Source organism: Ambystoma mexicanum, chromosome 9, assembly GCF_040938575.1.
Source record: "Ambystoma mexicanum isolate Mex_15411 chromosome 9, UKY_AmexF1_1, whole genome shotgun sequence".
NCBI classification, from domain to species: domain Eukaryota; kingdom Metazoa; phylum Chordata; class Amphibia; order Caudata; family Ambystomatidae; genus Ambystoma; species Ambystoma mexicanum.
The window spans coordinates 1,534,426,575-1,534,498,663 of record NC_090931.1 but is presented as its reverse complement, the minus strand read 5'-3'; the positions used below and the strand labels follow the sequence as shown (position 1 = coordinate 1,534,498,663).

Genomic DNA, 72,089 nt, shown 5'->3' with positions numbered 1-72,089 from the left:
GCAGGCACTTTCTGTTAAGCTAGAGTCCGTCCTTCTTTTCTTCCGATAGTTATATCGAAATTTCATTTAAGCCAGAAGGTCTTTCTCCCGGCGTTCTATCCTCCTCCGCATCCTGGTAAGGACGAGGCGAGGCTCCATAGGTTGGATTCTAGGAGAGTTTTAAGTTTCTACATTTCGCGCATGTCTCGGGTCAGAGTGGACGATCAACTCTTTATTGGTTACGCTGGAAGGCGTTTGGGACAAGCTGTTACTAAGCAGACTTTGTCTAGATGGATTATCTTGGCAATTTCTGAATATTACCGCTTGGGGGTGTAAGGACCCTCCGGTAGGCTTGCAGACCCATTCTACTAGTTGTATGGCTGCCTCTACTGCCCTGCGTAGGGGTGTTCCTATTCGTAACATCTGTGAAGCAGCCACTTGGGCTTCGGTCCATACTTTTGTACGACACTGCTCCCTAGATTCTATCCATGGGCAGGATCTGGCCTTTGGCAAGGCGGTCCTTTACTCTGCAATTTGATTGGGCATTCTAAATTTCTATATTCTAAATTCTTTTTCCCTCCTCCATACGTTGGTACTGCTTTGGGAGTCTGTCATAGATATGGAATACATTGAAGGACCCAATACCCTCGAAGAACAAGTTACTCTCTTACCTGGTAACCTTCTTTCGATGGGATGGTCCGACTACGTATTCCATATCGCTCTCTCCCTGCTTGCCCCGCTACAGAATTTCTTATGCTATTGCAGCTTACGTTTCCGCAAGGCTTTCTGTGGTCATACTTTCAGAAGATTAGTGCCACGCGTTCTGGGAAAAAAACTACAACTGAGGCTACGGGCGTTGTGCGTCCTACTTATAACATCCGGTGACGTCGGCTCGACGGAGGCCCTCGAGATCAGCGTATCGACGTCATTGACGCAGGACGCAGACGCTGAAAAGTTTCCGAAGCAGCACAGCTGTGGTGATTACCTGTCATAGATATGGAATACGTCGTCGGACTATCCCATCGAAAGAACGTTACCAGGTATGAGAGTAACTTGTTCTTCTATTCCCAAAAGACTTGATGTGATACTGGTTCACTGTAGACTGGCTTCCCCGACTGTCTTAAGGTTCCCCTTCGCTGAGGTGGCCTAAAGACTGAAGCCTTATCTATCTCCCTCTCCCTCAGAGACTTTCTAGGTGACTCAACCAGGAGTTGCCTGGGCATCTCACTATTTTTTTATTTTTTTATTTACTTGATTATAACCAATATAAAGAAATTGATTTTTACAAGATGAAGATAAAAATGAAGTGGCTCTTTAGTAGTGTGGGATATCTCTACAGCGGTTTAATCGGCCTCCTGGCTTCTGGCTGTCAGATGGTTTGTTTCAATCTTAGTAGCCTTTTTTAAAGCAGCGTCAATTATCTTTGCTGTGGCTATTACCCATTTGGTCTTTTCGCCTGCGATCAGTCTACACCACCATGTAGGTTCTTCTCTGAGGGATGAGTCCTTCCTTTCTGTCTATGGCCTTCCAAACCTGATTATCACTTCCCCCAGATCTTCCTCTGGGTTTTCCTTCTCTTCACCTCTTACCTCTACTCACCCGCCCCACCTGATCTTACTCCGCTTTTCATCCCCCGATCTGACGCCCCCCTTTGTCTACCTCAAGTACAAGGTACACGTTTCTCAATCCCAACACCTTACTTTCACCCTCTACATATATGCCAGTACTCTCTTCCAACTTCTGCTACATCTCCTACACACTCCTCCCTGGGTCTTGGTCCTGCTGTAACTCCTTCAACCTCACTCAAACACCTCTCACTGCAGACTGACTTTCCTGGGCTTTTATAATCCTCCCATCCTGTCTAGAATATTCTCTAACCTCCCGTTGGGTACTTGGGTCTGCTGTCTCCCTGGGCCAATCCCAGGTTTGTGTACTCAAACTACTCCTATGCCTTTCTTCCTGGGAGCCTTTATCTTTGCACATATTGTAACCTCCATTTCCTTGCATCCTGCTATGCAGCATCAAAGTCAATTATTCTCTGTTCCCCCTCCTATATCAAATAAGTCACTGTTCTTAGGGGGTGTTGGAGAGTGTTTCCTGGTCACCCCCAGTGCTGTGCCAGTGCCCTCTGGCATCAGCTTCACCCCCACTGCTCCTTTGGTGAGTCTGGCACCCTCTGGCCGGGGCCCACTATCTATTTTAGTAGTAGTAGGAGTGTGGTACATGCTGGTAGCTGTAGTCTCTAGGCCTTGTGTTAGAACAGCCGGCCGCTCTGAGCATCAGGATTCTGGGGAACCACCTGTAAGATTAGAGAGAGTGACTTCGACAGGACAGAGTCTTATAGGCAAAGAGGACTAAATCAATAGACGGACAAGGAGGCATGATTTTTATACATTTTATTCTCTCCAAAAACAACTTTCCGTTCCCTAACTCTGTGATACTAAGCCCTACTCTATACAAATCAAGGCAACAAAGTGCGCTCGTCAGTTTGTCAAGATGGGTAAACGCAAACTAAGCCCTCTGTCCAGAAATCCTGTTCTACCTACTTTCTCTGCCTACTGCTCAAAATAAATTATAAGACAACCAAAGATACTTTTAGGCCTTACCCAAGCAAAAGAGATGGCTGGTGGCTTCTAACTCCCACCCTTGCCTATGTTCACAGTCCAAAATGTATAGTTTGTATACGACTGAAGTGCCTTCCCAGTGTTCGTCGGATCTGTCTGGTTCTTCTTCAAACTGGTGTGTTGTCAACATCTGTATTTCCCTTCCCACAGTCTGGGGTGATTTCAGTCTTTTCCTTCCCCTCTCTGGAGCTTGCACTTGTTTATTTCCCACTCAGGGCTCTGAGGCTCTTTCCTCTTGCTGGGCTTCTCTCTGTCTCTTTTCCACTTTGGGGCTTCTTGCTGTATCTCTCCCCATTCTGCAGTTTCTCGGTTTCTACCACAGACTGGAACTTATTTCGATTTCCCTCCCCACTCTGTGGCTTTTCTGTTTCTTCCCCTGAAACAGGTATTTTTGCTATGGCCTTGCGGACCTCCTTCCGTTCCTTGAAGGCCACTGTGGACCTGTATTTGGTGAGCGGTGTGCTCTGGAAGGGCTATGAAAGGCTACTGTCACCTGTCTCGAAGCAGAGCTGCTTACTTGACTCCTCAACTGGACTCTGCAGCTGTGGGTTCGCCTCTGAGCTCTGTCTCAGCCCGCTCATTTACTCTGTTTTCACTCTGACTGCAACAGCTCACGGCTCCGGTTTCTTGCTTGCGGGAGCATGTCACACTTTCCTGGTGCAGACCTCTGAACGCCCGTCCCCCAATGTGCTTTGTGGCATAATTAAACTCTGTGGGCTGTATGGGTATTGCCAATTGGTTCCTCGCCTGACGTGCCTTCAGGTGGTTGTTATTTTGCATTGCTCTGGTGTTTTCCCTAAAGAAGATGAAGTGAAGTTGAGGTCAGAACCTGAGCCGGCCATTATTAAAGGTTTCTCACACACACTAGTCCATACTTCATAAAGGTGCTGATCTCTGGGGGAATGGTGACTTGAGTCTCTCTGTGTGGTTCCCCTGTCTCCCAAGGAGATGTCACCTCAAGAGAGTTCATTCCTTATGGAGTGTTTGTCCCCACTTCAGCTCCTGCTTCGGGAGTGTTAAGCATACCAGGCCCACCTCCCTAGTCCCAAAGGGGGTGGTTTCTCCTTGGGGAGAGGTGACTTACTCCCTGGATTCATCATAGTACCAAGGTACATACATGACTCCATGCATGCCAGCTGTCAGATCTTGAAGTTCTGGGCGTGATACAACAACCTCCTGAGGGTCACACAGAATGGTCCTCTTCCCCTTGGGAAAAAGAGACCACTCCCTAGAATAAGATCTACAGAGAGGAGACTCTTGCACCCAAGAGGAAGCAAATGCGCTTCATGGAGGGGTACTCAGAGCACCTCAGGTAGGAGCAGTAGTGGGGACAACCACTCCATAAGGAACAGGCAATAATGACGGGTCCTCTGTTCATCCATAGAGAATGAGACTTAGAGATTAGAAGACTCAAGTAGGTCTTGCGGCGACAAACCGAAGGATTACATGGCCACCTTGGTTATGTCAGGCCTTAGAGGTTCAGGATGGCACTCTGCAGGAGGTAATTCCAATGCTGAAGCATGGTGTTACATGGCCACCTTGGATATGCCAGGCCTTAGAGGTTCAGGGTGGCAACTCTGCAGGAGGTAATTCCACTGCTGAAGCACGGGGGTTACATGACCACCTTGGATATGTCAGGCCTTAGCGGTTCAGGATGGCAACTCTGCAGGAGGTAATTCCACTGCTGAAGCACGGGGGTTACATGACCACCTTGGATATGTCAGGCCTTAGCGGTTCAGGATGGCAACTCTGCAGGAGGTAATTTCACTGCTGAAGCACAGGGTTACCTTGCCACCTTGGATATGTCAGGCCTTAGAGGTTCAGGACGGCAACTCTGCAGGAGGTAATTTCACTGCTGAAGCACAGGGTTACATGGCCACCTTGGATATGTCAGGCCTTAGAGGTTCAGGACGGCAACTCTGCAGGAGGTAATTCCACTGCTGAAGCACAGGGTTACATGGCCACCTTGGATATGTCAGGCCTTAGAGGTTCAGGATGGCACTCTGCAGGAGGTAATTCTAATGCTGAAGCATGGTGTTACATGGCCACCTTGGATATGTCAGGCCTTAGAGGTTCAGGGTGGCAACTCTGCAGGAGGTAATTCCACTGCTGAAGCACGGGGGTTACATGACCACCTTGGATATGTCAGGCCTTAGCGGTTCAGGATGGCAACTCTGCAGGAGGTAATTCCACTGCTGAAGCACGGGGGTTACATGACCACCTTGGATATGTCAGGCCTTAGCGGTTCAGGATGGCAACTCTGCAGGAGGTAATTTCACTGCTGAAGCACAGGGTTACATGGCCACCTTGGATATGTCAGGCCTTAGAGTTTCAGGATGGCACTCTGCAGGAGGTAATTCTAATGCTGAAGCATGGTGTTACATGGCCACCTTGGATATGTCAGGCCTTAGAGGTTCAGGGTGGCAACTCTGCAGGAGGTAATTCCACTGCTGAAGCACGGGGGTTACATGACCACCTTGGATATGTCAGGCCTTAGCGGTTCAGGATGGCAACTCTGCAGGAGGTAATTTCACTGCTGAAGCACAGGGTTACCTTGCCACCTTGGATATGTCAGTCGTTGTGAATCTAAGCAGATACAAGCACCAGACATAAGATTACGGTGAGTAATGTAGGTCTTATATGAACCCCATAGCTCCCCTTTAAAAGTTTGGTAACTTTTAGACACTTTTATAACAGTTTGGCCTTGCCATTACTTGCTCACGCAAGCATTCCGAAAGTGGGGGACACTATTTTATTCACTTGAACAACTTATTCTCTACCCATTTCAACTCTTCATTGCACTCCAGAAGCCCCCAACTAACCTTTTCCGTTCTCACAAAACTGTGTGGAACTTTGGTGAACCTTTGGGCACAAGGCCCCATACATTTTAGGGATGGACATTTAAAGTGAGTGTTGTATCTCTGTGGACCTACAATGCTGCATACGAATACCTAACCTCCTTTGCCGGGGTCTGTTATCTATTTTGGCCTACTCCAGTGATAGTTGTGTATCATTTATTTGTATTTTATATTTTATCTTTGAAGAATAGTCCCACGCAATTTCCAGTGAGATAAAGTAACCTTTATTACAGGTCATGAAGTACAGACCCTCAGCTCAACCTTACACCTGGCTGGCTAGTGCAAACAGTAATAGAAGCAACATTAAGAGTAAACATTCTCTGGCCAAAGGCAGGCTATGACACCCTGCTCAGAACTATATTACACTGTGACATTCCACATAGAACTATACTACATCATACACAATGAACACCCTGCTCTCTATGAATAGCGTGCATAGCCATAGCTATTTACATACAGTGAGACAACTTGATAACATATCTCCCTTTCTTATTAACCACACGATCTTCTCACCACAGCGATTCTATTTTTATTCCAAACTTGTCGTCCATTCACTCTCACAGCGCACCCCTCAACACTGCTACTACACGTACGGGATCCGAATACAATGGATCTCCCTTCTTCTTGATCACCGCCTTCCTGATCCTCACATAATCTCCACATTCCACTCTGAGTTCCTTATTCCCTCTTCTCCAGTTCTCCCTCATAACAAACTGCTTTTTCTTATTTCTGAGATCTTTTCTCAACTTTTCAATCTCACACTCTGATTACGCTCCCCTTTCCATCCAAGGGGGACACACCAAAGAATATCCTTTGCGCCCTCTCATCAAATCAAATGGTGAAACTCCTGTAACAGAATGTGGTGCCATGCTCAACACAACCATTCTTTCTTCTACTGCCAAACTCCTACTCAAACCACACGCTTTCGCCAATCGAACACCCTCCATAATACATCTGTTCATTCTTTCCACCAACCCATTCCTTTTGGGATGGTACAATGCAGCCTTCTTATGTATTATGCCACAATTCCTCACATATTTTTTTAAAGCATCCTCCTGTAAACTGAAGGGCATTATCCATCAGAATATACTTGGGAAATCCTTCTCTCCCAAATACCTCACGTAAAAACCTAACAATACTACCTCTATCTATGTCTCTACCTATCTTATACTTGCACCAGTGGGAGACTGCATCAACCATTAACAATATGAATCTTCCTTTCGCATAGCCCATTTCCACAGGACCCAAAACATCAAACGCCACCTCCTCCGACACTCTTCCCGGGATATCCTTAAAGATTATGGGCTGTTTCTTCACTACCAAACTTTTACCGCTTTCAGCATATTCCATACAATCTTTCTACTCTTTTCCACCTCCTTGTCAAATCCGGGCCACCAAAAATCCACCCTCAAAACTGCTTTTGTTTTGCTCATCCGTATGTGACCTTTATGGGTTATATCAATCATCCTGTTGCGGATCTCCCCGGGCACCACAGCTTTGCCCCACCGCAAACACAATGCCGTCTTCAATACTCAATTCCTCTCTAACTTCCCAAAATGGCCTTTCCTTCACACTCAACTCACTTTTTCTGGGCCAATAACTTTCAATATACATTTTCAACTTTTGATAACAATTCATCATTATCTACTGCTCTCACCCATTCCTCCTTACATATCACATTATCAGTATTGGTAAAAACCATTTCTATTTCCTCATCTTGAGTCTCTTTATTCTCCTTCATCACTAATCTGGACAAACAATCCGCAGATACAATTTCCTTTCCTGATATGAATGTCACCTCAAAGCTATGACACTGTAATCTGGTAACCCACCCCGCAACTCTCCGGGATACCTTATCAAATCCTTTGTTTTCAAAAATCGACTTTAATGGCCTGTTGTCGGTTCTAATCACAAAATGTGTGCCCCATACAAAACTTTTGAACTTCTCAATCACACATAAACAACCTAAGGCCTCCTTTTCCAGGACTGAGTACCTCAATTCCGCACCTCTCAACGCTCTGGAGGCATGCAATATATTTTCTTCACCTTCTTCAGCCTTAATTTGGGACAAAACCGCCCCTAAACCCACATTGCTTGCATCAACGGTGAGCACACACTTTCTTCTCGAGTCAAATTTCTTTAAAGGTTCAGCCAGATCACACAATCTCAAATCTCCAGATGGCTTTTTTACAATCACAAGTGGAGAAATCCATTGCACACCACCAGCTCTTTCAATCACACCCAGTTTTGTCAGTTTCTCCAGTTCTTTCTTTACTTCCTCTCTATGAGCAAAAGGAACAGATCTCTTCTTCACCACAATCTGATGCTGAATACCTCTCACTTTACCAATCTCTTTCCTAAACACTTTTTATACTTATCTTCCACACACTGAGAAGTATTTATCTGCATCACCTGTTCATTTTGTTTGGGATCCAATCTTACCATTAGTCTTTTCTGGTCCCTCAAACCAAACAAAGGTTTCCCCTTTTTAGTGATGTAAACCTTTCTTTTGGCATAGCTTCCCTTAAATTCAAAATCTGCGATGGAAGTATCCTAAAAGTTCAAACCAGTCCTCGTTATAACCCCCAGGATTAATGTCTGGCTCGAGTAAATTTCCAACATCCCCATTCATTTCCTTTTCAAACACCTTGTTGGACATAAATGACATTTTATGTCACAAATCTGCCGTCATCCTAACATCACACCCATTAAGTTTCACAATAGGATAAGGATGTGTTGGGATTGGTTGTCTGAAGTAAGGATTGGTATCCTCTTTCCTATTAGGCTGCTTAGTATCTGCGTTGTCTTCCTTCCTGTATGTGTGCTGAGTGCTTGAAGTGTGGGGTCATGAATGGAATGTGTGAGGTGTGGCTGAGTGGAATGCTGTGGCATGTGATTCCACCCAGGACAGTTGAGAATGGGGTAGCCTGGATGGTGGGAGCCTGTGGGCTTCCCCAGATCCTGTAACTGACTTATATAATCTCCTGATGTCATGATTAAATCAACTTGAAGATCTCCCCTGGCATCCAGTGAATCCTTTCAACCTGTTGACCCCACTTAAGGTCATAACATATTTTGCCGACGAGTTGGTCTTGGTGAACCCTGGAGAAGAGCCTGCAGAAGAAGGTACCTGTGTGATTGGGGCCAGGGAGAGAGAGAGGAGAAAGGAAACTGCTGCGGGGTATGCAGCACAGGATCACGAGAAAGAAAAAGAGGGAGCCCCCTGCCCCCCATGTACGTCCCACAGCCCAAGAGGCCTGGAGATGTAAGGCTGCCAGAGGCAGCACAGACAGTAGTTCCCAGTGTTTGTAAAAGCACCAGAGTTTGCATTGGTGATGGGCACAAAGGGATGCAGCACCACAGGCTGCCCTTCTAGTTGCCAAGGGGTTGTAAAAGTGGTAGAGGCTCCCATTGCCCAGGAGAAAACATTCTTTGCACGTTTGGAAAAGGGTTTCCCCCATAGGAGTTGAAGAGGTACTACAATGCAGTGCCTTTGGAGCCCCAGGGTGCAGATGTTTTAAGGATGCCCATTGGGTTTCAGCAGACCGGGGGTGCCGTTTAACAGTCATGTCAAGGATGCCCATAGGGGTCCAGCCAACCCAGGTCGTCATTTAACATTCGGCGTGTCTGCACTTCAAAGTGACGGTTGAAGTACGGAGCTCTGACCCCCTCAGCGCTCCAATGACCGTGGTGACGTCAGCATGCCTGTGGAGGGTGCTGGCGATCTGTTAGAACGTTCGATAGTCGTTGTATGGCAGCTGGCGTATTACCGTTTCCATTGAGGCAACTTCACCTTTGGGTTTCCTGGGCATGCCATAAACAGTGAAGGTCCCGGCACACCTGTCATGGCCATGTTCTCCTTTGCACTTATTTAGCTGCTTTGTATAAGTAGGTAAATCATCTATTTAGTTATTTCACTTTCGGTTTTGCAATACGTTTTGCTTGCTGATATTTCCTACTTTTTGTGCATTTCTCTTTAAAGGTAAGTGCTGTCTACTTTGCACCTGTTTAAAATATTTTATATATGTCAGTTTGTTCTCCTTATTTTCTGCAGTATTTGTTTTGCTTTCTGATGCTTTTAGTGTATACTTAATATTTCGATATTGTAGCCCAATATCGTTCTGCACAGTAGATGCAAACATACTTGAGCCTTTCAATTCACTCAGGCGTACACTGTCACTGTTGCTATACTTGATGTTGGCCGCTACGAACCCCTTAATTAGGGAATACAAGGCAGAGTGGCTTGTTGCTTTTCTCAGTCTGGAGGTGAATATGTCAAGGCAAGTCACTCCTTGTAGCACCCACGTCGGCCGCTGCAAACACTGGATGGCGGAGCGGCTTCAAGGTTGTAACTGCAGAGCAAATGGGTTGCTAATCCATTAGTCTGCAGTGCCGGGGGTCTGTCAGGAGATCCTCGTCGCGAATGAAGAATAGTCCCACGCAGTTTCCAGTGAGATAAAATAACCTTTTATTACAGGCCATGAAGTACAGACCCCGAGCTCAACCTTACACCTGGCTGGCTAGTGCAAACAGTAATAGAAGCAACATTAAGAGTAAACATTCTCTGGCCACAGGCAGGCTAGTTCCACATATAACTATACTTATAGTATAGTTCCACATAGAACTATACTACATCATACACAATGAACCCCCTGCTCTGTGTGAATAGCAAGCATGGCCATAACTATGTACATACAGTAAAACAACTTTATAACAATTTTCTTTAACCCCTTAATTACCAGTCCTTAGTGCTACGTTTGTAGTGCCAAGGATGAGATACCTCGTCCTTTTTGGCACTTCACTTTGTGCGATCGCTGCAAAGCAGCGATCGCACACATCTGGAATTCAACACGCGGGCGCGTAACCTGACATTGAATGTCAATTTCACTGTCACAGCCATTTCTGGCTGTGCCTGTGAAATGGAGGGTAAGTTCCTCCCTCGATCTCAGGCATTTTCATGCCATTTTGACCGAGGGAGGTGTCGTTGAAAGAGGCGACTCTCCCCTTTCCAACGGCACCTTCCTTGAAGCATTGCTGGGCGCAGATCGCTCTATCCGCGGCCAGCAATGCTACTAGACCACCAGGGATCAGTTTATGAAGTGGGAGGGTGAGGGAGCCGGTTACTAGGTAGCCCCGGCAGAGTGCCCATCCCTCCCTGGAGGGAAAAGCTGTAACGCAGCACAGCCAGAACTCCAGGACAGTTAGGGGTAATGTCCCCAGGCTTGGTCATTCATTTCCCATGTGGGTCTACCATCCCCAAGCTCAGCTGCAGTCCTAGGGAGCCCAGGCTGTGTCCCCTTCCCTTCCGGGGGGCGGTGGGAATTCTTTAACGCAGCCCAGCTGCAGCTCCAGGATGGTCGGGGTGATATCCCTGGCCTTGGGTGGCTGTCTCCCATGTGGGGTGACCATCTCCAAGTCCAGCAGCGGTTCCAAGGAGCCCTGGCAGGTACCCCGTCCTTTCCCAGAGAGAAAAACTGTAACTCAGTGTTATGACCCAACAACAGAAAGAGATCCCTGAGTAGGAGAATGCGAGGGTCAGAGGGTCTACACAGTAGCCGAAGAATTTTTCCCACTTGTGACAACAAACTGCAGGTAGTCTGGAGTTGTTAACTGAAAACAGTTTTTATTTTAACTTTTGGAGAAAAAAACTTGCTTTAAATCATGAAGAAAGGGTCCTTGACAGAGCTTCTCCTCTGATTTCTTCCTTTGGCTTCAACTGGGATCTTCTCCTCTGGCTTCGCCCATGGAAGTGGTAAGGCTTGATCAACAGCTTTCGGCTTCTACTCCTTGTTTGCCCAGAGACCACCCGAGGTTCCTGCCTCCAAGTCTGTCCGGCTCTACAATACAAACGAGAATGATCCACCATTCCATTCTCCAGCTGGGTTTTAAATATACATGGCTCGATTAGCCAATTAGAGGGTTTCTTGTCATGCACGCTATAAAACCCTCCCCAAGCCCTGCCCCTTTTTCCATGGGACAAAGCCGAAAGTAATGGCTCCCCGTTTCTTTTCCCGCCTCCCGCAGCACTCATTCTCCCTCCTGGGACTTCTAATTGCAGGTACGTGAGAGAGGTTGGATCCTTTATGCCCTTTTGCATCATCTTGGGTAATTCGAAAATGTTCTCTGTAAAGTGCCCGTTAGGCGTTGGGCTACCTGTGTTTATCGTTCGTGGCAACCCGCCACCTGTTAAAGCACTCGGGGCCGCCGCCTCTCCATAAACCACGGTCTCTGCTGCGACGGTGCAGCAGGGCTTCTTTACAGAGACGCAGCATCGCGGCGTCTCAACTTTTTCTCCCGCTGAAATGCTGACAGTCGATTGAGCGGGTGTTTGCCAGGGCTACGGGGCTGTCGGTCCCTTGCCGTTTAGCGTCTTGTTTTTCCGCGGTGACACAGCGGTTCCACCTTAATTTTATGCAGCTGTCCGTGTCGCGTATCAGCGGAGGTTAAAGTGTTGTTACCTAAGTCTCCGTTACGTCCCCACCATACACCTGGGTTGCCATCTGACCTTGTGTGATCTTCCACCTCTGGCAACTGATTTGTCTGTGCTAGGTTCCCCGTGTTCTCCTCGGGCGTTCCCATGGCTATTTGGGGTCCTATGGTTTCAGGTATAAACTTACACCACTGTTGTAACTCTCTGTTGTTCAATAAGGACAGACAGAGAGATCTAGCAGTTGGAAGAGGAGACACGCCCATGACTCACCGCTGTAGGAAAACAAAGACCAATTCAGTACTTTGAATCAATATGCTAGAAAACCCCTCAGCCAAATACCAAGAGACCTACCTTGATAGTATACAACGATGGAGGAGGTCAGTCTAGGGCGATGATGAAAGGTCCCCAAGATTAAGTAGCGGATTCTATGACCGATAACCAAAATAAGTCAGAATGAACACGAGATAGAAAACAGGAATATAACAAGAGTGCAGCTTTCTTACCACGATGATGTTTGACAGTGATGTCCCAGGAACCTACCCCGACGGCACGAGGACGCCTAAAGCACCTTCAGCAAGCGTCTCTAGTCCTGGTGCTGATGAACACAGGGAAGGATGAAGTTCTAGATGGTATGGACAAATCCTATGTGGTAGTTGAGAGACAAGCAGTCTGTTGATGCTTTCCTGACAAGACAATGCGGGGGCAATGCACTGTTCCTGTTGAAGTAATGGAAGTCCGTAATACACTCCAGGTCTGGTAACGTGCGGGCAAAGTATTGAGCAATGGGGTAAAGCTATTCAATCTGTGAAGTAGTCCGGGTATGTACACATGCGGAAAAAGAAGCGTTCCAAGGGTAATGAAACTCAGTAAATGTAGCAGTCCGGGTCAGTGTTTTGCTGGCGAAAATATGTCAATCCGTGAGGCAGAAGTAAATCCAAAACAGCCTGTGTCGGAGCCGGGAAATCAATCAGGAGTAGAGAGGAGCCAGCCACGGGAGCGGGGAGGGTGAGATAACGAGGTCGGGAGCAGGTAGCAGGGAAACAGAACGGGACAGAGACGCAGTAACGAGAAGGTTTTAGCAGGCGAAAACTAGGCGAGGAGCAAGGTCTAGCAACTGGAGGAGAGACTAGTCCCCAGCTGCTCCCATATTTGTAATGAGAGGCGGGAATACTATTATCTCTTGCCTGATTTTGCTGCCAAAATCTCTAGTATTCGCCTCTCACATCCAGAAAATTGCCTGCCTTGAAATCCGGTGCCCACAACCCCGCCGAGCGAACATCTTTTTACATGGCCGCCATTGAAACTAACACGGTTAATGATCGCAGCTCTCGACGACATTCAGAATTCAGTTTGCAGCCCAGCAGTTTCCGTGGCCTATGATTGGCTGCCTCTTTCTTCACCCGCCCCTCGAGCTCACCGATAGGCGGTAGCCGAAGGGCGAGCTATAGGGCCTGTCTGCGCTTGGACCCAGAACAGAGCAGACGCCACGCAAGGAGGAGAGGGCTGGAGCCTTCTCTCCCACCTCAGCAGGTCTTGGGGGGGGAGAGACGAGTCCCCAGCTACCCCATAAGAGGAAGGTGGGAATACTATTATCTCTTGCCTGATTTTGCTGCCAAAATTGCTAGTAAGCCTCTCACATCGAGGAAATTGCCCTCCTTGAAATCCGGCACCCACAACCCCGCCGAGCGAACATCTTTATATCTGGCCGCCATTGAAACCAACGCGTTTAATGGCCGCAGCTCCCGACGACATTCAGAATTCAGTTTGCAGCCCAGCAGTTTCCGTGGCCTATGATTGGCTGCCTCTTTCTTCACCCGCCCCTCGAGCTCACCGATAGGCGGTAGCCGAAGGGCGAGCTATAGGGCCTGTCTGCGCTTGGACCCAGAACAGAGCAGACGCCACGCAAGGAGAAGAGGGCTGGAGCCTTCTCTCCCACCTCAGCAGGTCTTGGGGGGGGGAGAGACGAGTCCCCAGCTACCCCATAAGAGGAAGGTGGGAATACTATTATCTCTTGCCTGATTTTGCTGCCAAAATTGCTAGTAAGCCTCTCACATCGAGGAAATTGCCCTCCTTGAAATCCGGCACCCACAACCCCGCCGAGCGAACATCTTTATATCTGGCCGCCATTGAAACCAACGCGTTTAATGGCCGCAGCTCCCGACGACATTCAGAATCCAGTTTGTAGCCCAGCAGTTTCCGTGGCCTATGATTGGCTGCCTCTTTCTTCACCCGCCCCTCGAGCTCACCGTTAGGCGGTAGCCGAAGGGCGAGCTATAGGGCCTGTCTGCGCCTGTCGTGGGCGTCTCGGGCCTTCGGCCAGAACCGCTGGTTCTTGTATGCCAGATACATAGGGTAAGATCGACCGTTTGTTCGGTCCTCCTTTCTGCTTTACCCTGTACGTGACATTCATAGAGCCTCTGCTCCGACGACTCCGCCTCACACCCGGTCTACTCAAGGGACGGAACTCTAACATGGTACTGTGGCTACACACAGGAACTCTAACATGCATTGTGCCTTTCGCACTCATATTATGATTTAAAAAATGTTTTCTTTGCACTGTTATTGGCCTTCTCTTATGCTCCTAAAAAACTGTACTGTAATCTGCCTCCTTTGCGATTTGTAAGCAATACTGCAACCCACCCTCATATGTGCTTCTGCTGTCTCATACGTGCTCTCTAATATTGTACTGCAATCTGCATTCATACATGCATTTCATAATAATACGGCAATTTGCTTAGCCATACTGTGCAACCTATACTGTATTATTATACTTATACAGCTAGGTGTCCAATGCTCATTGTCACCCACTGTCTCACCAAGTAACCTTATGTTACATACACACCATGCCTTACTTGCTAACATAAATATGCACGCTTCTTACCCTGTAGTCCATCACACCATGAAGCTGAAAGTCCTCCTCACCCAGCTCACTGCTCACCTTGCCATCCTCTCCTTGCTCCACGCCCTCTACCTGATCTCTGATATGATCCACCTACCCACAAATCCACCCAACACACTCCACACACGCACACTCACGTCCCATATCACAGCAGATCACTGCTGCACCCACTAGTAACTTACTCAGGTCTTCCCATGCCACTTGGGACACAACACACTCACATACTCACCGTCCCAACTGCTACACCAGACTCTCCAGACTCAGAGCATGCACCTTACCTAGGCATAATATCACCCTTCCCACGCCAGCAACGCTTACAAACCTAAGATTAGGAACCTGCACCTCAGTGAGACACACCATTCACCCCTCTTACCTGCATACCCCTAATTCCAGTCCAAACCTGCCACTTAATACCAGGCCCGCTCTCAACTTCAATAAGCCATCCATCTCTCCACCTAAAGCAGCTAAACCGTGATTAGACAGAAACACTCAATCACCGCATTACAAATGCACCCTGCTCAACGTTCGCTCTCTCACCCCCCATGTTCTTGACATAAATGACCTCATACTTAGTCTAGAGCTAGATATATTAGCCATCACTGAAACCTGGCTTCACGAGGCATCTGGCACGGCCATCACACTAGCCCTTCCCGCAGGTTACTCTATCCTCAGACAGGATAGACCTAAAATAGGAGGAGGGGGGTAGCACTGATTCGCAAAGATGCGCTAACCTTCAGGCCCATCCCTCACCAATGGGAGGGTAACGCAGAAATCCCATCTGCCAAACTGTCACTGTCGCCCAAACATACCATCAATATTCACACCCTGCAGATTTCCAAGGACACCTCATCCACCTACTTAGTGACAATATTAAAAAATCCACTAAAACTCTACTCCTAGGCGATCTCAACTTAGGATTCAATGACCCCAATGATAAAGCCGCCACTTCACTCACCAAAGACTACACTGACTTGGAATTCACCCAAAAAATTCTGAGCCCTACCCACTCCAAAGGACGCACCCTTGACTGGGTGGTTGACCACAATTGTGCCTCTGCCATCATATCTAACCTTGCTTACCCATGTACAGGCCATAATTGCATTCAATTGACCATCCCCACAGCCCCCGGCACCAAAACCACCACACATGTCCCCGCCACTCTAGCAAGAAGCTCTAAAAGGCTAACTGCGTATGACCTCCGACCCTATCTTGACATCCCATGCCTAGCACCTCCTTTCTCGCAAGACCCTAACGTTTTAGCTAATATATTTAAGGACACCCTAACTAATGCAGTAAACTCCTTAGCCCCATTAGAATGCAAGAAAGAAAAAAAGTTTTTTCACACGAACTCCAGGTTCACAGATGAGCTTCAAACCCTACTTGCTAACAAACGCCAAGCTCTCAAAATCTGGCAGACTAACCCATGTGAAGCTTCCAAAGAAAACTTCAAATTAGCTGAGTGCAGTATAAAGATGCTATATTCACTGCCAAATCTAATTTTTAATCTCCAAATATCCAATACCAACTCCCAATCTAAAGAACGTTTCACCATCTTTAATGAACCCCCTGCTCCTCCTACCAGCACCAATGGGATCATTAAAGATGAAGCCTGGTGCACAAGCATACAAGCTGCAATGCTAAAAAAAATAGACCTCTTACAAAACAAAATTCAAGATCATCATAAAGCCTTATTTAACCAGAACCAGCCCGCACAGACCCTGCCCAACCGCAAAGCACCCATCTTCCCGAAATTCTCCTTTAAAGACATCTCAGAATCTGAAGTTATAGACATTCTCAAACACCTTAAACCATCGCTATGCAAGCGCGATATGTGCCCCCCCAAGATTATTAAGGAGTGTGCCGAGCCCCTTGCTCCTCTCCTGACTGCCTTTATAAACTCCTCATTCAAATGAAGCATTGTCCCGGAAGGCCTCAGAAAGGCTTGGGTACGCCCCTTCTTGAAAAAGCCTACGCTAGATCCCTCCCAGCTTAACAACTACCGGCCAATAACCACTGTCCTGTTTCTTCTCAAAATATTAGACGAGGCCGCTCACAGCCACATCCAACGTTTTCTAGAAACTAACTCCATCCTAGGAAAAAGACAGTCTGGATTCCGGAAAGGGCATGGCACCGAAACTGCCCTGCTAGATCTAAAAAATCAAATCACTCAAATCTTGGACAAAGGCAAACCTGCCCTCCTCCTTCTCTTAGACCTCTCAGCTGCTTTCGATCTTGTAGAGCATAAACCCCTTACTGCCCACCTTATGCAAGCAGCTAATTTTTCCGATAAAGCAGCTTCCTGGATCACCTCCTTCCTAGAAGGTAGAGCTATTAATGTTTTCTCAAACACAGCAAACACAGCACCCACTATCATTCACTATAGAGTCCCACAGGGATCTTATACCGCCCCAACTCTACACAATCTCTTTACTAAGACCCTTTTTGATAAGCTTAATGCACTAGGGATTGCATATAAAAACTATGCTGATGATACTTAGGTGCTCCTACCGCTAACAGGCTCATACGACCAAGACGCAACAGCACTGTGCCAAATCTACTCCACCATCCAAGCATGCATGGCCACAAATGAGACAAGACAGAAATTCTTATTCTGGGCTAAAAGACCACACTAGCTAAGCTAGACTGTCTCTATTCCAGCTTTTTAAGCATCAACAACTCCATCATCCCAGTCTAATCTTCTGTAAAGATATTAGGGGTTCACATTGATGCCACATTATCCATGAGCAAGCAAGTCAGCACTGTCGTCTCTGCCTCCGCCTTTAGCACCAAACTCATTAATGCCATAAAACCCTTTCTAACCAAGGCTAACTGTCTCTCAACAGCCAGAGGCACCATAGGTGCTAAGCTTGACTATTGCAACGCTCTTCTAGCAGGCACCTCTAAAAAAAAAATAAACAGACTCCAAATCACCCATAATAACTCCCTAACAGCAGCATTAAGCATCTCAAGAAGAGACCACATCTCACAAGCTATGCAGGCAATTCACTGGCTCCCAGTCAAAGACCTCATCACCTTTAAAATCCTCACCACCACACACACGTGCCTCAACTTTACCACACCTTCCTATCTGTCAGACACACTATCCAGAACTATCTCAGCCGGCCCATCAGAACACGCTACACCAATCAACTCACTGTCCCGCACATCAACAGGGCTAAAGCAGGAGGGATAGGCTTCCCATATTTAGCTCCTAAGCTCTGGAATGCACTACCTATTGCCCTCAGAGCAGAAACCTCGCTCCTTGCCTTTCGGAAAAACCTGGAAACCTCCCTCTTCAACTAACCACTTATCTCTCCTACTCTACTCTGCCTCACCCTATGTAAATAATTTTATTTAAAATGTACAATAAGTTTTTCTGCTACCACGTAACTAAGCACTGGTCACTCTCTGTAACAAGCGCCACAATGCCTGCGGGCTGTTGTGCATTCTACAAATATGAATAAATAAATAAACTGCAATCAGAAACTCCCGTTTGCAGCAGGGGGTGGGTTTATATTGTGCAAAGCGCGCGTCTCGGAATCGGCATGACCATCAGCTGTTGGATTAGTTCCAGGTGCTTGGGTGGTACATGGAAGCGTTCCTTGTCTCCATGGTAACCTGTATCGAGACAGGAACGGCGAGCGCCGTTGGAGCAGAAAATGGCTGTGGTTGCCAGTGGATACCTTTCTGCTGATTTTGCCCTGATATGCATGCCGGAAACAAGCTTTCCCTTTTAGAAGGAGACTGTGTGAACTGAAACAAGCTTTCCCTTTTGAACGGGGATAGTGTGACCGATTCCTGAGACTCGGGCCAGCCAGATTTCCAAGATGGTCGGAGGTGATGTCTCTGGCCTTGGGCACCTGTCTCCCATGTGGGTCGACCGTCCCCAAGTCCAGTGGCAGTTCTGGGGTGCCCCGGCAGGGTCCCCATTCTTCCCCGGAGGGAAAGGCTGTAACGCAGCCCAGCCATATCTCCAGGCTGGGCTTGTGGATGGTCAACCCACATGGGAGAAGTGTGCCCGAGCCTGGGACATCACCCCCGACCATCCTGGATTTCCCTCTGGCTGGGCTGCGTTGCTGAATTTATCTCCGGGAAAGGATGGGGACCCTGCCGGGGCTCCCTGGGACTGCCCCTGTGCTTGGTGATGGTCGACCCACATGGGAGACGGATGAACAAAGCCAGGGACATCACCCCCGACCATCCTGGAACTCTAGCTGGCCTGCGTTACTGCTTCTCCCACGGGAAAGGACGGGGAATGTGCCGGGCCTCCCTGGAAACACCGCTGGGCTTGGGGACATTGAGCCCACATATGAGTCAGCTGTCCATGGCCAGGGACATGACCCCTTACCGCCCTGGAGCTCTGGCTGGGTTGCGTTACAGCTTCTACCTCTGGGAAAGGACAGAGACCCTGCCGAGGCTACCTGGAGCCGCTGGTGGGCTTGTGAATGGCCCCACGAGGGATAGCCGCCCAATTCCAGGGACATCCCCCCGACCATCCTGGAGCTCTGGCAGGGCTGCATTACAGAATTCTCCACCAGGAATGGATGGGGACCCTACCGGTGCTCCCGGCAACTGCCGCTGCACTTGGGGATGGCCAACCCACATGGGAGACAGCCGCCCAAGGTTGGGGACATAACCCTCCACCCCCGACTATCCTGGAGCTCTGGCTGGCCTGCGGTACAGCTTCTCCCTCCGGGAAAAGATGGGGTCCCTGCAGGTGCTCCCTGGGACTACTGCTGTGCTTGGAGACGGTAGACCAACATGGGAGATGGATGCCCAAGGCCCGGGACATTACCTCCAAAAGTCCTTGCGTTCTGGCTGGGCTGCATTACAGCTTTTCCCTTTGGGGAGATATTGTCACACTGCCGGGGCTACCTGTTGGGGATAAGCTGTAACACAGGCCAGCCAGAGCTCCAGGATGGTTGGAGGTGATGTCCCTGGCCTTGGGCGGCTGTCTCCCATGTGGGTTGACCATCGTCAAGCACAGCAGCAGCCCCCTGGTGCCCTGGCAGGGGCCCCATCCATTCCTGGAGATAAATTCTGTAACACAGCCCAGCCAGAGCTCCAGGGCCATTTAGGTCATTTACTTGAAATAAAGTCAACTTCGTGCATGGCACTGTGATATCACTGTCGGTCCTGTATGGTAATGAAATTATATTATGCAGTTACAAGTCTGCATGTTTAGAGATTCCCTGGGTGTCAAATTCTCTGTAGCATGATATTGAATATGAAATTGCATTCTTACTGCATACACGTAATCACCAGGGCTGAGCTTCTAATATCCCCAAACGTTTTGAGAACGTGAAGCCTCTGTAATGCGCTGTTGTTAAATGATCCTTGAAAAGGGATCTTGGTTTAGTGTGTTTGTTATTATATGGAATGGTTCCACGCAGGCCTCCAGATAAGGTGCATACTAGTCCTTTTTACGCATGAAAATCTTGTAAATACGACAGATTTATTATTTTCCTGTGTACATTTACACACAGGTTTAGAGCAGGTTACTTGACAGAAACCAGAAGGCTTCTTTTGATTTGTATCTACATGGATGTAATTGCAAACTACCTCTGAAACAGAATGTATAACAGAATGTATTTCTCTGAAGCCTTTCAAAAAAAGAAACTGCACACTGTGATAAAAAGGAATGGTTTCTTTCATTCAGCTTCAGAAGCACTGTGCATATCTTCCTAGAATTTTAGGATTGTATAATTAATCAAATGGAAAACGATGTTGCAATTGAGAATTAATATTTTGGTGCAAATTAGGCTTTTTTTTACGGTGAAAGCAAACCAGTATTGCACAATTGTATTTTACGGAGTTCCGGTGCAATGTGCATAATCATGCGGAGGCAGATCATTTTTACACTATAGTTTTTGCACATGTCGGCTGGATGTCACATACATTTTACTCTCTTGCAAAGGAGAAAAGTCATTTTTAGTCTCTTAAAATCACATTTACTCTCAAAGTTTAAAACTAGGGAGTAAAATAATCCCACCTCAAAATTTTATCTGGAGCACTGGTTCCACGAGTGAATGATTATGCGGTTAAATGGTTTACATACCGTGTTTGATGACGTGGCTGCAATTACTCGTCTATTCTGGCTTTGATAGTGTCTATTTCTGAAGCAAACCTTTGTTGTGCTGTCCTCAAACCGGGAAATCCTAGTTGAGTATATAACTCTAACGTGAGTTCCTTTATGAATGGAGCAATTCTGATCAAAGTGAAATTACATACCGTAGATTGAAACGTGGCGGTGGAAGCTGCGACGCTCAAGTAGCTTGTTTAGCCTGATCGAAATGTTGTCACGGTTGTCAAGGAAACCATTGTGCATGCGCACACTCTTGTTGAGAATCAAATGGTGCCTCTGCGCGTCATGTTTGAAGAGTATAAAACACATTGATTTACTCAAACAGCACATGTTGCTTGAGACAGTGTTCTTTGAAAGCAAGATAGTCTTATACAAGAGTTTTAGGCATAGAAGTTAGATGGGTTTATGGAAAGGGTACATACTCTTTGACTATTTTTCTCCAGCATGGGGTCTGGCATGGATTCACATGCTCATGAATATTCCCAGTCGTCAGGCCAGGAATCCTCGGTAAAGAAAAAAATCAGTTTCAGTTTCGTTTCTGAACTGTCTTTCTCCTAATAACCAATCACTAGTCTGTTGGTCATACTGCCCCCAGCCAATCAGTGCCCTCTACCTAAGCCCCTGCTCTGGCAGCCTGTTAGGGAGAATTCTCTGTTGAGGCTAAATTACCTACCCTAGTGAGTCCCGCCGCAAGCTTTGCTGGATTTCTGGAGTTTGTTTTTTTTCTCCTGCCAAGAGTGAGACTCTTTTCCTCACACTCTTGGACATGATTTGAGGGGTTCCTTTGACTGTTAATGTGTTTTATGGGCTATGGGGTCTTTTACTCCATAGGGTCTCATGTGTTTTTACTATGTGCGTTACACAGCACCCTCAGTGCAGTGACACAGGGGTGTCATAGTGACACCCCACCATAGACTCCATACCCTGGGGCTGACTACTGTCTCCCAGGGCATGTAAAGTCACCATTGGCTTTACTAGTCCCAAATTATGAACAGAAACCAGTACAAACCATCATATTGTGGACGTACTGGTCGGGGCAATTCGATTGCCCCGGGGTCTGTTGTTCGAGGGGGCACGTCTCCGTCCCCCCTGATCGAGTTTTGGCTGGTGGCAGTGGATACTACTTTTTATATTCGACCGCAAATATATCTCTATGGGATTTTCCCATTGTTCGAGGCTACCAACTTTAATTATTTAATTCCTATAGCCTCGAACATACCGCCGGTTTATTTATTTAATATTAATTCACCAGTTGGTATTTTTTGCCAGAACTCGATTCTAAAATGGCGTTTGTGTTCTCTTCTGTGACTCCAACCCAAGTCGAGCCCTTTGTTCCACTTTTTGGCGGGCTTCTCCACAGAATCCTCCAAAAGTGGTGCCACTCTGTCTGGGTACCACAGGGGGTGTGGGAGGGGGTTTAGGCACCTTGGACTAAGTTGCCTTGCCAACCCAAGTCGCACTCTTGCATGATTGGCCCAAGTGGTGAGCCACCCCGCTTACCACTTAGCATGGTTGATTGACAGCTAAGCTGAATGAATGGGGGTTTCTTGCATAAAAGCAGGGCTTTTGGGACTGGGACTTCAGAAGTCGCCACAGGACCTGAAAATCCGAAGAGGGAGAAGCTGAGCCGACCTGCAACGACGACACCACCGGTGGAGCCCTGCTGAACTGTCTCACCACTTCCCGACGACAGAGGAGATCTTCTTGCCGGAGAGTCTCTTCCCCTTGAGCTGGTGGGGACAACCAGTTCGCTTTCTTTTTCGCCTACCAGGACGTCTAGTGGTCGAATTGCCTGTGCCAAGCACCCCGGCAACCGGATAGCCACTTACCACTGAACCGCGAATAAAAGGACCGCTCCTTTTAATCGAGAACTCTGTGGCTGGTTTCTTCCCTGTCAGTGCAACTACCTTCTGCTTTCCTCCCCGACGAGATCTTCTCTTCCGCCGGACGAAGCACCGACTTGCACCCACTGCCAGGAACAACTGCCCACGCTGGAGCGTTCTCACCATTTCAAGGTACTATGTCCGCCTGGCCTCCCTTTCTATAGATTGCTACAAGGTGACAGTAAATCCTTAACCTTCTAGATTGGGCTGGTCTCTTGACCATCTAACTGGTCCCTTTCTTTTGGTCCAACTTCTTTCTGAACCTTTTCGAGACTTTTGTGCACTTTCCAACCGTGTGACCTTGGACACATTTTGTTCTGATCCTCTAAAAGTGGATCCGGCTTTCTGAACTCTAACTTCATGGTTTCATTCTGCCTTCCTCTCTTGCTGTGTTCTTCTGAAAGTGTTGGGATCTGTTTCAATTTATGCTCTGCCTTTCCCTCCCTTTTAAACCGAATTATTAGAGTGCCATCTGCATTAAGCGCTCACCGCTGTCTGAAAATAAGTGGTGCTTTACTTAAGACTTGTCTAATACTCTTTTAAGGGAGTGTATATACTTTAGTAACTGTGTTTTTTAACTTGCCTGATATTAGTGCCAGTGTGTTTTTATAGATGTGTTTTTAAATACATAATTATATATCTTTTTACACCAAAGCTGTGATCAGTGTTTGCTTGTTTTACTGTGTTTATCTACCCTACTGTGTATGCTCTGTATACTGCCTAACTCTTCTTGAGAGAAGTCTGACTGCTCAGCCACAGCTACCAGGTAAATCTGGGTGCTGCAGACTGCTACCAATTGGGTTTACTGCTAACTCGTGTGGTCTTAAACTGTTTGCAGTGGTCCCTAAGGGAACTGCACAGGTTTCTGCCTAACACAGCCATCTTTGGATTTTTACTGCACGTTCAAGTGTTGGCACTCGAGCTTTTACTGCGTATTGCGTTTTTTCAGGGAGTTTTCTCTATTTTTGACGGTGAATGGAGCCTCAAGCTCCAACGATTCATCATCCGATTAACGGTTATCTGTTTTAGGAAACTTCTACGCCCCTCAAGGGCGATTTTTCATCGAGTTCCACTTCTTGGAGGATTCCGGAAGATTCTTGAGGCCTACCCCGCGTGGACATAGCCGAAGATAAGGCAGACTCGACGCCTCTGTTCTTGATTTGCCCAAGATGTGGACTATGGAACATTTTCTCAGACGATGGGCACTCCTTGTGCCTCTACTGCCTTCACTCAGACCAATCGCACGTGGAGGAGGCCTGTGCGTTCTGCAAGGACATGTCTTCCCGCACCATGAAGGACCGTCCCAAGCGGCTCTCCGATTGGCTGTAGATGAAGAAACTGGCGGCAGGTGAGCCCCGGCAGCATACTTCTCCAAAGAAGAAATCTGAGCGGTCTTCTAAGACCTTTGAGGGCGCTCCGGCGACGGGGGCCCAACATAAGGCAAAGCCATAGCAAGCCGTGAGCTGGAGGAAGTACCACACAAACTATTTGTGGCAAGGTCTTAGCACAAGTGGAGGCAAATGAATAGCAACGCCCCGTTATAGACACACAAAAGACAGAGACAGCCAAATTGAGACTGTGTGCCAGTCCAAGAAGTGTGGAAAAAAAAAGTGGTTTGTAACAATTGCCAATGCATAGCATATCTCGGTGCGCTACACATCTCATTAGAACTTGCCAATGAAGTATGTCATCGCAATCACACAGAAAATGCTGCCATTCCTCTTAAGTTACAAGGAAGGCTCTTTAAGACTAGTGCAGTCGACAATATAGACCACAATCCACGCACTACCACTGCTCATTACTCTTTCCACGGTGCAGGAATATCAATATTTCAAAATCCAGATGACAATGTTACAGGGACTGAGAGGACTATGACTGAAAATCCTTGTGCCGTGAAAGTGGCCAAACTTCTTCCTTAGAGCTATAGCAGCAAACCCCCTCTCCCTCCTATGAGAACTGATTGTCCAACAGTAGAAGAGAACTTAGTTAACTACCAAGTTACGCCGCAAGCTATGGTGAAGGAATACACCTGGATGAAGCGCCGAAAGCTATGATGAAGGAATACACCTGGATGAAGCATGTAACACAGGTTCTTGGTGGTTACAACGTACAGGGGGATAAAATAATCACCCGGGCAGAATACAACAGAATACAACAGAAGTCAACAAGAAAAAAACACCAAAAGATTGTGAATTAACACTTTCATCCCTGCTTCCCCGATTTCCAGACCATGCTGTCAGTGGCCATGATTCCCGATTCAATGGATATTGTGAAGGCAGCAGATAAAGGCCTTAATCCCAGTAAGATTCCAATAATTATGTTTCACCAACCACTCTACGCATTGGCAACACAAATCCAGTGGAACTGGCCAACAACTTGTGGCAAAAATCAATTCATTGTAATATTTGGTGGGGTGCATATTGAGATGGCAGTTCTCAAGGTCCATATGCCGGTGTCCGTGTGGTGTGCGTATCAAAGCAAGTATGGGGCACACTGACATTTGTTAGTTCTAGGGTGCAATATACTGTGACAGAGGTCTGTTTTTAGTAGGGGGCATGCTGGGGTGGGCTTCACAATTGGGTCACACTTCTGGTACATTAAGAGAATACCTTAGGAGGTCACAGGGTTATAGTGGCAGTCATTTTCCAACAGCGGGGGTAAAAGGGCCATGGCGGGTTTGTGAAGATGACCTACAAGGCATGGTTTGAGCCGGTTCACACACAGGGCAATGATCTCAGAGGAAGGGTGAGATGATACAGTGTGGTATTTGTTTCAATTATCCCCAGAAGTGAGAAATGGAGCTGTGAAGCTTTCAGACAGAGTGAGAAAAGGTGGGGGCCTGGAGCAGAGTGTGCGCGGCGCTGCAGAGGGGATAGAAGCCTTTTCGTATTATCGCAGTGAGGCAAAGTCCCAAGATGGAGTCGAGGGCATACAAAATGGAAGCCAAGTGTCCTCCGCAATAGCCCCACTTATACTAATGTTAGCATACGGTTAATTGAGGCGTCCCCCGCTATTGCACGAGCAAGTGGTTCATTTTGTGCTGATTGGATGAGGGGGGCCCAAACAAAGCCTCACTCCCACACAACTTCCAAGTTTTGCTGGTTTTGTTTGTGAAATTAATTCTCTGAGCCATTGTATTCATGAACTCAAAGAATTCTGTTAATTCTTCTTGGGAACCATCCCATAAACCAAATAGGTAATCATTGATCCCTACCAAAAATTTCAAATGTTTGGTCTATTTCTCATTGCTGAAGATGTTGTTTTCCGCTAGGTATGCCACGTAGGTATTGGCGTAACTGGGAGTCATGGCGGCTCACATCGAGGTGCCCGATATTTGGATGAAATATCTGTCCTCAAATATGAAGAAATTATTGTTTAAGACTATTTTGAGTAATTTCAAAATAAGCAATTGATCTACCTTACATTCTTCATTTGAAGTTAATAGTAGCCATTCCATGGCTTCCAGGCCTCGCTTGTGGGTAATGTTGGTGTATAAACTCGCCACATCCATGGTAAATAAGATGTTATTAGCTTCATCGAATGATATGTCTTGAAGTTTATTGAGGAAATCATTGATATCGTTTATGTATGTTTTGAACTCATGGGTCAAAGGTTGTATTGCCCGATCTATATATTGTGCCAGAGGTTCTAATAGACTGTTGTTGGCAGCTATTATTGGTCTTCCCGGTAGGTTATTTAGATTTTTACGAACTTTTGGTAGAGTATAAATTATTGGAATGGCAAGATGTAAATTGGGATAGAAAGTTTTTCGTGCGGTGTGTTATTATTTCATCTGTTTCCGCTTCATCGAGTACTGTTTGAATAATCTTACGCACTTCCTCAGTGGGATCAACAAACGCTTCTAAATAGGTGTCCTCGTCTGCTAATTGGGTTTCAATCTCCATCTTGTACTGGTTGGTATCCATGAGTACCAGTGCACCTCCCTTGTCAGCAGGTTTGATAACAAGGTTTGGATTTTTCAGAGTCTGTCTAATAACTGTTGTTCTGGGGCGTGGCCAAGAGGGCCATGTGAGGGGACATGTACTGAGGGAGCTCCCCTGATCCGACGTTGATCCTGCGGTGGAAGTGCATTGATCTGTGCCTGAGTTGTCTGAAAATCCAAGGATGAGTCGATGAATAGTGCGTGTCCGCTGAAGATAGCTAGCATGGCAGTGGAGTCCTGACGGAGATAAATATGAGTGTAAGACCCGTGCGCCGGACGAGCGAGGGAGGCAAGATGGCCGCCTGCCATTGCGGACAAAGGGAATCGGCTGAATGTGATGTGAAGAAACTGCCGTGGTGAACCGGAGAGTTGGGGCGGTACCTCCGATGGGACTTTATGTGTTCAATACGATTTGAGCGCTCCTACTGCATGCGCCGACCACAGACATCCGAAAACATGCATGCGTACCCCCTTGGCAGTCGGTGCGTAGGAGGCTTGCCGTGACCAATAGCGAACTGATTGAGCCAAGCGGAGCAGGGGTTGTGGGACGCCGAATGCAGGACCGGCCCCGAAACGGTAGAAAAGACACGGGGAACGCCTGCAGTCAAAGGTGGACGAAGACATGAGAGACTACACGTGAGCAGGGACGGCGGAGCAGCGCATGTGGGACTAGCGGACTGATCTGCAAATCGCAACTGTATCAAAAGTAAGGAACGTTCTAACTCCGGCTGATTTCCGAGCTACGGTATGACGCGACATAGCAGTGCTACATTGTAGCGTGAGTCGGATGGGATTCGGCAAGGTGGAGACAACGTAGGAATCATTACAGTGTGCCAGAGGACATAGCTTTAGAGAACCCCGACGCAAGAACTGACTCCAAACCATCACGAATTAGGAGTGCAGGGGAGCCTGGCACACCGGCACGATCAAAGGAAGTGCACGACCAGCGCCAGCAGGTGTCATTGTGAGCTGCGCCTCAGTGGCATCCGGGACACTGACCCATGTACGGAGCCAGAGCTGCGCATAGCTGCAGGAATGGGATATGGCAGTATGAAACTGCGTGATTAAACTGGCGCAGGACAATTGGAAGGCACGTAAGATAGTTCTGGGGGGACCCTATATGCAACTGGGGTACGGTGAGGAGTACAGCGCCCCCGCAGGAGACCTATTTACCTACGTGGGAGGGCACAATCAATTGCAGCACACTATAAATAAACCTGAGACGCTAGTGCAATGGGCCGCCCATTTGAATCAAGCAATCAATAGTCGTCACCGCATCCAGGACAGATGCGATGGTGGATGCACTGCACCGTGGACTGTGAGCGAAGAGTGGGCACGTCAGCGACTCTAGCGGAAAGAAACTAAGGATATATTGCATGTGAGCGGGAGTGCAGGCCGAGGGAGCGTGGCACGGTGGAGGCTAGAGGGGCGCCTGAGGCTCTGTGGCCCCACACATAGAATTGGGACATTGGTCATCAGAACGAAGAGTACGCCCTTCCCCCTCTGATTGAGGAACATAAAGAGGTGGGTGGGCCAGCGACACACGACAGCGGTGCCATGTCTAGCAAGCCGCAGTGACAAAAGGTGAAGCAACCCACGCTAGACGAATTTGCCAGAACACCGACGAGCCGGGAAAGTGCCGGAAGTAAAGACAGGCCTCCTGCGGGAGGCATGGCTGCCACGGGTCCAAATCAAGAGGTCCTGGCCGCGATAACGGACTTAAAAGCAGATTTGAAAGCGACCTGGGAGGCCAAACTTGAAATGGTTGTGGCTGAACTGAAAACTGTGCTGGATCTTAAAGTAGGCGAAGTGCGAGAGGAGGTGAACCTACTCCGGCAGGATGTGAGGGCCCTGTCGGAGCGCACAGAGAGCCTGGAGAAGGAGGGGGGCCTGAACACAGCAGCTTGCGCCTCACACAAATCGGGTCTACACGCCCTGGTGCAGAGAGTGGGAAACCTGGAAAGCAGAGCGGAGGAGGCGGAAGGACGCGCCCAAAGAAACAATATCCGCATCGTGGGTATACCGGAGGGAACAGAGAGCCGCAACCCCACAGAGTTCCTTGAAAACATGTTACAGGAAATCCCCGGTGGAGTCCTGTCTCAGGGATTTGCTGTAGAACGTGCGCACAGGGCTTTGGCGAGGAGGCCGCCGCCCGGCAATCCACCCAGGCCAATGATCGCTAAGATCCTCAATTATCGGGACCGGGAACGGATCCTCGAACACTTTCGCAAAGGCGGAACAATTAAACGAGGAGAAGCAAACATAACAGTTTACCCGGACTATACCCTGATGGTACAGAGGAGCCGAATGAACTTTGGGGCGGTTAAGAGGAGACTGAGGGAGGCGGGCTGGAAATATATGCTACTTTATCCGGCGAAACTGAAAGTTTTCCATAACGACAGAACTCTATTTTTCGATACCCTGGAGGATGCCATGGGATGGCTTGATGCGCAGGGCTGCCCCCAAGAAGTAGATCTCCGTGCGGCAGAAGGAAAAGGAAAAGATAAGTAAAGAGTGCTGGGGGCACAGCGAGATTGTGCTGCCTAGGATCATGATACTGGAATATAGTTATTTAAGTCGCCTGTGGGTTGACAGGCCTGGAGTGGAATAGATAGTGCACTGTTTGCACTGTGGCTGCTGCTTCATTAGGGAGCCCTTAAGGGCTAGTTCTCACACCCCCAATTAGTATAATTAGTTAAGTGGCCATTAGGGCGACTTTACCCTACGACTTTTCGCCTTTGCGAAAGTGTTCGAGGATACTGAGCTCTGAGCGTATCAGACAGGGCTAGATGTGGGGGCGCCTGAGATCCAGGGATGGAGCGGGGCAACAGTTGGGGCGGATGTTGTTGGGGAAGGGGTGGGGTGTGGGAGGGGAGGGCGGCGGGGAGTTTGAGGTGTATATAGTTTATGGGAGTGGGGAGAGAGCCGGAAAACAAATCAGCAAGAGGAGCATCGGGGGGAGGGTTAAGATGGGAATAGCCCGAATAGATGGCGTTGGGTAATCTCAAGATTGTAACCTGGAATGTACGGGGCCTTAACAGCTACCTGAAATGGAATAAAGTGATGCTGTACTTAAAGAGGATGCGCATAGACATAGCCCTGCTGCAGGAGACTCACCTCACGAAGGAGGAGTTGGAGGTGGTTAGGAAGAAATGGAAGGGTACTGTGATAGGAGCTGCGTATTCGGCGTATGCAACAGGGGTCATCACCTGGGTGGTGCCGCATGTGCCGTTCCGGGTGCTTGGCTCTACGATGGACCCGGAGGGTAGGATGGTGGTGGTAACGGGCCTGCTGGAAAATAGGGAAGTGCACATCGTCAATGTGTACGCCCCAGATAACGATACGGCAGCTTACTTCAGGACTCTCTACAGTAAATTTGGGCCCCTGGTAGGGGGTACGGTGGTGTGGGGGGGGACTTTAATTGTACCCTGAATCCCGGGATGGATAGGTCAAAGGACAGAGCAGGAAAAATGGCACCGGCGGCTAAAGCGTTGGGAACATTATTGAAAGACCTAGGCCTAGAGGATGTGTGGAGGAGGTTGCACCCAGAGTATAGGCAATACTCACATTACGCAGCGCCACATGATTTGCACACCAGGCTAGATTATATATTTGTGACGGCTGAGATTGTGGGAGATATGGTGGGAGCAGAATATAAAGCCTGAGTATTGTCTGACCACTCGCCTTTGGTGGTGGAGTGGAGACGCCAGCCCCCAAGACCGCGGATCCCAACATGGAGGCTCCGGACCGAGGCGCTGCAGGACGAGGGGTTCCGTGAGGGTTTGCGGGAGGCCATCAAAGAATATTTTGATATAAACACGGGAAGTGTGTGCTCTGTGGGCACTCTGTGGGAGGCGTTCAAAGTGGTGGTGCGGGGGGTAGCCATCTCCAAGGCTAAAGGGCTCCAGGGGGGTATAGAAAGGGAACTCCAAGCTGCGGAAAGGGAGCTGGAGAGTCTCACGTGTCGTGAAAACACTGCCCACGGCAACAGAATTAGGATAAAGGAGCTGCAGGTGTCCTGCAGTGCGCTCTGGGATAGGCTGTGCAGACTTAATTACAGGAAATATACGGAGAGGATACATGCAGGAGGCGACAAGCCGGGCAGATTGCTGACCTGGCTGTATAAGACTGAGACCCCCCGCTCGGTAATTAGCGAGGTTAAGGATGAGGAAGGTTGCATGCGCAACACCCAAGAAGAGGTGAACAAAGAGTTCCTTCAGTTTTATAGACACTTGTACGAGGACACAGGGGAGGATATGGGAGAGGACATACTAGAAACACTGGATGACCTAGAGCGCGCAGAATTAGACGCACCGGTCACTGCAGATGAGCTGGAGGTGGCGATTCAGAGTCTGCCCACATGTAAGGCACCTGGTTCAGACGGGTTGCCTAGTGAGTTTTACAAATCATATAAGCAGGACCTTCTCCAGCCGCTGCTCGCCGCTTTCAACGAGGCCTATGAGCAGGGGGAACTCCCACTGTCCCCCCGCGAGGCCGTGATCATCCCACTCTTGAAACCAGGTAAGCCGGCCGAGGAATGTGGGTCTTATAGACCACTGTCCATGCTTAATCAGGACAGCAAAATACTTACTGCAGTGCTGGCCAATAGGTTGAAGAGGGTGATTGGGAAGCTGATACACCCAGACCAGACGGGATACGTTCCAGGCAGGAACATTACCGATAACCACAGGAGGCTACACCACATCATAGACCAAACTGACGGAGATAAGGGCGATCTAGCCATAGTGTCGCTAGATGCGGTCAAAGCCTTCGATTCGGTAAGATGGCCCTGGTTGAAAGCGGTCCTGAAGGGGTATGGAATGGGACCCGGATACCTCAGGTGGGTCCAGTTGCTCTACAGCGCCCCGATGGCAAGAGTCAAAACGGGGTCCATAATTTCAGACACCTGGCAACTTAGTAGAGGGACCAGACAGGGGTGCCGCTGGTCGTCCATGCTATACATACTGGCATTAGAGCTGTTGGCAATATATCTACGTCACCAATACGGGGAGGTGGGCATAGACACAGGTAGCGGTAGGCACCTGATATCACTATATGCGGATGACATGCTTCTTTACTTGCGTTACCCGGAAGAAAATCTGCAGTATGTGCTGGAGGTAATGGAACGATACGCTGCCCTCTCTGGCATATCAGTTAACCCCAGAAAATCTAGTCTGTTTCCTCTGGGCAGGTACAAGAATGTCCCGTCGCAGGGGTTGCCTATCCTACCAATTCCATGGCAGACGGAGACATTCAGGTACTTGGGAGTAAATATATATCACAAAGTAGAGGCGGAACACAAAAATAATACAGAAAGAGCGATAGAGGGGATTAGGAACAGCATGGTGTTTTGGGTCAAATTGCCCCTGACCATGATGGGGAGAGCAGCCTTGCTCAAGATGGTGGTCTTACCTAGACTTCTGCATTTTTTCGTGAATGTCCCGTTTTTGATACCCAGAAGCCTATTCGCGAAACTCCATAGTGTGTGTAGGGGTTTCTTGTGGGCTGGCTCCAGGAACAGGGTGGCCCTGTGGAAGCTTCAGAACCCGCATGACAAGGGGGGCATAGGCCTGCCAGACTTTGAGCTCTACTATTTAGCGGGGCAGCTGCAGTATGTCGCCAGGTGGCTTTCGGCGGAAGACTCGGCGGAGTCGCGGCTTCTGCGTGGTGATTCGGCCCCATACTTCCTGAAGGAAGTGGTGGGGTTGCGTAGGGATACACTGGTGGGCAAGGGGCGACTGCTAAGGCTGGGAGATCTGGCAAAGGACTTGGAAGATGATGGGGGATCCGGAACCGCTGGTGGCTTTGTGTGGGAGCGACTCTCAACTGCTAGAGTCGGCCCGGAAATATTGGGAATAGGTGGGCCTGGCCACCCTTGGAGACATATGGCAGGATGGCGAGGCATTGGACTTCCAGAGGTTGCAGGAGGAGACAGGGGTGCACGGTGGCCAATATATAACCTACGCTAGGCTTGTGAAAAAGATTAGAGAAAGATGGCCCGAGACTGTACTAGCGGAAGAGCCAGACGCTTCCCTGGAAACCATGTATGATGTGTCAGAGGGCGGGCATGAAATCTCGAGGATACACAAGCTCTTGCGAACAAGAGCGGGGAAGGAGTTACCCCAACTAAGACGGGATTGGGAAGAGGAGATGGGAGGACCCATGACAGACGGGCAATGGGAAAGGGCTCAGAGGTACCACAAAAAGGTGTCCCGGAATGCGAGATTCCAACAACTTCAACTATATGTTACTCACAGAGCTTACCTGACCCCTGGGAAGATAGCAAAGTTTGGGGGACTAGCCACGCAGCAATGCCCTAGGTGTGGGGAGGTGGATGCAGGGCTGCTACACATGTTTTGGGTTTGCCCGGAAGTGCGCAGGTTCTGGGTAGAGATTAAAACAAAGCTGGCTGGTGGGGGGGTGAAGCTGGATGTGGAATCGGCTTGGTCATGCATGTTGGGGCTCTTTCCCAGACCCGGGCACTCCAAACACATAAGCAAGATGAAGGACCTGGCTTATGTTCTGGCCAAGCGCAGGATTGCCCAGCATAGCTCCACCCTGGGTCTATGGGCTGGAAGGCGGCCCATAGACCCAGGGTGGAGCTATGCTGGGCAGACCTCCTGAAATGAGCGAAAGCTGAATCTGTTGTCTGGTTTGAAGCGGTTACCAGGGGGGGGCGAGGAGGAAGTGGGGCCCCTGCTGGCATGGCGGCAGCTGGTGGCCTCTAGAGTTAATCCCCACCAGGGTAACGATGAAACAGGAGATTCGGGAGATGACTGCTTAAGTATTGTGCCACCCGATAATGCTCCGGAGGAAGACAGGGGCGAATTGGCTCTAGTTTGTGGGGGGGGTAGGGGGGGAGTTGGGGAGTGTTAACGCAAATACGATGGTCTAATGCTGTTTGTTGTGCATTGAAACTTTTGTAATGTTTGTTTTGTTTGGTTTTGAAAACATAATAAAACATTTTTTTTTATTTTTTTAAACTGTTGTTCTCGTGTGTGAAGTTTGATTTACTCTTTTTCTTGAAGTTCATTTTTTCCAAATCTTTGATCACTTGTTTTTGAAAGGCTTCAAGTAAAGGGTTCTGATTAGGTGGTAAGAATGTACTTTTCGGTTTCATTTCTAGGAATCTTGTTTCTTCCCTTGGATTCCCAAATTCGCATGAGTCAAAAAATTTTCATTTTCGGTGTAAGTTTGAAAAAAATGTTTTTTTGTCTTTCAGCAGCGAGCTGCTATGATGAGGAACAAATGAAATACCTTTTTGTAACATACTTTGTTCGAATTTCATTGATTTATGACTGGAGATATTGATAACTACGTTTTCTTTGGGGGAAAATTCACGTTTCTTGACAGATTATTTTCGTCGCGCTTCTTCTTGTTTTGCGTGCTCTAAAAATGAAGAGATAATTCCTGAAGATGATTTAGGAGTTTTGGCTGATGATGCTACTTGATCATCCTCCATTGTCTCGGGAGGAATGCTCAGAGGCAACGTGCTTGCCTTGCAAGTAAGACGGCACGTAGCAACACAGGTTCGATCCCCGGGTCTGTGCTTAGAAACCTCGGGGTGTTAAGCGTGTTATAAATAACCTATCATATCATATGCTCTTGGATAATTATTTCCTGCTCAGTTTCCTGGGTTTCTGCATCTGCACTTGATGCATCTGAGGATGTAATTTCCGTTTATGGTGTTTTCTTATTATATGGTGTTTTACCACTCCTTGATGTATGCTTCTGATGGTAGCATTCTTTCCACAAACAAACAATATCTAGTTTGTAGTTCAAAGTATCACGTCTGAACTTCCTTATTTTCTTAGCCTCAATTTCCTTTTTGTAGCTACCCAGTTTATGATTTATATCATCTAAGGTGGATGTCAATTCTTATTTAGTGAATAACGAGAGAGTGTCCAACTAAAAGTGGCCTCTCTTGTTCACAAATGCCTAAATAATGCTGCACCACGTTACCTCTCTGCGAGATTCATAAGAACCAAACCAACAAGACTCACCAGATCTGCTCACTCGAACAACATCTCTATACCTAGATTTAAACTGTCCAGAGTCGGTGGCTGTAGCTTTCAGGTTAAAGCAGCCCAACTTTGGAACTCCCTACCACCCACCTTGCGGACAGATCAACCATACCCGACTTTCCGACATAATCTGACAAAGTGGATCAAAGACGTAGACAAATAACAGACCACTAATTTGCCTGGACCCATCCCACATGCCCATCTCCTTCCGGCCTTTTTGCACACACCTACCTCCCAGCAGTTATGGGCTGCCTGAGTAGGACTGTAAATATGTGTACCATTATTCCTGCCCTTTGTGTATATTCTATGTATATATCTTGTTCTTCATTTACCACGTGATTTGTAACCAAGCTGTGAGTTGTCTTAAAATGCGCCCTGTTACCCCTGGGTCTGGTGCGCTATACAAGTAATAAAAACAAACAAACAAACAAACGAGAGGAGTGTGGTTTTTGTGGTTTCTAAATTTGCCTCTATAGATGTTAATGATTTAGACAGTTCCTCGATCGTGAGAAGTATTAAATCTAAGGAACATTTATTAAGAATATACCTCCACCTCTCACGAAATCGGGATTATCTTTGCACAGAGTTGGCTCTAGCTCAATTCCCAACCCTCGATGGTGTGCCTTATAGTATTGAGACAATGTAGTGGCGTTTAATTATAGACTTATTTCACGACTCATCAGTCGCTCCAACTGGTTAACTAATTCTTCAAGTTTGTTGGATGAACTCAGATCAAGGTTAGTATCTTTAATTAAGTTCAATATCTACGTTGCTTCTTCACATGTGAAGCCCAAAGTTACGGCTCTATTTGTGGTGAGAGTCTCTATTTTCAAAAATGACATCACTACTCAGTGAATATGGTGGTGTACCCTCTAGGAATGGAGTAGCCTCTGGAATACTATACTAATATTATGGTGTAGAGGGGCCCTCTATTAATGTAACCAATATTGGTTAGGATATAATGGTAATGTAAGGGTAATTAAAGGAATGATAAGTAGATTTACGTGCCACAGAATGGGATCTTGGGCTACAAGATCAATTTAGACATGAAGAAAATGAGTCGCACCATAAACTGAGAGACTGTAATCTGTGCACACTTTACGACAAAAAGCTGTCAAAAAACTCTTTTAAAAGAACGTACCGTTTTTAATGAAGGATACAAAGTAATTAATTTAAAAAGACAACTGCCTGGGATCCCTAGTGAGGTAACGCTGTAACAAAGTCCAGCCAGAACTCCAGGATGGTTAGCAGTGATGTCCCCAGCCTTGGCCATCTGTCTCCCATGTGGGTCTACCATTTCCAAGCACTGTCAATAGTAGGACATGACCATGCTTCATCTAGAGTCATTTCCAAACTCTGCAGATATCCAATAGAAAACGTTCTAATCTATGCCAAGAACTCATTTTTCGCAGATAATCGCTATTTCCCAACTGGGTCAGCAAATCTTTCGTATTGAGTCCGCTGGCCATCATTTATAAGCATAACAAAGTGCTCTGCACCGCCCAGCTTATAACAAGTGAGGTGAAACCGTAGTGTACGCGCAAAGTTTCAACGGGGGTAGATGCGAGGAGATATATTAGACTTCGTAGAATTGTCCCCTCTATTGTATCCAGCCAGTTAACATGAGTTCCAATAAACACGGCACAGCGCCTACTTTATATATATCTAGCAGTGCCATTGCATGTTGTACCATTTTTCCCAACATATTGCTTAGCAGTCGCCCATTTCTTCCAAATGCACATTTCAACATAATATAGTACACTGGGGTTCATTTTAATATGGAAACTGAGATAACAATAGTTCTCAACCGTGATTAGTGCTTTGCCGTCTAATTTCCAAGTAAACTTGGGTTTGCTCGGGGCAGTGTCGCTCAGAACCATAATCTTAGTCTTCTAAATATTAATGGTAATTTGTTCACTTTTGCATACAAAGCCAGCGCGTTAATTGACCTTTGCAAGCCTTTCAGTGTTAAATCAAATAAAACTGTCGTCCGCATAAGCGAGCCAACTAGTTGGGACAACGTTTATTTTCGAGGGGAAATTAAGTATTGCTATTTAAGTATCGGGGAGATCGGCCACGTACAAATGAAATATTGTAGGAGCCAGAGCACAGCCCTGTTTTCGCCTAGATTTGTCCTACATGGACTCGTCAATTCACCGCTCTGATTTGTACGTACTGTAACTGAAGTATTTGTTTATAGTCCCATAATGTAATGTAGCAAACGGAAATCTATTCCCTACTTTTCCAATTTATACCACAGCAAAGGTGGAGATACGCTGTCAAAAGCTAGGCTATAGTCCACATAGCAGCAATATAGATTTCTTTGTATCGGATCATTGAAATATTACTCATAGTGCCATAATACTTCCGGAATCCTGTTAGAAAGGGTTTGAACAGATCTTTCTCATTAGCCCATCTCATCAGCTTCCTCAATAACGTGGAGTCGTGCATTGCTAACAAGCGATAGTTATCTGCATTCAGTTTAGTGCCCTTCTTAAGAATGGGAATAAGAATGGATTCCTGCCATGTATTAGGCAATAGTCCTGATATTTCCACTGCTCGAAATGCATTAAAAAGAATATCGGACCAAAAAGTTGGATCGCCCCTTTAAAGTACATTTGGGACACCATCAGGGCCCGGGGCGCAATACTGTTTCTTATATCGTCCCCATCATACTGCATAAAGTTTGAGCAGCCTTGCATATTCCAGGAGCATTGCAGAGCTGCCCCATTCTCAGCAACAGGATCCATTTCATTAATATGCAGAACCCATGATGTTGATGCAATAGGATTCAACTCCATTGAGGAGGCAATTACCTTGCTCTCAGTAAAACGTTGCCAGAATGTGAGCTTATTCTGGGACTTAAGTAGCCCCTAAAAAGATAGCCACTTAGCACTTCTCTGGGAGTGTTTGTGCAGGCGTAGCCAGTTTTTATAACATGTCCCAGGGTCACAATGTTTGAATGTTTCTCGCCATCTGTCAGGTGGGCACTACCACGCATACGAGCCCTAGCTCTCTGATAGGCCATTTTCTGTTTATGTATCAGCTTGTCAAAGGGGTTTAAATGCAACTTCTTAAAGGTATGAAAAGAATCTGATTCTCCAGAAAAGTGCAGTGTGTGATATTCTGGATCCTTATATCCATTTACCAATCATTTTGTTTCAGTTGTAATGCACCTTGTTTACGATTTGCCTGGACAGTATCATTTATTTCTTTTACTTTTGTGGTTGTCCACCTTAACCGGTTGCCTTGATTATTCACCCCGATTTATTCCGGAAGGTATTTGGGCCTAGATAACGAGGCAATGCCCACCTGCCAGGACAATTTGCTGTGGTCACTCACATCATTTTCTTGTGGTATAATGGGGCAGCAGTCATTCACCATAGTAGCATTAACAAATACATAATCAATATGGGATCGACTAATTCCATTTATCACGTATGTGTCTTGGCATTTATAACTGGATTCTTGAATACTAAACATTCTAAGTCAAATGCCTTCATTAGCTGACGCCACGAGTACATAATTCAGTTTGCGTCAAGTGCAAGTTTCTAATGCTCAAATCCCCAGCAAGATTTATATTTCTTCTGTAAAAAATGCGTGAAGGTGGATCATAGATATTAATCACCGGGATCTTCTCGAGCAGTGAAGCAGAGGCTTCAAACAACACTGAAAGGACATAGCGGGAGCTACTAAGTACGCTATATACCTGTAACAATGAGCCCACCCTCAAGACCTTCCTTTTCTCTTCTGCTTTCTCTCTCTACCTGCTGATGCTCCGGTCTGCTGTGCTGACTGGTTACCTGACCACCCTTCTGAACCTTGCGGCCACCAGGCTCCTGCACGACCAGTATCCCCTCGGAATTCTTCCAGGCCTCCCACCCACTTAGGGACTGTATCTGCAACCCTAGTCCCTTGCCTCTCTGCACTTGAGCCACTTTCCTGGCAGCACTTAGCGCGTCTGACAGCACTTACCGCATCTTGCCACTGCACTCTCCCCCCCTTGGCATTTGTCCTCTTCACTCCCCCTCGCACTTGCACAATCTGTATGACACAAGGCCTAGTAAGATCGTATGTTTTGTCCTCCCTCTGTCTACCCTTCCTTATCTTGTCACGCCTAGAAACACTTGTGTACAGGCGCATTGTAAATGACTTTTCATATCATATAACCAATGGCCAGACCGCTGCTTGCTCTTCCTTTTAATGGAAGGGTTTGCAAAACTGTGTAGGATAGCATATCCATCCATATGAAAGGGCTTTGTTGCGCAAGTTTCTTGTATAAAAAAGAGGTCAGCACTAGTTACATAAGCAAAGTCCTCTGGTTTCCAGAGAAAAGCACTATATCCACGTGTATTCCAGGACAGGCAAGGCAATTGTCAGTTCCACCTTGCACAATCTCCCATATCCTATGGAATGTGTCATGCACTTTTCTGGTCGATAAAATCGATTCATGAGCATCGACCTTTCTGAGTTTTTTCCCTCTTTGGTTACTTACGCCTGGGTGGTGCTCTGCAAACTGCACACCTTTTCTTGTTTTCCGACATATTGTAAGAGAAAGGCCCAAAGTTTCCAGCCGTTCAATGTTTGCTTTTACCAGAGCAACCAGCAGTGGGGAAGAGAACTCTATTAGGCCCCAATCGGTATCCCTGCCTATCCTAGTCAACTTAATCTTGGTGATATCTAATGTCGTGATTATACTTAGTTGCTTTATATTGCCAAAGAGCGGTAATAAGTGTGTATGATTCAAAAATGGGCTGTACATTGTTGGATGTTATGTTTAATGCTTGGGTTCAATGTGTACAGGGAGTCGTTCAGCAGAGGTTAACTTCTTTACTAAGTTGACACAGAAGGTAAGTACAAATGGAGTAATTAAGTCAAGTATATAACGGGGAGAGACATCCACCGGCCCCCTTATCCTTTAAGTTTCAGGCCCCAACTGACAAATGTAGAACACATAGGCACACAGCATTCATAACATTCCACACCAACATTCTGACAGGGACTCAGGCATGTATACCAATCAAACAAAGGTAAACACAGACATAACACATCTTCCCCCTTTATAAAATCAGGAAAACCGCAGAGGATGAAACAAAGGAAGAAGGTCAAAGAACTCTAGAGAAACAATCCATGAGAGACATTCAACACAGACTGTGCTCTCCACCACCAATACATCCATACCTAACAATATGCTGAAAGCAAAACTGCTCAACTCCACCACCTTAAACTAGCTTACTAATAAGCTAAACTCCAACACATACATGCATCCAACTCCGTAGCGGGCCCACAACGGACATCAAACACAGGGAACCAGCCCTCACTCTCAAAACCAAACCAAACCAAACAACTCAGATACCATACCATCATCATCCATAAACCCTTACCAAGGTGTGCAAGGACACCATAAGAAGTTAAACACTTCAACTGTTTCCACCAACACAGGATACAAATTTCTACAAATAACAACATCAGCATGTTTCACGCTGCCAAAGTAGCGTGAGTGGGACACACATCCCAATACACTATCACACCAAATGCAGCTAGTGCGAAGGATACCAGTTCCACCAGAACCAGAACCTTTTACTGGGACCATGCATCCCACCAAAACACCTATTATCAGGATGCACCTAGTGCGAAGGACACCAGTTCAACCAGAACCAGAACCTTTTACTGGGACCATGCATCCCACCAAAACACCTATTATCAGGATGCACCTAGTGCGAAGGACACCAGTTCAACCAGAACCCTTTACTGGGACCACACATCCCACCCAAATAACCAAAATATTGTTACCACCACAACACAAACACTTCATTCACCACAAGTCTCTTACCATACAAGCAAAGATAAATTGAGGGTATAAGAATGGTAAGCGAGAGTTCAACACTACTACCGAGTCCATATTCTTTACCCTACAAAGTCCTTTGTGTTTGATGAACCTGTGAATGAAAATGTGGTTAGCCAAAATAACATACATAATGCAATACATCATGTCACGCATGAGATACTCACACAGAGGCCACGACAACCATAACATCCAACCTCTCACAGTCACCCAACCCTGAAAGCCATAGCAACAATTCTGCAACGAAATGATCTAACAGGCCTCACATGACATTTTAATCCATGCAATCTAAATGCCACATTTACGCTTTAGTGTAAGTATACATCACCATTTCTTATTAACCAGAATAAAACAAAGACCCCATCAGCAGAGCGTCTCTGAAATTGTCGAAATGTAAAGACTAAACTGGTATGGCAGATAATCAGCATGAACTCTATAGCTCCTCCCAAAAAAAAACATGCAGCACTTAGACAATGAATAGGTATTAGATAACACCCTTTATACCAAGCTTTTTTCCCACTGTCTCATCACCCTTCGAATAACATCCGGCGATTTGCAATGAGAAAAAAAAAACATCAACAGTACCTCATCCCAGCACAATCAATGCATCACTCGTGTTACAAGCTGCCTTTTCCACAGTAAATTACATGCCCGCGCCGCGTTGTAGTCAAAGAAACATCGGAGCATTGTTGGATGCAATCAAAATAGCTGCGCACTTCTTTTCACACGCAGCATCGCAGCCTTCACTGAAACCTGAAACCCTGGGTGAAGTACATTATTTAATTCTTTATGTAGGCACTGTCTCCCAGAACGTTTGCAGCCCAGAGTTGCTACGCATCTGAATACGGAACTGGGGTCCGTTAATGTCACGTTGGAATGTTCCTTTTTCAATGCAGTACATGCATAGTTCATAACGCCCACTGGCTGCCGAACTTTCAATGTGCGACGTTATATTCCTGTAAGAAACACGGAACTGGGCACGTTTTCCACGTTGGAAGGTCCTTTTTTCTGACCTTCGTAGTCCTCTTAGTGACGCCGTCACAGTGCTGCCGGGGCCTGGAATACCGGGGAGAACGTTCTACATCAGCCACAATCGCCAACTACCCCAGCATCCAGCTGACATCACCATTATGATGGCGAGGGCGGCCACGGAAGGAGAGCTCCACTCCAACCGTCGTTCTGGACCGCCGCAATGCATTCACTCGCCCTGGTCCACTCGGCGCTGCACAGGCCCAAAACAAAACAGCCGCCTGGACCGTAAACACTACGGCCCACCAGAAGAGCAGCCAGCAAAGAAGAGGTACGTTCAACATTGTTTTGGTGCCTACAGGGACGGCACTGACCACGCAACGCTACCTCAATTGGTGGCTGTTGGGACCTCCTCCAACTATGTTCCAATATCTGTCGGTACTCACAGATGTTCCCCAGGGGCCCCGCAGTCACATTTATGAGCCAATCCTCCAGCCAGCTCAAATGTATAATGGGTAACTCTTGATGGGAAAACATCCACGCCATAACGGCGTCCAACGGGGCTAATTGCTATGACCGTATGGGTCCTTTCATGTTCAATGCCCCCTAAGGTGCAAGCGCCGGCCCCCCTTTTTATTAAACTGGGCACAGTCTATTGCCAGCTCTGGCAAACGGGGCACGCTCACCTTATGGCCAGCGGTGGCCGGTGGATGTCTCCTACGGGACTCTTCCTCTTTATGTCCCTTTTTATTTTTGCTCCGTTTCCCTTTTCTTTTCGTTCCGTGTTACTCCTTCCTTTGGTGTACGTTCCCAAGATCCTCGTCGCCAATATTATGTTTAATGCTTGGGTTCAATGTGTACAGGGAGTCGTTCAGCAGAGGTTAACTTCTTTACTAAGTTGACACAGAAGGTAAGTACAAATGGAGTAATTAAGTCAAGTATATGACAGGGAGAGACATCCACCGGCCCCCTTATCCTTTAAGTTTCAGGCCCCAACTGACAAATGTAGAACACATAGGCACACAGCATTCATAACATTCTACACCAACATTCTGACAGGGACTCAGGCATGTATACCAATCAAACAAAGGTAAACACAGACATAACATTGGATTTTTTTCATGTATCAAGACCCATCTTCCTAATGCTTTCAAGTCCTCTCCCTCAACGGGAGCTCTGTTTGATGATACACCTGGTTTCACAGGACCCTTCTGTAGGTGCCGGCACAAGCTCCTGTGCTAGACAGCAATCGGAGTGCTTCAAAATAATGTAAACTATTGTGTCAATCATCGTTCTGAGGTCTACCTGTTCCTTCACCGGCACAGCCACGGTTAGTTCCAGTGAATCCAATTTAGACACACTCAAAGACACATTCTTTCCCATACTACAGTCTTCTGAATGGGCCATTAATTCAGGCTGCGTCGCCCGATTTGAGTCATTATTACAATCGTAATCTGAGCAGTCCGATGAAGCTGATGACTACTCCAAAGCCACTAAATCTGGTGAGCCAGAAAGGTTAGCGCCTAATATTTTATTTTCTCTCGCGACAAATAGCTCATTCTCTCCACTCAAAGAGGCCCTCTGTAATCCAAAACACATATTTAAAAGCAATTATTAGCAGCAATGGTCGGGATACAAATGTGTCTTTATTGCTTATAGGCACAGAGGTAGCAGCATAATTACTCTGAGGCGAAACCTTGGAGGGAGTCAGGTTTGTTTGAGGAGAAGTTGACGTGATCTGTTAACTAAGTACGGTGTCCAGTCATTTGGTCGACTGCAATTTGGTCGACGCAATTTGGTCGAAAACCAAATGGTCGAATTTTTTATTTATTTATATATTTATTTTTCAGGTTTTCGTTTTGTAAAAAAAGGGGTTTTTAGAGAAAAAAAGGGGGTTGGGGGGACCCCCCCAAAAAAATAAAAAAAAAAGGGTTAAAATAAAAAAAAATTCGACCATTTGGTTTTCGACCAAATTGGTTCGACCATTTGTCTGGTCGACCAATTTTTTTCGACCAAATGTCTGGTAACCAACCAGTACTACTCGTTTTTGACTTTTTCGTAGGAAAGTAGCCCATCATTTTCTTTCTTTTTTTGCTTTTGAGTTTCAGGGTGAGCTAATCACTTTCTTTCCAGCACGGGCCGCTGTACTCCACAGGTCAGGCCAGTGTGAGCCATTACGCTTCATTATTTACAATGTGACTTACAGTGGGATTTAAACGGTGACACTTACAAATTAATTGAGAGCTGCTTCGATCTTCTCACGCCGCCACCAAATAATTTACGAGCCTGAATTCCTGCTTAACGTCAGCACATCGCAGTCACGATAGTATAGATTTTCCACGCAAGGCGGAATTAGCTGATTAGAAGTAGACTCTGAATGATAACGTCGGCACGGACTGCACTGACTGTAGCCAACTCGACACCAACTCTGCTGTATCATTTATTTAGTTTATGTGATAACATTACATGCTAGTAGTCATTTGTCATAGTGTTACATGGCCATAAATAAGTATTTATTTAAGTGTGTTCCATGACTTTTCACTGTGTCTAAAACAAAATGTGGGAGCGGGGGTGCACAGCTTGTTAAGATCACAGTAATTTATATGAATTCAGAATAGAGGGTTTGGAATGATATTCTAATACTGTTTCAGGTGCAGGTGGGCTGACGTCACAAGACCACCTGGGACACAAAATATGTACAAAACCTGAACTGCGTATTGCTATGCAGTAAGCCCAGATGCACTCCTAATGAACCTAAGACCATAAAGGGTCTCCCCAGAGGGAGCTGATCAGCCCACGAGACAGTCGTCTCTGATAATGGACATGTACACTGGAACAATTGTATGATTATTGTAATGCCTGTGTCATGCTTTTTATGTTGTTTAATTAGGTGACTTTGTTGTTTAATTAGTTGACTTTGTTAGAAATTTCATTTTGAAGTGAAAACAAGGGTGACTGGTCAATTAAAAATGAACCATATCTCTAGATCTTGTTGGAAATGTTGTTTTACACCTTTGGTCTATTAGAATACACGCTTTGTATTGAATTTACCTCTGAAATCTGCTTAGGATAACCCTCACAAATTCTGAAATAAGATTTTCTAAAGTTATTTGCTTTAATTCAAGCCCTTGATGGCAAAAATCTGATTATGTGGAATTAATTGAAGCATTGAACTTAGGTTAATTAGGAGTGCATCTGGGCTTACTGGCTAGCAATACGCAGTTCAGGTTTTTTGCACTGTGTCTTCTCATTGAGGGCCCCTTAGCAGGGACACCCTCCTGAGACTTAGCCTTGCCACTTGCCTAGCTACCTTGAACTGGTTTGGCTACAACTCCCAGAGTTGTCCCTGTTGTCAATAAACTAGGTTTGCCTCCTTTACATCTGTCCACCAGGCCAGAGTATAGAGATTTTTCTGAAATACGTAGACATTTGTAATTCCACCCTTGTATGCAGGTCGCATTACCCCCTCTGTAAATATGTATACTTGTAAACCTGCAAACCTCTGTCTGTATCATGACTGATGTATCTATCTTTATCTGATTGTAACTACAGTAATGCATTGTAACATGTAACTAAGTCGTGAATAACCTTGCTGCTCCTGCGCCCTCACACCCTCGGGTTTGGTGCGCAATACAAATGAATAAATACAAATACATGGTGCGGTAGTCCTACATATTGGAAAAACGTAATGTTTGGAGGAATATATGGATAAATGTTGGACGTTTATACACTAAAGCTGGACTTTAGGTAACGTTAGTAGATCAAAGAGACATGGTAGAGCCTGCTGCAAGTCCTGCATGGACAATGGATCCGGGTGTTGGCAAATATTGTCCTTCAAAAATTGAACTGCATTTGTCATGACCCATAGAACTTGCCCCCTCTGGACTTCCTGGTCCTTATCGCGACGGGGCTTGTATTCCTTGTTACTCCCAACATGGCCGTGCCAAGTGACTTGCCTCGCACCAGCCTTCACGTCGCACACAGCACGTTCTAAAAATTGGCCACGCCCCCGCGGCCCTGCGCGTCTCAACGCTATCATTAGGCAGTGACTTGACGCGTGTGTGCTGTTCGACGAAGCCACTATTCCTAGTTTCCTGGTTCCTTCTTCCTTCCCTTCACCCCTTCCCTCTAATTCTGCTCTCGGAATCCTCATCCCTAGCGACCGCTACTTTTTTCCTGGACATCCTGGAACTGCGACCTTTCCAGAACTCTGAACACGATCTGCACCCGGACGAGACTCGAGCGAGCCTATACAAGACCCGATACGTCCACAAGAGGAATCCTCCCGCGGAACAGAGCAAGAAGCGATCCCAGGTGAGATGGGGGGAGATTTACGACAGTTTGAGACGCCAAACGACCGACACTAATGCTGCTATGGAGAAAGCAGTCCAGGACCTTATGCATGGCATACAAGAACTCACAACTGAAGTACAGAACTTAAAAGCTGAGAATGCTGCGTTAAAACAGCTTGTTTTGTCTCGCGACCCCGCTAACAAGGACAGTGTGTTACTGGGTGGAGTGGTAGACAAATATGATGGCTCGGCAAAATCCTTACGTTGATTCCTGGATTCCTGCTTGGTGCATTTTACTTTTAAGCCCTATTATTTTTCAACTTCCAGGGCGAAAGTGGGCTTCATAATCTCGCACCTCACAGGGAATGCGTTGACCTGGGCCACTCCCTTAGTCAACTCAGGAGATGCCCTCCTGGATGATTATGATGGATTCATTCAGGCACTCAAGACTATGTTCGACTGCCCAGAACAGGTTTTTAGTGCTCAGGAACGGTTACTTGATTTCCGACAGGGATCTCAGGATATGTACGTTACTAGATTAAAACAACTGGCCACAGAAGCGGATTGGTCCTTAGAAGCAAGTTTCACTCTATTTCGCAGGGTTCTAAACGAGGATATTAAGGACGAATTAGCCAGGGTGGCTCGTCCTAGCTCATTCCAGGCTCTTATGGATCTAGCCATGCAAATAGACTTCCGAATCCAGGAAGGAAAGGCTGAAAGAAGAAAGACCAAGATACCCTTTGAAAAGAATTCCCTTGAGACTTCTGTAAAAACCGATCCTGCCCCAACCCCTGACATAGATCCGGAACCCATACAAATAGGAGCCTTCCGTGGGCCTATTTCCCCACAAGAAAGGATGAGAAGGATCCACACAGGCCTGTGCATGTATTGTGCCTCGGATAAACACCTTGTTAGAGAATGCCCTCTAGCCCCTCCACGGCGTTCGGGAAACGCCAGCTCCCGATCCTAAATGGAGCGAGGTGTCGGGTGAGAGATGTTTGCTCCACATCAATTCCATCCTTGAACTCTCCTGGACAAAACAATTTGGTGATACTACAGGCCTTCCTGTCGTGCTCAAGACCTATCCCATTCTGGCCTTGGTGGACTGCAGAGCTATAGGAATTTTCATTGATCAAGACTGGGTTGTTAGTCATCATATTCCGTACGAAACACTAATGTGATGCTGGAAATGCATCGGAGGGACAGGGCCTCCGTATCCTTGTCCTTTACTGCTTTTTATCGTGTGTTCTGTTGTGTTTTCAGCGCAGGAGTTCATGTGGGACTCCTGGCGGTGCAGCTCTCTTTCTTTTGGTTTGCTGAACGGACCCGTGGGATACCCTTATGGCAACCATGGGTGGGGGTACAACCCTGTGCCCCTAGTGTATGTTTTTGGGCACCTGCGGGTGGCCCACAGAGCAGGGTATGGGCTGGTGGCAGCTCCACGCTGAATTTGACAGGTGCGCGGCGTATCCTCCATTTTGGGATACCCCGGCCCTGCCATTCGGATCAGTTGATCCCTGATGGAAAACAAGATGACCCCCGTGGCCTCTTGCTTTCTATTATCCATTACCTTGTTTTCCCAAAGTCCTGGGAAGCCCTGACTCTGTCCCTGCTGTTGGATGGAAGTGCCATATATGGTGTTGTTGTGAAGGCCCAGTCAGACTAGCTGGAGCCTTCCCGGTGATGTATGTTGTGGGTACCTCCTGTGGGTGGGACCTGGGTGATTAGAGTGTGTGACGAATATGCACTCTGTGTTGTGGGTGTCTAGTATCTAGAGGCTGACACAATGACTGAGACAACCCTGCCCGAAACCGGCATGAATGCAGCTTGGAGTGTTGAATGGCTCGGTACTCGTTCAATACACATAACTTGTTGTGAGTGTCTGGAGAGAAGTGAATGGCCTGAATACCTCGTGTGCCTGATTGGCTGCTTGCCTGCATGAATGCCCGTAGTCGTGATTGGATGCTTGAGTGTGACCCAGCCTAATGAATGGGAGATCAACAGTATATCTGGGGACCTCTCACTGCTAGGAGTCGTGTTCAGAAGCTGAAGTCCACTACGACGAGTAACTGGATTAACTGACGCTTGACCTTGAAGCCCTGCTGGACGAGAAGAAGTGCTGTTGCTCTCCTTCACAATCTGAAAGCTGCTGTGCCTCCAAAGACTGACCCAGAGAGGACCTGGTAAGGCGCCCTCTTCCCGAGCTACGAGGGACCATCGTGCACAGCTGATCTTTGCCAATGCTCCCTGGTAGACAGACCTACGACAGGCTGCCGACCCGATACGGGGACTGCTGCGGAACTCCAAGGAGAAGCACCCGGACTGTTGTCCGCCACTGTCGACGACCGCCGTTGCTGACCGGAGCCGCTGTGCTCCCATTTGCCTAAGAACTTTCATTGATCATCGGACGCTCTCGTCTGCATCGCCATCTGCTTGTCTCCCGCTGGAGAAGGCCTGACCGTCGACACGCCGAGGAGCATCCACCGGTGGGTTTCCCGCCACCTACAGACCGCAGAGACGCCGACGACTTGACGCCCTTGCTGGGCCACAGTTCTTCATCATCTCTTTGCGGTCCAGAACTATTATCACCGAGGTGCCCCGCACGCCTCTTCCTTGCAGGACGCCAATGCTCTGTCGTCGACGAGCACCGCTAGGAACGAAGCTGCCACTTCCCTGCCATAGTTCACCCTGTTCACCGTCAGACGTTCGACAACCCGTGACTCCTGCCTTAAAGGGAGGGCACTCAAGAAGAGCCGTGGATTCCCCGACACCGAACGCCAAGTTCCCCAACACCTCTCGATTATCCGTGGCTCCCGCCTGAAAGGGAGGCACTCAAGAAGGATCGGTCGGTGCATCGTCGGAGAACTCTACTCCACCAGGTACATTGGGGGGGGTAAAACCTTAACAGGAAGAAGTAAGACTATTGAACATTTGGACTGGGCTTGTGCTATATATCTTTATTTACAGGTTGCCCAGGTGGGGGGGATCTCCACACAGAACTGTGCCTAGTGGTAGGGGTCAGTATTCTGCCTATTGTTTCAACCATCTTGCGTTCCTTCCTATCTCTATTGCTGGTTTACTCGTTATTGATCTGTGTGACATTTTAACCGTACAGTTGATGCACTTTCATGAGATTCGATAACATTAGTGGTACCACTCTAGACGTGTATATATTTATCATTATTGACTTCCAAGTACAAAGTGCGTTATTGTGATCGTGTACATACCTTTGAATATTAATTATATAAAGACTGTGTTTTCAGTAATACAGTGTGTGGACATTCCTTTGTGGGGGTTCGGGGACTACACTGTACTTAGGAACTAGCCTGCATCACCTCCTGAGAAGCTAGGCCTTGATTGCTCGACTACGTTACCAATAATAGAGAATCTTGGCTGGGGTACTCTGTGCCTCTCCTCTACCATATAGAGAGGGGAAGTACAGACACCCCCTACCGGTCTTTACAACGAAACACCATGCAGCCGGTGGAAGCAATTGACGGAAGACCCCTCTCTTCAGGACCCATAAACCTGCAGACTAAAGAGATCCAACTTTCCATAAATCATCATCACAAGCGGATTACATTCAACATCATTAAGTCAGCCCATTACCCGATGGGTTTGGGTATGCCCTGGTTACAAAAGCACAATCCATATATCAATTGGACAGCAGGATCATTATTCCTGGGCTCAGAGTTCTGTATGTCCCACTGTCTATCCCTGGATCTCTCCTCAACACCTCCTAAAGAACCACCAAGAGACCAAGAAACACCACTCATGGTTTCCAATATCATACAAGTTCCAGAGGCCTATCGGGGATATGCTGATGTATTTTCTACTGCCACAGTCCAAGCCTTACCCCCTCACAGGCCCGAAGACTGTGCCATTGATACAGATCCCCCAACAGTAATTCCCTTCGGCAAAATGTTCATTCTTTCCGAACTTGAGAAAAAGGCCCTTCAGGAATACCTAGACACCAATCTTGAAAACGGCACCATAAGACCCTCAAAGTCTCCAGCGGGTGCTTCGTTGTTCTTCGTTCCCAAGAAGGATACCAAGGAACTCAGACTGTGCCTCGACTATCGAGGCTTAAATCAATGCACCCTCAAAGATCGGTACCCACTGCCCCTGATCTCGGATATCCTGGAAGCTGTGAGAGGCGCCGTAATATTCACGAAGTTGAATCTCTGGGGTGCCTACCACTTAATCCTTGTCCGGGAAGGAGACGAATGGAAAACAGCCTTTAGAACACCCTTTGGTCACTATGAATATCTAGTCATGCCCTTTGGACTAGCTAATGCCCGTGCAGTTTTTCAGCGTTTTATGGATTGGGTGTTCTCTGACATGTTATTCCTCTTCGTCATTATCTATCTGGATGACATATTGATCTTTTCCAAGGATCCTCTAAAGCATGAAGAACATGTAAAGGCAGTATTACAACGACTCTGTGAACACAAACTTTTAGCCAAACCCGAAAAATGCTTGTTTCAAGTTACTTCTGTTCACTACCTAGGATTCATCCTTAGCCCAGAAGGAATTGCTATGGACCCTTCAAAGGTAAAGGCCATACTGGCTTGGCCCGCTCCCACATCTGTGAAACAAGTTCAATCCTTCCTGGGGCTCGCCAACTTTTACCGGAAGTTTATTTCTGCCTTTTCCGAGATTGTTCAACCGATCGTTGCTCTCTTGAAGTAAGACACCCCCTTTATCTGGTCTACACCGCAAGATAAAGCATTCCAACGATTGAAGACAGAGTTGTCAAGGATGGCACTCTGTCAAGAGTGGCACAGGGCCCCCAGGTAGGATTTGGGTGGCTGTGCTGATGTAAGGTGACCGATAAGTACACACACAGCAGGAAACTCATCAAGAAAGAAAAGTAGGCAACTGTAGTTGTGAACAGAAAAGGGGCAGGAAATAAAAAGTTACAAACAAACTGGATTCCCTCTTGGGGTGTATGCAGATATGGAAAGAGTGTTCCACGGACCTTTGGAAACTCCAGCCTTCTGCACGGATTACTATTACAGAGGCCCACTCTGTCTGCTCATGGCTGGGAGTAACAGCTGTGGGTGTCTGTTAAACGGAAAACGCGACAAGGGAAGGGGCAGAGGTTGCCTGCCGGAAACCAACAGTCAAGCTCTGTACAAAGGATCAACATAAGACACAAGAGAGACAAGAACAGAAATAACCAGGGACAAGGAAGTCTAAGAGAAAACTAGCAGAAGGGAATGAAGGAGGAAACAGTGCAATAGAAATGGGTAAACTAAAGGGGAGGACAGAGGAGTCAAGGAAGAGAAGGACAGGGATCAAGAACAAGGGGGTGCAAACAAGGAAGAGAGCAAGGGAGCAGCAGCCAGGAAAGAGGGGGGCTGCAAACAAGTAATCAGGGCTGCAGTACCGACTGGTACAAGGTACAGAAAAACTGTAGTGGATTGCAGAGGACGGTAGTAGGCTGCTAGGCAGAGAGTCCAGAGGAGCAGGACTGAGAGCTGTAGTAGGCGGCAGACAGAGAGCCCAGAGGAGTAGGGCAGCAAGGAGCGAACCCAAAGGAACAGGGCATAGAGGCAGAGAGACCAGAGGGTCAGGGATGAAAGCAGAAGAGAGTAGCAGGCTGCAAGGCATGGAGCCCAGCGGAGCAGAGCAGCAAGGAGCAAGCTCAGAAGAGCAGAGCAGCGAGGCAGGGAGCCCGGAAGGCTATGGCTGTAGGCAGCAGAGTGTAACAGGCTGCAAGGCAGGAAGCCCAGAGGAGCAGGGCTGTGAGGCAGGGAGCCCAAAAGGCTAGGGCTGTAGGCAGCAGGGTGTAGCAGGCTGCAAGGCAGGAAGCCCAGAGGAGCAGGGCTGTGAGGCAGGGAGCCCAAAAGGCTAGGGCTGTAGGCAGCAGGGTGTAGCCGGCTGCAAGGCAGGAAGCCCAGAGGAGCAGGGCTGTGAGGCAGGGAGCCCAAAAGGCTAGGGCTGTAGACAGCAGGGTGTGGCAGGCTGCAAGGCAGGGAGCCCAGAAAGAGCACTGGAACAAAAGTAAATGCAGCAGCATGAACAGCATACAAATTCGAGTCAAAAGGCAAAAAGGGGCTGGAGGACTCTTGATGCAAGAGACTGAGCTCCTGCAGGCAGCTGCTTAAATACCGCCCTGCCCTTTACTGAGGCAGGCTAATTGGTAGCACCTGGAGCAGCACACCTGAATACAATCTGCCTCCTCCCTCCCTGGTCCTGAGATGGTGGAAGCAGCACTGATCTCTAGGGCTTCTGGGGATTGTGGTTCCAATGCTGGGAATGGCCAGGAATTGATAGCTGTAGCAAGGTGCATTGTGGTACCTGTAGTTAGTTGAGTTATATAAGAAGGCTCCAAAGTCACGCAAATGGGAATTAAGTACCAAAGTGTGAATAGGGGTTGTTCCAAGAGTATTCTGAAGATAAATGAATTACAAATAGTCTATGATGGTTGGCAATGTGTGCGCCCATGGCGCAGGCATGACAAGAGTTCACGCAAGCCCCCATCCTGGCCCAACCTGACATAAATCGCCCATTCCTAGTGGAAACTGATGCCTCTAACTATGCCATAGGAGCAGTCTTGAAACAGGAACTTGAGGATAAGCTGGAACACCCCATTGCTTACCTTTCACAAACCCTGACTCCCAGCGAGACACACTATTCCGTCCTGGAGAAGGAATTGTTGGCCACCCGCCAAGCCTTCACTGAATGGCGACACCTACTTCTGGGTGCTAGATATCCAGTTCAGGTCTGCACAGACCATCGGAATCTCCAAATTCTACAGTCGTTGGAGTGCAAGAACAGTCGTCAGGTGCGTTGGGCCTACTTCTTTGCCCAGTACCAATTCCAAATCACTCATGTTCCCGGATCACAAAACATGATTGCTGACGTCTTATCTCGACGTCCAGACTACGTAGCCACTGAAGACAAGGCCTATCCTAAGATGTTTCCCCACACTATCTTTGTAGCTCAAGCAGTCAACCTCCTGGAAGAAATCCGAGTGCAAACCCAGTCCTCTGACCTCTGGAAGGATATTTCAAGGAAGAATCCGTGGAATCTAAGAGTTAAGGAAGGATATTTATTCAAGGACAATGCACTGGTCATTCCTACGCAGAAATTATAACAAAGGATAATAAACCTCTGCCATGATACCCTTCAGTCCGGTCATCGTGGTATAACTAACACCCTCCGTCTCATACAGAGACAGTTTTGGTGGCCTGGAATGAAGACCGACGTACAACAGTACATCAAGGCTTGTGCTATCTGTGGTCAAAACAAACATGATAACAAGAGACCGGCGGGTCTTCTACTGCAACCATCGCTGCCAACAAGACCATGGGAATTTATTGCTACAGACTTCATTGTGGAATTACCACCTTCCCGAGGATACATGACCATCATGGTAACCATAGACTTGTTAACTCATATGGCTCATTTTACACCTTTGTATAAACTACCATCCTCCTCAGAACTTGCTGGAATCTTCCTGGAACACATTTTCCGTCTTCATGGACTTCCTTCCAAGATCATATTGGACTGAGGACCTCAATACGTCTCACAATTCTGGAAACATCTGTGTCGTATTCTAGGGATCCAACGCGCTCTCTCATCAGGTTATCACCCACAAACCAACGGAGCCACCAAACGTGTAAATCAAACCCTGGAGCAATATCTTCGTTGTTTTGCCACTAAGGTTCAGGATGACTGGACTCTCTTCATACCCCTGGCCGAGTTTGCCTACAACAATTCCGATCACTCAGCACTCAAGGTCAGCTCTTTCTATTGAAGTCAAGGTTTTCACCCATCCGTTTTACCTTCTGTTCTTCCACATCCCACTCCAGTACCTACTCTCGACTCATGGATTCAGACTCTCATCAATATACACAAGGAAGCCAAGGAACAATTGAAAGAGGCCCAGACGCACACTAAGCGTTATGCGGACTCCAAAAGAAGACCAGCGCCTTCTTATTCTGTAGGTGATCAAGTTTGGTTGTCCTCGAAACTATTACCGCGACATCTACGGCCAAAGAAATTAGCCCCGCGGTACTATGGAACATTTTCCATAAAGGAAATCATCAATCCTGTCTCATTCCGACTCAAGCTACCTGACTCCTATTGAAACCCTACATCCAATCCACCCGAAAATCTTGCAGACCCAGTCCTGTTGTGGTGGACGATCAGCTGGAATATGAAGCGTCCAGAATATGCGATTCCAGGTATAAACGGGGTCGACTTCAATACCTGGTTGAATGGAAGGGATATCCTCCTAGCGAGAGAACCTGGGAACCAGTTTCTAACTTAAATACCCTTCGATTGCTTAGAAGATTCCATCTCATACACCGGGGCAAACCTGGTGGAACAGGTCTTTGGAGGAGGCATGCTGTCATGACCCATAGAACTTGCCCCTTCTGGACTTCCTGGTCCTTATCGCGACGGGGCTTGTATTCCTTTTTACTCCCAACATGGCCATGCCAAGTGACTTGCCTCGCACCAGCCTTCACGTCGCACACGGCACGTTCTATAAATTGGCCGCGGCCTCGCGCGTCTCAATGCTATCATTAGGTAGTGACTTGACGTGTGTGTGCTGTTCGGCGATTCCACTATTCCTAGTTTCCTGGTTCCTTCTTCCTTCCCTTCACCCCTTCCCTCTAATTCTGCTCTCGGAATCCTCATTCCTAGCGACCGCTACTTTTTTTCTGGACATCCTGGAACTGCGACCTTCCCCCCGGAACCCTGAACGCGCTCTGCAGCCGGACGAGACTCGAGCGAGCCTATACAAGACCCGATCGGTCCACAAGAGGAATCCTCCCGCGGAATAGAGCAAGAAGCGATCTCAGGTGAGACGGGGGAAGATTTACGACACCATTACCTGTTAGGTTGTGATACAAGTTTCGGCATTGTGCTTATCAAAGCTGTTGCTCCACTTGTACTTTTTCTAGCCAGAACAGACATCCTATATAAGCATCTGGTAGATCAGTGAGCGAGAGATACAGCAGGTGGAATGCCTTCATTTTTTAACTATAATTATTTTTATGACGAGTTTAGATTTATTTTCTTATTTTTGTTGTTATTCGTTTTTCTTTACACCTTTTTGATAGAGCATCACTTGACTGATGGCTCCCCTTTCCTCATAGCACCACTTTACTGTGTCATATTCTAGATGACTCTGCATATTGGTGATTGTCTGTGAGGCTCTAGAATTTAAAAACTGAAAAGGGGAGAAATAGAATGTTAGGATTGTTTTCAACTATACTTTTGCTAATATTGAAATAGGAAGACTCGAAAGAATTCAGTTTCCTTTTTTAGGAGATTATACACTTGTAAACTCGGTGTGTATTTCAAAGTTGTATGTTTTATGTCGCATATAATCTGATGGACAGGAGACCACTAGATTTCCTTGGGATCATCCATTGTGTATAAGGGAAACAGCCATAATAATTCACAGCTCTACTGTAGGTCTACTGATTTTTAGGTTGTATAATTACCAATAATAATGCCTGGTTCCTCTCCTTTTTTTTAACAGACAATGGGGCCATTACCAAAAGAAAGAGCCTCCAATTGAACCCTGGAAAATGCACTTACTGCGATCAGAGCTTTATGGAGCACCACCAACTCCTGATACATTTGAGAATCCACATGAAGCAGAAAGTATTTACCTGCGGCATCTGTGGAGAGAGCTTCAATAATAGATCCTGTCTAATCATTCACAAGAGAACCCACACAACTAACAGACCCTATAAATGCACAGAGTGTGATGCAACTTTCACTCTGAAGTCAACTCTGAACCAGCATCACATGCTTCATTCCGGGGAAAAGATCTCGGAGAGCACTGAAGAGAGATTATACTACTGTATGGAGTGTGAGAAAAGCTTCACGCAGAGCGCATCATTGGCCCAGCATCAGAAGATCCATGCTAGAGAACGAACATACCAGTGTACTGAGTGTGAAAAATCTTTCACTCGGAGCTCATCGTTGTGCCACCATCGGAAGATCCACACTAGTGACCGCGCATACTTGTGTACAGAGTGTGGGAAAAGCTACACTTTGAGGTCGCACCTGAACACCCATCAGAAGATCCATTCTGAGGGGCAACCATACAAGTGTATGGAGTGTGAAAAATGTTTTACTTTAAAGTCACATCTTGACCGACATCAGAGAATCCATACAAAAGAGATGCCCTATGAATGCACAGTGTGCAAGAAAAGATTCAGCCTCTTCTCTACTCTGAAGAACCATGCGAGAATCCACACTGGGGAGAAGCCCTATAAGTGCACAGAGTGCAATAAAGAATTCAGTGCCTGCTCATCTCTGACCAAGCATCGAAGGACCCATACAGGGGAGAAGCCCTATGAGTGCACAGAGTGCAAGAAAAGCTTCAGTCAGTCCTCTGCTCTAATCAAGCACAGAAGGATGCATGCAGGGGAGAAGCCCTATGAATGCACAGACTGCAAGAAAACATTTATTGATTCCTCCTCTCTGATCCGGCATCGAAGGACCCATACAGGGGAAAAGCCCTATGAATGTACAGAGTGCATGAAAACCTTTATTGATTCCTCATCTCTGATCAGGCATCAAAGAACCCATACAGGGGAAAAGCCCTATGAGTGCACAGAATGTACGAAAAGCTTCAGTCAGTCCACAGCTCTAATCAAACACAGAAGGATGCATGCAGGGGAGTAGCCCTATGAATGCATAGACTACATGAAAACCTTTATTAGCTCCTCATCAATGCACAGAGAGAAAAGCTTTGTTCACTCTTCATTTCTAATCGTGCACAGAACATAAGCATGTGACAACAGAGCAAAAACATAGAGGCATAATAGGTTCCACACAAAGGACAGACTGTACCAGTATATGGAATGTGGAGTTCACATGTGTAAAGCAGGCAGCAGGCAGCAGATCCATTCTCTCAACAAGCCTTACGGAGTGCCAAGTGTTCAAAGTACTTAACCCCTTAAGTATTCAAACTCTGAAAGCACCTTAGAGACTTGCACGTGGGGCGAAGGAGCTCAGAACTGTCTACTCCCTCACACAGATCACGATATGTGTATATGTAAACCCCAACTGCAGAGAGAGAGAGAGAGAAAATATATGATTTTTGTCAGTGAAAAGACTTTAAGGAGACATTATGGGTAATCTGCTTTAATAAATTCCAGAAAGTTAGGACCTACATGTATAGCGCATTCACAGTATATTTGACATGTTTTCAAAACAGTACCTTCCGGTCAATTCCTCTGTTTATTGTCACTAAACGTCATGTGTGTTAGTCTGAGCAGTGCATCGTAGGGACACAAGGTATGTTTGCATAGCTTACCATAACTGGTGAATTTCTTTGGTTTTGAGATTTTGCGCTGCAACCAAACTTCTATTTAACAAAGTTTTTCACTGAATTTGAATGGTTTTTTATAAGTGAAGATGTTTCAGCATTGAATGTGAGTTATTCAAAATCCCTCTTTTGACATATTTTAACATATTGTGAAGGCATCATGACGCCAGACACAGACAACAGATTCAAAGTTCAAACAAAAGATCTTTATGAACTCAAATGTCAGGATGGTGTAAGGCCTAACTTGCCCTAACTAAATAAACTAAGGATAGCCTGAGTCAGTAAGTTCAACTTAAGTCTGTCTGTCTTTAAAACCTATACTTGCCCTCACAACTAAAGTGATAAAATGTGTAGGGATGTCCGCAACCAACGTAACATTGTTCAAACTAAAGTTCTCACTGAGGAATTGTTTGCACTTGAATGTGAAGGCAGACATCGCCTTGTTGAGTTTAATCTAGTGGAGTTCCATAATTTGGAAAGCATGGACAAAGCACCCTTATGAAGTTTGGCATAGCGGCATAACTTCTTCCATTTTAAAATAGACCACCAAGATTGGAGTCCCAATTTGCACCGAATTGCTTCGACCAGAATAAATGAAGAGCTATTCAGGACTTTATGCCATATTTTGCCCTCATATCAGACCAGCCATTTTTTATGGACGGAGGAAGCAGTTCACAACCATAAAAGATAGCTGGAGTCACTTTTGCCTTGAATGGAATCATAGGTAGAAACAAATAGAAACAAAACTTTCTCTATATAACTCTATATAACTCTCATTTGTGCAATAGAAACATTGACTTTTCTGTGTAACCTATCCTTCACCATGGACAAATGCTTTTTAGGGTAAAAAAGAAAGCCCAAGTAAAATAATCTATCTACTTGTGGAATAGTTTTGCCTTAATAGACCAAGTGAAGGTTTCAGATTGTTTTGCTGGGTTAAAACACACACTGCAGGATTTGTCTGGATTAATCAAGAGTTTATTTTCAATGACAAACCCATGCATTGCCACAAGCCTTCTCTGTAGTCCAATAGGGGTAATATCTGCATACCCTAACCAACCCACATCTAACGATCCTATTTTTGGTGGAAAGAGAGGGGCATGAGAAAATGCAATAGACAAATAGGAAACATATAAAAGAAATGGAACTGGTACAAGAACACACCCCTGTCTCAATCCAGTGTCCACCAACACATCCCTCGATAGTAGTCCATCAGAGTTAAACCGCACTCTCAACTTATTATTAGAATGAAAAAGAATAAGCATAGTTGGCAAGCATGTTGGTATATCCCAAGATCTTAATTTGCACCACAAGTGGCCTCCGTCCACTTTATCAAAGGCAGAATATATATCTAAGCTAGCCAAATTTAAAGAGTTCTGCGTATTCTGAGAGGCGTTAGTTTATAATAAAGAGAGTATAAAAGCATTTGTCGTGGTACCAACACACCCTTTCTAAACACAATTTGAAAAATACTGAATCTGTATTTGCTTAGCCCATTGAACTAGATATTTCTATATGAAATTTGCTAAAATCTTTGAGGAGGAATCGATCAGAGAAATCGGTCTATAATTGAAAGGGGATGCCCGATCACCCTGAAACAGCCCTGGACTCCGATAGCTCCAACGGACTAGAAAACCAAGAAAAGAGACACCAACCTTTGCCCGTAGTTCAACATTACTCTTAAGGGTCATATTAGAAAGTCCATCTGGGCCACAGGCCCTCATGGTTTTTAACTTTGAAAGGGCTCTGTAGTTAAAAATTCTGTCCCTTTTTAAAAAATATTAGCATAAAAAGCGACCCTGTGCTGTTAAGCAATACAGTTTATCTGAGAAGTACTTCAATGTGTATTCATTCAATTCAATAACCACCATGTCTCATTAGTGTCATATGTAAATTAATCTGAGCGTCACTGTTTGGTTCAGATTATAAATATTTCTGTAGTTTATAGGCCTCCAGAGAGTTTTTGAATGTGTGTCACACTTTCCTACAAGCTAAAAGTTTCATATCCAATGCCCCAATAGGGGAAGTCACAATGGCCCTCACTGCCTGTCAGGTCTCTCACTTTCTATCTCGGATCTGAATATTAAAGGGGGCAGTTTGAGCATCTACAAAAGGTTTTTGCCTCCAAACAAAATTTGAAATAACTTCCTCCTTCCAGGCAGATAGGCGCTGACTAAATAATATGGGGGCACAATTAAACCAGTTTTAAATTACAGATGATTTTTCCCAATCATGACAAACATTAGACTCAAATCTAGTGCTCAGCCCGTCTAAAACCGTGCCCAGCTTAACAACAAGATCAATGTATTTTTGAGAAGACGAGGGAATGATCAAACGAAATATGCTGTCAATAACAGAGAGGTGTGATCACTAAGTTATTTGGAGAAATTACCAATGTTACCACCCTGTCAATCATAAAATGTGAAATAAAAATAAAATCAATACTAGAAGAAAAGGTCCTACCCAAGTCGGATGTAAAGCAATATCTCCTTTGGTGTTACCATTGAGTCTAAACCGTCCCCATTTCAATATGGCAAAAGACCACCCAAGCCCCCAGTAGCCCTACCCTTGGGAGTCGTGCTCAATGGACTATTGTCAGGCTGAGAGGTCCTGTGTCCGCGGAAGCTGCTGAACCCCCGACAATCCCCCTGAAATGTAATTCCCAGAACTAGATATTAATTCAGCTCTGCAAACTACACCCCAAAGGGAAAGGGGGAAGTGGATAACAAAACAACACCAGGCTGATGCGACAAGGCTAACCAAAGCTGAACCTGCAGAGGATATAAGAAAAGCAGATACAAATCCTTTTATTACTTACTTAACCTTTAGAGTTGGAAAGACTTTAAATCCTTAACTAATAATTAAGAATCATACCTGGTTCTTCTCTTGAAATTTCTTAGAGAAGCTTGTAAAGAAGCTGAAAATCTCTCTTACTTGAGACTCTTGAAATTCACAGCAACTTCTTAATTTGGGTAAACCTGGAAAGTTTTGCTCTTTGCCTTTTTTTCCAAAATTCACTAATTGTCCAGTAAAATTGTCTTTAATTTTTTCTTTCTTTTTCTTTCAAACTTTTCTTTAGTTTTCAAACTTTTTACAATTCTATAGAGTTTGTGAATTCTTGAAGAAACACGTGCTAAGCACACGCAGATAATCTCAATACTGAAGATTCGCACGTTGAAAACTTCCTGCGTTGAAGAACACGCGCACTGTAAGAAAAGTCCACGTGCAGAAAACACACGCGCTTGTAAACACACGCGAAGCAGAATTCACGCGCAAACGGAATCCCGCGCAGATAACACACGCGCCTTATAACCCACGCGCTAAAGAGTTCACACGCGGTCAAGTTCACGCGTTAAGAAGCACACGCGCTGGTAATCACACGCGCAATTGAGTTCTCGCGCAGAAGCACACGCGCTTGAAAACACGCGCAATAGAGTTCTCACGCGGCGAACATATTCTCGCGCTAGGTAGCACACGCGCTGGAAAACACGCGCAATAGAGTTCTCACGCGGCGAACAGATTCTCGCGCTAGGAAGCACACGCGCTGGAAAACACACGCAATAGAGTTCTCACGCGGCGAACAGATTCTCGCGCTAGAAAGCACACGCGCTGGAAAACACACGCGCAGTTGAATTCTCTCGCCTGGAAGTACACGCGCTGGAAAAGACACGCGCAATAGAGTTCTCACTCCGAAACACCGCGCTTGAAAACACACGCGCAAATTTCCCTCGCACGCGCAAAGGGTCAACGGTTAGTTTCAGATTACACGTAGTACGTGTTTAACAAATAGCGTTCACCCGTTAACCTCGCGCAAAACTTCAAGCGCACTCAAAAAGTTCAAAAATATAAATTCAAAGGTAACATATTACGAGTTCTCACTTAAATGTCTTTAAGATAAACAGAGCGGCATTTAAACAAGGTCACTTATCTCCAGAACGATTTCTTAAAGATCTTCAGAGTTTCCTGTCTTCAAAACGCATTTGTGACAGCTGATAACTTCTCCTGAAACCCCCAAGAAAGTAGCCGCTCAACTGCTAGCGCCTGAAGGATAAAATCCACCAGGCCCAAGTCTAAAGCAGGAGCAGCCACTACACACGTCCTCTCAGCTGGGGTTTAGATGATGAAAGGCAAAGAGTGACAGTTTAGAATGTTCATTGTTGTTCAGCAGTGTTTTCTAACCAATCAGAGCTGTCACTGTGAAACTCCATTTTGCCTTGGGTCAGAACCAGGATTCTGAATCAGGAAGTTAAGGCCAAACCAACTACAATAGAAAACTTCCCACCCACACAAGGCTAATCTAAAAAAGATAATAAAAGAGAAATAATGGGAAAGAAACTTGAATAAGGGAAAATAGCCTGAATAGGGGAAGGAAACCTGACAACTATCTTGACCAATGGGAGCAGGGGGTTCAACTGCCTCAATCTGATCCTCATCCAGTCAAAAACAGTTGAAATCCCCAGCACAAATAATACAGGCGGCTGGATATTGGGTGATCAAATCTGAAAAAATCCAATCCAAATCACTCCAAATTAACCGGGCAGCCACAGAGCAGGATTACAGTATATGTTTACTAGAAATAAGATCATGGGATCAGTTCCTTCACCCAAACAGACTTTCACCATAAGGACAACATCCGTCTCTGACTCGATTTCCTCACTGGAGATCCCTTCAGTGTTCTTAATAGCTGTTAAGAGACCGCCGGTCAGACCACCCTATAACCCCTTCCTGGCTTTTTTAATATAAACCTAAAAGCATCGATCTTGGGTATTTCAGAAAGCCAGGTCTCTTGAAATAGAATAAGAACATAAGGGGATTAATTAAACTGTTGATGCCGGTATATTAATTTTGTGAGTATAGTAATCATGTCTACAATGGCCTGGTTACAGCTTGATCGTGCGTCAAGTTTTTCGGGCGAGCTCTCTCTAATACCTTCTGGTATAGTTGTAACTAGTCGCTCGCTTACACCTGCGCTTGTGCTTGCGTTTCTATCAATTGTACTGGGTAGCACGTCTAAGCTTTCATCAAGTCTCTCATGTCTCTCATGTGCATCGGCCGCGGCACTTATGATTTCTGCATCCGTTAAGTCGAATGGAGAGAAATACTTCTCAGGGGGAACAATATGCCTAGGTAGAGCAGCCGCTGCTTCTTCGTTCACAACTAGCGGGATCGGCTCTAAGTCAGCAAGAGAAAGCAGCACCAGAGGTCTTATTGGGTTTTCACATGAAGCAATACACGGCTGACTGGCCGAAGGATCGACTGCCTCTGGTACTGTAAGACTTACAGAATGGCAAGTGGGAACAATGGGCACATTAGTGACATCCTGATGCACTTGGGCACTGGTCAAAGTCAAATTCAAGGTCGGAGTAGCCGACGTATTCGACATATCTTGCCCATCTTGCACAGCTGACTTGCTTACCTTGTGGATGTCGGCAGACTTGTCGGGCAGCGCAGTCCAGGGATTTAACATGCGGCGCTGCTGCAAAGTCTTATGACGAGTCTGTGGGCCACTTAATAAAGGCGCTTTCAAGGGAACAACCATACGGGCGTTCCGACTTCAGGCGCTCCAGGCGAACTGGGCAAACTGGGACTCAGCCGGGCTCCACGCGGCAAAAGTGTTTTTAAACAAAACAATGGAGATAGAAATGGGACAGAGGCTCCCGTCGCTGCAGCTCCTCACAGGCACACACAAGGGGTTCTGGGCAAACTGGGACTCAGCCGGACTCGGTGGGATTACTATAATCCCACAATTATAGTGTGATTCCTGGTCGGGGACCTCGAAAGTTCTACAATGTGGCCGGTAGCCTATCCCAATCTGCTTTTAACTCAGAGTAATCATTACAAGTAAATGCAAATCTCTGACCTAAAACATCAACTGTACAACATAACTTGGGTGCCTCTGATCCCTCCAACTGTGCTCTAGAACGACAAGGAGACTCATCAGCAGGTCCATTACTTGATATGTAACCCAATCATGCACCTCATCCCCCTGTTGTGAGGGTTCTGCAATGAATGGGCCTGGGTTAACTATATAGCAATGCACAATGTGAATGGAGAGATTTGATCAAATCACGTCATACCCTGAGGCACGCTGCATGGTGTGAGACACCAGGAGGTGTCTCATCAACTAGTCCCTGAGCATCTGAAATCCAGGTGGACAGGACACGGCATCCCTTTTGGATCCAGTTCCTGGGGGTGGACCAGTGCGGGAGGATCACCTGTGTGAGGGGGTCTTCGGAGAGTTGGAGTGGGGTGCCGGATGGTGAGACGCAGTATCCCCTTTCCTGTGTAAGGAAGGCATGGTATCAAGGTAAGACAGACACAAGTGACCACAGTTCAAGGATGTTTATTAAACTTTAACAAGGGTGTGATAAACGCCTACCTTATCCTAAATCTACAGATGGGAGCAAGCTACCACCATCAAATAATAATAATGCAGTCCTAGTGGAGTCTTATGAAAATAAAAGGGTCTATACAAAAAAAAACTATTGCCAATCCTTACCGCTAAATACAAATAGCGTGGGGTAATGTTCATGAAAAAGAAAGAAGTGTTCACAAAATGATAAGTCAAGATGTTCAGGCCGTTGAACTCCCTTCCCCACATTTTCAGCACGGGACAAGGCGGTTCACTTGAGCCTAGCACACTCTCCGGCTTCTTCGGCACGAGGACACAGTTCCATTACCAACATCAGGGCCTTCTGTGCCCAAGTCTCTTAAGTTATCAAAGTCGCTTCAGAGGGTCGGATGTACCAAACCAAACTAAAAAAAAGTTCCTTCACAAGTATTCAAGTCAGGCAATTCACTCTTCACCCTGGTCCCCCTCAGCCGGGCTCAAATCCCTTTTATACCACAATCTTTACTTTGGATGCCCACCTTCCAGGCTCAGATCCTCTTCTCCAATGCTTTATAGAATATCTTTTCTAGGGGGACTCACGGTTCACCCCGGATCGCCTTCAGTCGGGCTCCCATCCTTCCTTTTTAGCCAATTAGTTTCCCTCAGCCGAGCTCGGACCAATTGCAGTTCATTCTAGCTATCAAAGACTTTCGAATGTGCACAGGGTTTAGTTTGACCCATTGCAGGACCACTTCGATTTCACAATTTTACACTCTCAGTTGGATATCTAACAGACACCTTTGAATGAGCACCCACGTGGTGCTGAATCACTCTGTATATAGTATCTATCTTGGCTTCAAAAGTTCAGTCACTTCTTGGATGTTTAATTATATTTGCGTCGCTCATCACATACTCCTCACACTCTGTTCTTTGCAGACTTCCTCATACAATGTTGCCACTTGCAACCTTGGTTCTAACACAGACTGGTCGGCCATCACTCTCTCTGACTCACTGGATGTGCCGACTTTACTGGTGCTGCTATGGTGTAGGAGCCATGGACAGTACCACGTCTGCAGGCCCCCCTCCCCACTTGGCTATCAATGCAGGAGTGCCCCGGGTACCTTAGACACACAATGCACCTTTCTTCAGCTTTATTTCCGGTCTTATGTTTCTTATTCTCGAGGGCTCGTGTAAGTAGCAGTTCTTCTCCGGAAAGGTCAAAGACTATTCCCTCCTTGCAATCCTCTCTGGTCTTGCCGCCTTTCTGCTCATATTACACTGCCATCTTGGATCTGCTGCTTCTTCATGTGTTTTGCCTTGCTCAGAGTGTGCTCCGCCTTTTACCCGTGTGGGGAAGTGTGATGGAAGTCAGGTTTGTGTAATTATCAGTAATTGCCTGACTCTGGTGTTGGGACATGTCAGGTATATGGCTCGGGTGTTAGTCTGTTTTCTCTCACATTGAACTGTTGGTGAGAACGTGTTTGTGTCAGGAAAGCAAGGGGGGTTTGAGTTTCCAAGTATCCTATCTGGTAGGATGGGGAAAAGGTGTTACAGGAAAGGGAATACTGCATCTCTCCATCTGGTGTCTGACTCCCCAATAACCCCCCGTCCAGCTGATCCTCCCGAACTGGTCCATCCCCAGGAACTGAATCCAAAAGCGATGGCCGTGTCCTGGCCGACTGCATGACAGATCCCCGGGGATTAGCGAGTGAGACACCTTCTGGTTTCTCACACCTGTAACACCTTTACCCCATCCTGTCAGGATGGATACTTAGGAACTCTACCCACCACCCCCCTTTACAACATGAACACTTTCTCACGGCCAGCCCACTATGGGAGAAAATAGACTGACACCCGAGCTGTGTACCTGACATGTCCCAATGCGTTGGTCAGGTGAGGTCAGGCAATTACTGGCAACTACTCACACCTGACTTTGATTAAACTTCCCCATACGGATAAAAGACAGAGCACACTCTGGGCGAGGCAAAGCACACAAGGAAACAGCAGTTTCGAGATGGCAACTAGACGAGAGAAGAAAGACAGCAAAATAGAAGGGGATCACAAAGAGGGACATTCCTTTGACCTTTCCAACCAAGAACTGTTACTTTCAAGACCCCCTGAAAGTAGAAAGCGTAAGACCAGGAAACCAGGCTGAAGAATCCTGCATTGTGTGTTGGTAGATAGCCAGGGCCCTCCCGCTGCATTAATCAAGACGGGGAGAAGCAGGAGCCTCTGTGGTACCGACCTTGGCTCCAAGAACAAAGCCGCATCAGTGAAATCAACACAGGCGGTGAGTTGGTACAAGTCTGGTCTGTGTTGAAGCCAAGGTTGCAAGCAGCAATATTGTATAGTGAGTGCTGGAACAAAAATTGTTAAAATGTGTGATAAGACGCAAGTAAAGTTGAACTGCTGAGTGTTGGAACTTTGAAAGGAAAAGATACAATACTTTTGACAGTGGTCCGGCACTGCTTGGGTGTCAATCGAAGGTCTCTGTAAGATATCCAGTTGAGAGGTGACAAAACAACGTTAAAGAATTGTAAATCGAAGTGGTGCTGCGATGGGTCAAGCAAAATCCTGTATAGTCGAAATCTTTGATTTTGATACAGTAAAGAATGTTTAGAAAAATGAGATAAATTGGTCTGAGCCCAGCCGAGGGAGACTAATTGAAAGTTTTTGTGTTAAAGTGGGTTAATACCGGCAGAAGGGCACCCAAGGTGAAACAGCAAGGAAGTTGTGCATATGAGAATCCTGACGAGAAAGGAACTTTGAATGCTTGTTTGTCCAATCAGGCCCTCTGAAGTAAGCGACTTTGAATTGCAAAGCGACTTTGGCACAGAAGGCCCTAATACTGAGATTTTGAACTGCATCCTCATGCTAGAAAAGCCAGAGTATGTGCTAAGCTCGAGAGTGCCACCTTTCCCATGCTGAAAACGTGGGGAAGGGAAGCTAATGGCTTAACTATCATTTCTTGAACACTTTTCTTTTGTATAACATTATTTCCCATACCATTTGTATTTAGAAGTAAGGATTGGCAACAGGTTTATTAACTTAGTCCCTTTTATTTTGACAAATCACCACTAGGACTGTGTTATTATTATATGATGGTCGTAGCTTGCTCCCATCTTTAGATTTAGGATTGGATAGGCGTTTTCCAAACCCAATTTAAGTTCAATAAACACCCTTGAACGGTGGTCACTTGTGTCTGTTTTACTGTTTGATACCATGCCTTCCTTACAGTGGTAAGGGTAGATTTGGATTTCAGTAGAATGGAAAACACTGCATGTTCAACATAAAGTGTCAGTGTGTAGCCCATAGTGATTGTGGCAGATTTTTGTATAGCAAAATCTGCTGCTGCAAGAACTTGCTCACATGGGAAATGGCTCTGCATTACTGGATCAAGAAGGCTGCTGTAATAGGCCATTGAAGTAAGTTGGGTGAGGACAGCCATCTTCACCTCACCATTGGAATGTGAGAATAAGAAAAACGGTTTGTCATAGTGTTAGGTTGCCAACACAGGTACACTGCTAATGGCCTTTTCTAACTCCTGAAGTGACTGGTTCATCTCCTGTGTCCAATTTATTAGGCCTTTCAGTTTCTGTGCCTCTTTTAGTCCCTGTAAAAGTGGTTTGGTATATGTCGAATAGTCGAAATCCAGGATCGGCGTAGTTGCACAATCCAAGGAATTGCTTCTTTTTTCACTGTGGTTGGCTGCAGCAAATTGTGCACAGTTTCTGCTCTTTCTGGGGGTCCCTATCCAGCGTTCTGATGAAATTATCTGTCCCAGGTAATCTATGTCTTGCTGAACATACTGCAGTTTACCCTTGTCTGCCTTGTAAGCTTTCTCAACTAATATTGTCAAGAGTCACTCCTGCACTGTTCTTCTGTCGTGCTACCACTAAGAGGTTGTCAACATACTGTATCACTGTGCAGTCTGTTTTCAGGTTACTCTGGTTCATTTGTAACACCCTGTTGAAAAATTGCTAGGCGAGTCACAATACTCTGGGGGTAAACTATGGGTTGGAACCCAGTCAGGGTGCAATGGGATTGAAAAGAATGCATTTTTGAGATCAATCACTGTGAAATATGTTGCTCCCGCGGCAATGTTACACAAAATGGTTGCTGAATTGGGAACTACTGGGAATTCAGGGTGGAGATCCTGCAGCATCCTCAAGACATCCCTTTGCCTTCTTCACTGGGTAGATCACTGTTACACATTGATTCCAATGTCTCTATGACGCCACAATGCAAGAATTGTCTCATAAATTCCCTTGTCTGCTTTTTGTGACATAGGATACTGTTTTACTTGGGGTAGAATTGCTCCTGGTTTTAATTTGATGCGCACAGCTCCCATCCCTTCAGAAGACCTACATTGTGGGTGCCGCTGGACCATAATTCCTTAGGAACTCTGTTTAGATCATCTTGAAACTACGCTGGCCTTTTTCTAGAAAGAAGTACTTTCTGAGGGATTTCCCTGTGCTCTATCGCGAACTGGAAAGGTCTGCCTATGTCAGTCACCATCTCCCCTATGTCTTCATTGTCCAGGAAAAGCTGCTTGTCAATGAAATCCCTCAATCGTAAGGCCAGGTCAGTGCATAACACTGTGCGCCACTCAACCCCATCTTCGTCTGTTCCATGCATTATCACCATGTCTTTCTTTGTTATTGCTGTCTCAAAGTGTACTGTTATTGTCCCTGGTGCCTCTACCTTGGCCACCACTGACCTAAATAAAAATTCTACTGGTAATCGTAACATCACATCCTCGATCCTGGGTATCCATCCTTTCAGTATCTGTACCCAGTACATGAAAAGTCCTTTGAAAAGCAGAGAACCTTGCAAAGCGCTGTGACTGCAAAATGCCTATAGTATCACTGCAGTACGTGTGAGATATACTCCTACAGTGCAGCAAATAATGCTGTCTTCTATAAGGAAAACTGTCATAGTCAATTTACTGATGATGTCTCTTCCGAAGAGTTTGATTTGTGTGTCTGGCAAGTACAGCAAAGGTGCCATCACTTCCTATGTGCCTACTTTTATGGGCAAGTCTTCAGTAAAACGAATCTTTACTACAGCCCCAGAGAATCCCTGTGTGTCCATTGTCTTGCCTGATGGGGTAAACATACCCTCCCTGATAGAGGATTTGGTAGCCCCACTATTGACAAGAAGTGAAAAGTCCTTTCTCCTATGTTCACTGCTACCTGTGATTTCACTTTTGGGTCTGCAGTTACTGATAGAATTAGACACCTCTGAGTCCTCTGTGGGCTGTCCTATTGTGGGTGCATTGTTGTGCATGGAAGTATGAAAGGGTTCCCTCCTGTTACCATCACCCCTGAATAGTGTGGCATTGGCGGTGCTGTGGGTACTGTGCCTTTGGGCAATATATTTCTGTCCCACTGTTGGAAATATGTTTGCGTCTGTACCTGGAGGGGGTTTAGTGGTACTGATGTCACTTGGGACTGTGACTGCAGAGCTGTGCTCTGGGTGTTAGGGACAAGCGAGACCTGCTGCTGAACATTTGGATTGGCAAACAATGGTGTGTGGTAGCAGTATATTTGGGATGGGGCAAATGTGGCCTGTGGTTGGTGATGCATATTTGGAATGGGATATTGCGGTGACTGCTGTAGCGTATTTGGGGCATATGGTTATGTCTATGCTGGGGGTAATACGCAGGCGCCCACTCCCATGTCAAAAGGTTGTGGGTATCTACTTTTACATTCTCAGGAGAAATGTCCCATCTTCCCACATGTCCAAATCTGGGCCTTGGTCCTCCAAACCCAAATCTTGCTCCCCTTCCTTGCAGGGATCCTCCCCACCCATTTTGAATTCTGTCACAATATCCATTCTTTTTTTCTCGCACCCCCCATGCACTCAGCACCCAACCTGCCTACCATTCACGTAGTCTGACCTACCACCCGCCCAGCCAGAGCTGATTAGTCCTTTTTGGCCATCACGTCGCCAGAACACCTCAACCTCAATGGTTCCTATGAAGTAGCCTTGCCCGGGCAGACCTCGGCTAAGGGCCAGAGGGAAAGGGCAGCTCCCCTCCAAGCAGCTCCACTCTGTGTTTGCCCGTGATGCCTGACGCAGACTACCTACAGCAACAGATAAGGTAAGTGTGGTGTGGGCGGGGAGTACAGCTATTACTGTACTCCATTAAAACCCCACCACTCTTATTAGCTAATATCAGATAGCCTAATTGTGTAAGGTCCCCATATTTCTGCTTGCTTAGCTCCTTGATACCGCTGAGCCGTAGCACGCTCTATAAATATTATCAATAAATCTGGCACTCGGCCTAATTGTGTACGATGGCTATACTCTGGACTGAGCCTAATTATGTAAGGTAGCCATATTTCACATCTGAACTATTGGTATAGGCTAGTTATATTTCCCTGCTGTGCTCTTTAGTTAGTTTAGTTGTGTCCCATAATTACCTACTTTGTTGAACTGTGCTGCGTCCTATGTGGCAAGGTGTTGAACTGTGCTGCGCCCTAGAGTTAGCCATTGCCTTCCACCTCATAGTTGGCTTGTGTTGAACATTGTCGCGCCCTAAAACTAGCTATCATAAGGTGATGCAGGCGAGGCGCACAGCCATTACTTTGCTCCAGAAAACCCAGCCACTCTACTACCATTGTGAACTGTTCTGCACTCCATAGTTAACCATTGTACTGAATGGTGGGCGAGGAGCACAGTCATTACTGTGATCCAGAAAACCCGGCCTCTCTATTACCATTGTGAACGGTTCTGCACTAGTTAGCCATTGTACTGAATTATGGAAGGAAATATGTTGTTCCTCTATGTATGTTAGGGGGCAAACGTTGTGTTGGATTTAGCTGTATTTTGCGGGAAAGGAAATGTGTTGCACACAGATGTACTTTGGGTGCACACAGATGTACTTTGGGTGCAGGAAATGTGTTGTACTTGGATGTATAGTGGGGGCAGGAAAAGTGTTACAATAGACATATTGGGAAGAATAGCCATGTGTCACATTAGATAGAATTGTGAAAATCAGCCAGGCATCATAAATGTGTTGCAGGAGCCTCCCTCTGGAATGGCCTCCGTGCCACTCTCAGGCTTGAGCCAGATCTCCTTAAGTTCCGGAAGCTTCACAAGACCCTCCTTTTCTCTTCTTCCTTCCCTCTCCCCTGCTAATGCCCCCTTCTGCTGCATTTTAACTGGCTGTCTGGTTCCTTATGAGTCCTATAGGGCACAAGGCCCTCCTCGCCCAGTCTACCCAAGCACTTCGTTCTCCCCTGAACTCCCCCACTCCCCAAACCTGCACTTGCCCTATTGGGCTCTGAAGACACGCCCCTGAACGCTAGGGAAGAAAGGCCCAAGTCAATCTTGTAAGGATAACAAGTTTAATCTCACATGCAGATGTGAACAACCGCAAAGAACTCTGCTGCTAAGAACGTTCTGCTGAAAAGTAGTACAAGCAGAATCTTATAAAGCAAAACATTGTCATAAATGATGCAATACATACAGTAAAAACCCACACGACTGATTGGATGGACCCTGTACATGTACCACCTTTATCCATAAGGGATGGCAGTTTATTGACCCCAGTCCATCCGACTTCCATCACATGGGTGCTGCAGGGCTCATCTTCTCACGGTGAAGGTCAGAAAACAAATATACTCCTACTATACAGCTTGTTTTATCACTCATACTGTGCACTTTGCAGGCCTCAAGACGGACACCCGGGTGGTTCTGGGCACTCTAGACTTCACAAACACATTTCACTCACTCCCTCCACGCCATCGGGTTGAAGGTCTCCACCCTCGTTTTAAACTATAATTTATTCCTCCCAGCACAACGCAATACAAATCACATGATTGTTGCTCAATGATGTGCACTGTCCATCCTCTTTGACCATTTCAGGACTTGCTACTTTGGGGTTGATGGTCAAAGGGCACCTGGTGCCATGGAATTCGGGGATCTTAGGGTTTAGTCAGTTATATGGGCTATAACTCGTGTTCCCCCAGTAATGAGCCGGGTCATGCTTTGGCCAATGTGAGATAACATGTACACCAGCCGCCAGTCTGTTCACGGCCTTATAGGGCACATTCCTCTTGGGTAAAAAACACATCTTTGCTACACTTTCAAGAACAATGAATAAACGGTGTGGCAGTGGGGGTGCGAACTGTCCTCATGGGAGCTCGGGCATGACTGGAGAGTTCTGTGACCTCATGAATTTGGGCCTAGTGCATGTAATGCTGGATTTGCCGTGCAAGCCTTCTCTTCTACCTAGGATTATTAGTATCTACGCAAAATAGCGATGCCGCCCACACCTTGGACCACACCATGTAGTTAAACTGTATTTGTTTATAATAACATGGGGTCCTGCTAGACGGGAAGGTGTCCCTCTCACTGTCCGCCCTACCCACTAGCTCATCACAGTGCCTCGAATGCATCTCACCATATTTTAAAGCGCCTAGGCGGGACAGGGCTGCCCCCTTCCCAACATTCCCCCCTTTTGTTACTTCTACAGTAATGAATTTTGGAAAGCTTCATATAGCTGAATCCTCTTCACTGGCACCCACATCCTACTCACCGATCCATACTCTCCCCCTTTGCGCGTACTCTTTAGGTGAACAAGTCATGTAAATACATCCTGCCTCACCG

The 72,089-nt window shown here is 46.5% G+C and overlaps 1 protein-coding gene across 1 annotated transcript; it reads left to right on the top strand.

Moving 5' to 3' along the window:
* Nucleotides 1–30,879: 30,879 nt before the first annotated feature.
* LOC138487572 (zinc finger protein 436-like) lies at nucleotides 30,880–56,493 on the top strand. Its single transcript, XM_069614046.1, has 2 exons — nucleotides 30,880–31,222; nucleotides 55,337–56,493. The coding sequence occupies exons 1-2, from the start codon at nucleotides 30,880–30,882 to the stop codon at nucleotides 56,491–56,493; spliced, it is 1,500 nt and encodes a 499-aa protein (XP_069470147.1).
* The last annotated feature ends 15,596 nt before the right edge of the window (nucleotides 56,494–72,089 follow it).

Bases quoted from the DNA above. Each gene is read 5' to 3' on its own strand.
- LOC138487572 (XM_069614046.1), top strand. From the start codon at position 30,880: ATGCGCAACACCCAAGAAGAGGTGAACAAAGAGTTCCTTCAGTTTTAT. The intron at 31,223-55,336 runs GTAAGCCGGCCG...TTTTTTTAACAG, and splicing joins CATCCCACTCTTGAAACCAG to ACAATGGGGCCATTACCAAA.